The following is a 72,089-nucleotide window of genomic DNA, read 5'->3' as shown; positions in this document are numbered from 1 at the left end:
ATTTTTGCGTTCTTGGACTGTGTGACATACTACGTTCTTTGGTTGATATGGCCCCTCTACCTGGGTTATTCTCCTCTTTGCCAACATCTCCTTATTTAGCTTTCAAGATCTTGCAAAGTGGCACTTATTATAGTCAGAAATAGTATCTCTAGCTTCTGAGCTCTTAGACATTGTGTGATTGAAACACCTTGGTCAGGACCCTCCTTCTGCTAGTGCCAGTTGTGAGATTTTAGCAAGACACTAACTTCTCTAAGCCCCAGCTTTTTGCCCATAAAAGAGGTAAAGAAGGGAAAGAATACCTACTTCACAGGGTAATTGCATTATTTAAATAAGAGAAAACATGAAAAACTTTTATAACTCTGTAAGTATACATTAACATAAGCAAGAGCATAGGTTTCTTAGAAGTAAAATGAGAAGTAAAAATAACAATTGCAAGCAGGATTTAAGTCCCCACAAGACCACATACCCAGTGCATGATTGTGGACATGTCGCCAAACCTAACTACAATGGGTATATCCATAGAACTGGAGTAACATTAATCATCTCTACCTCACAGATTTGTGAGACAGTTCAGTGAGAGGATACATGTGAAAGCAATGTGAACAGTACAACAGTTTATGATTATCAAATATTAGTTATTATTACTTTTGTCTTAAATCACCATGACCATTCCCTATGCTATTAGAATTATTTAAATGCACGTCTCATAACACAAATGAAATTGCAAGAAATTTTAGGGTAAGATGAGGTTTTAAGTATGTTTATTCTCCTACAGAATAAATAAGTGAAGCTCCTGAGATCAGTGTGTTTCTTATCAAAGCAAAACTGCTAGTGTTTGGTGGGAGAGCGGTTTGTATTCGGGCAAGGCTGCGCTCCACAATCACAGCCTGCCTTCCCTGCCTGGCCATTGTCACCTACGTGGAGTGTGGGGGAAAGACCAGCTTATCTCTTACATATATTTCAGTCTCAAACATCTGCATCATTAGGGAAAAATTCCTTTGCCCTTACTCATCCTTATCAGTACACTTCTCCCTCTGATTTTTATAATCACAATTTCCCACGTTGCTATAGTTGTAGCCCTGATCTTTGCGCAATGCTCCTCCTCCACTATCTAACCCTGCAAAGTACCAGCATTTCCTTCTACATTATAACTTACTGGAAAAATTCAATTTTCACATCTGTCTGGTGGATTTTGACTGATACTCTGCTCTCTCTATGTCGATATTACTGGGAATTCCATGCATGTAAAACTGAAGAGTGCAGAATGAAAACCAAATGTTAAGCTTTAGCTCTAGCACAAGGAGCTTCTTTTTCTATTGCACAATTGTTGTTGGAAGCTATTCCTATCACTCAACACTTTTTTATTTTTCGTAAAGCATGGACTACATGGACAATTCTTTCTTATATGGAATCACTTCTGGCTCATCCTTAATTGATTAATGTTATATATTGAATGGAGAATTGGTTTTAGTCAGTTTTTTTTCGTCAAATGCTGCCTGTTTCTATCCAAGACTTACAATTAATGACAAGCCTGGCATTGGAGTCTAATCTGGAATCTTATTTTTCAAGTTGAAAAATAAGAATTATGTAAGTGCCGAGAAAAAAACTGGAACGTAGTCTTTGCACAAAATTGGTGTCATTACAATCAATAACCTTGCAAAATCTGCTGATGATTTATGTTGTGAAAGTCCTAAGAAATATCAGGAGCAATAATTTTGCTCCTCATGTCCCAGCAGAGGGTGAGGTGCCTGGGAACAGACTTTACAAGTTGATAAACTTTTGGTGCCCTTTTTCTTACCAAGGAAAATCAACTACTTTCAAACACTTAAGTAAGTGATTGTTACTGTTTATCATTATGGTTACCTACAAAATACTGAACCAAGGCTCTATCCATCTGACAAAGGCCACTAAGCATGAGGTGCTGCATTCTGAACTTCCGAGTGTACGTTTGAAATGTGGGCAGAATCAGGGCAGAAGGAGTAAAGGGAGAAATGAACATTGTCTGAGCACCTACTGTGTGCTGCGCTCTGTGCAAAGGGATTCCTTCTCATTATTTCAGTTCCCTTCTGAGCAACCCCGTGAGGTAAATGGCATCATCTCCACTTTAAACATGAGGACGCTGAGACTCAGACTTGTCAGAATCCAAAGCTCGAGCTCTTTCTACTTCACAAAATGGACAGAACCGAGGAAGCTTGCCCGCATGAGTCTGAATCAAAGAGAACTTCTGCTGTAAAAGAAGCTTTGTGCAGGCCTGACAATGTTTCCCGTCTTGACCACACATCCCAATACTATCTTGAGCTCTATGAAATCAAGATCTCTCCAATTAATAACATTTCAATATACAGACATAGTAGGTTAGGTAAAGAATACTAAACCAGTTTCCTGATTAAAAAAAAAAAATCATTGGATTAACATTGTCATTATTCCCAAGAAAAATTGAATTCCCTTTACCACCAAATGACTGCTGGCAAATGACATTCGTAAAATGAGTATGGAATTAATGCCCGTGGTAGGGAGAGAGTAGGGAGGAAATAGGAAATTCGAAGTGGGCTCTTCATTGTTGCTTCCACCTGCTGTCTTGCAGATGAAGATGCTAAGCCTAGAGGTTTGGAGCTAAGTCACTTCTCACCGCAGATTAGCTTCTTGATTGGGTTTGGGATTCAGATTCCTGTCCTTGGGGAAGAGACAATTGAAATTTTCTGGTTTGAAATATCCTACAATGTTATGTTAACAGAGAGTTCTATTTCTATAGGTAATATCCAGTTCTTTGGAATTTACGAAATATTTCCTTTTCTATCATGTTATTTGAGCTTCATAATAATCCTGAGTAGTAGTATAGGAGAAGAGGAGAACATCCACGAAATGATGTTTTAGAACTATTAAAATTTCAAGTTGAGGTCTTTGTTTCTCAATTTTTGATATTTTTTCAGCCCTTTAAAATTATGTCACGGGTTTCTTATCTATACCATAAAGATGCTAATATCTTCCCTATCTGTCTCCAGGGCTATTGAAGAAATCAAACGAAACAATTTTGTGAAAATGCTCAGGAAACTGCAAAGCTCTGTTTCCTTACAACTGTTGGGAAGTGTTTATTTCACAGAAGCTTCCTGGAGGAGGGTATGCTATAGGTCCTGTCTGCTTGAGAAGGGATATAATGTGATTGGAATAGAGACTCTGGAGTTAGGTTGTATCAGATTGTTTCTAGCTCTGCCAGTTACTAACTTGGGCAAGTTACTTAACCTCTCTGTGTTTTAGTTTCCTCACTTGCAAATTAGAGATCATAGAATTGATGCAAGGATTAAATGTGTTAATATACATAAAACGCTTTGAATAGTCTGACACATACTGAGTTCTGTTCAAATGTTAGGTCTTCCTATTAGAAATTATTGTCTCCACTATGGTCTGACATATTGTAGAAGAACAATACATTTTTTGGCATGCGTAAAGTAATAACATAGGGCAAATGGGGCAGTATTGTAGTCAAATATTGTAGGAAAGGAACAGAAATTTTAGAAACAATTTGCCTTACCATCTAGTAAAATGATGGGTGCTCATAATGATGACTGAGTCATCCAGAAAAGTTACAAACAAGTTCAGAAGGCTGTAAACCAGATCGATAACTGTAAGATTGTCCTGCATGTTGTGGACAAAGCACTATTACGCGTATCTTTCATGTAATTATTGTGACAAGCCAGTGATATACATCATCCATCACTATACGGAGAGACAAGAAAACCTGAGACCCAGGATAGTTCGTTGGTTCACGTGCACTTGGAAATGTGTGGACATAGGAATCCAGATTTTCTGAATCAGGTGTATTTTCTACCACTCTAGACTCTAGTCAAAGCTGAGTCTTTACCTGTCAGACACAGTTCTGTGATAGAAAATCACTGAAATCATTTGTCTTTCTGTTCAGCTTGCAGTCTTCTCCTCAGCCTCCCAGCCAAGAGAAGGAGTGGTGGGAAGGGGATGCGGGGAGAGAACAAGCCTTCTCTGAGCACTTAGACAGGATCAGGCACCTCCAATGGCATCCCATTCACTCCTTTTCCCCTCAGCTTTATTGAGGTATAGTTGACCAATAAATTATGTATATTTAACTAGTACAATGTGATGATTTGATATACATATATATTGTGAAATGATTACCACAGTCAAGTTAATCAAAACATCCCTCACCTCACATGGTTAACATTTTTTGTGTGATGAGAACACTTAAGATTTACTCTCAGCAAATTTCAAGTACACAACACAATATTATTAACTATAATTAACATGCTGTATATTAGATCCTCAAAAATTATTCATCTTATGACTGAAATTTCATACCCTTTGACCAACATTTCCCCATTTCCCCAACACCCCAGCCCCTGGCAACCACCATGCTACTATCTGTTTCTATGAGTTTGGCTCTTTTAGATTCTACATACAAGTGATATATATATATATAGAGAGAGAGTATTTGTCTTTCTTAGTCTGTCTTATTTCACTTAGCATAATGCCTTCTAGGTTTATCCATGTTGTTTCATGTTGTTGCAAATGCCAAGATTTTCTTCTTTTTTATGGTCGAGTAATATTCTATTATATACACATAATGGAATATATATATAAATGGAATATTATATATAATGGAATATTGTATATATATGTGTGATATATATATATATATATATCACATTTTCTTTATCCATTCATTTGTTGATGGACACTTAGGTTGTTTCCATATCTAGTATATTGTGAATAACGCTGCAATGAACATGGGATGCAGATATCTGTGTGAGATCCTGATTCCAGTTCTTTTGGATATATACCCAGAAGTAGGATTGCTGAATCATATGGTAGTTCTATTTTTAATTTTTTGAGGAAGCTCCATACTGATTTCCACAGTTACCGTATCAATCTACATGCCTACCAAAAGTGCACAAGGGTTCCCTTTTCTCCACATCCTCGCCAACACTTATCTCTTGACTTTTTGATAATAGCCATTCTAACAGATGTGAGGTAATATCTCATTGTGGTTTTGATTTGCATTTCCCTGATGATTAGTGAGGTTGAGCACCTTTTCATATGCCAGTTAGCCATCTGTGTGTCTTCTTTGAGAAAATGTCTATTCAGGTCCTTTGCCAATTTTTTATATGTGATTACTTGAGTTGTTTTGCTGTTGAGTTGTAGTTCTTTAAAAATTCTGGATGTTAACCCTTTATCAGATATATGGTTTGCAAATATTTTCTCCCATTGCATAGTTTGCCTTTACATTTTTTTTTTTTTGAGGAAGATTAGCCCTGAGCTAACTGCTGCCAATCCTCCTCTTTTTGCTGAGGAAGACTGGCCCTGAGCTAACATCCGTACTCATCTTCCTCTACTCTACATGTGGGATGGCTACCACAGCATGGCTTGCCAAGCGGTGCCATGTCCGCACCCGGGATCCGAACCAGCGAACCCCGGGCCGCGGAAGCGGAACGTGCACACTTAACAGCTGTGCCACCAGGCCAGGCTGCCTTTGCATTTCTTGATGGTTTCTTTTCCTATGCTTTCATCTTTTGTTTGATGTAGTCCCACTTGCTTATTTTAGCTTTTGCTGCCCGTGCTTTTGGGGTCATATCCAAAAAATCATTGCCAGACCAAATGTCACAGAGATTTTCCTGAAGTTTTATGGTTTCAGGTCTTATGTTTAAGTCTTTAATTATTTTGAGTTAATTTTTGTGTATGGTGTAAGATAGGGGGCTAATTTTATTCCTTTGCAGTAGATATGTATCCATTTATCCCAGCAGTACTAATGGAGAGAACATCCTTTCCCCATTGTGTATTCTTGGCTCCCTTGTCAAATATTAGTTGATCATATATATGTAGGTTTATTTCTGGACACCTGATTCTGTTCCATTGGTTTATGTGTCTATTTTTATGCCAGGACCATACTGTTCTGATTACTATAGCTACATAGTATAGTTTGAAATCGGGAAGTGTCATGCCTCTGGCTTTGTTCCTCCTTTTCAGGATTGCTTTGGCTGCTCCGAGTCTTCTGTGGTTCTATATAAATTTTAGGACTTTTTTTCCTATTTCTATGAAAAGTCCCTTTGGAATTTTGATAGAGGTTGCATTGAATCTTAGATAGCTTTCGGCAGTATGGACACTTTAGCAATATTAATTCTTCCAATCAACGAAAACGGAACATATTTCCATTCATTTATGTCTTTAATTTCTTTCATCAATGTCTTATAGTTTTCAGTGTACAGATCTTTCATCTCCTTGGTTAAATTTAGTCTTAAAATTTTTATTGTTTTGATGCCTTTGGAAATGGGATTTTCTTAATTTCCTTTTCAGATAGTTCGCTGTTAGTGTATAGAAAGGCGATGGTTTTTTGCACGTTGATTTTGAATTCCACTACTTTACAGAATTCCTGTGTAGTTCTAAAAGTTTTTCGGTGGAGTCTTCAGGGTTTTATTCTGTACTGGAATATGGTAGATCAGGTAAATCAGCTGGAGTTGAGTGAATTAGCCAAGGTTGCACAGCTAGCCGGTGACTGAGAAGAGTCTATGCTACGATGTGACTCCAAAGCCAGGCTCTTTCCACCTTGCAGGGAGACTGCCTCGCGCAGCCTATTTCTGCAGCCAGAGCTGCCCTGAGCTCTGTGCGAAACAGCTTTGCTCTTACGGAACGGCCTTTGGAGAAACCTCCGGATGACTCAGGGATTGCTGATCTCTTGCCTTTGCCAGGATGGTGACAGACCTGACATTTTATGCCTTAGTTTAGCGTTTCTCAAAATGTGGAATGTGAGCTACAGATTTTTCTTATTAAAATTCTAATAGTTGCATATTTATTTTAATGTTTTTGAAAACACAGGATATAGAGAAATTTTGCTCTGTAAAGAATTTGAGTAAATCAATTGTTGGTTATTTTAAAGAAAAGATTATGTAAATAAAAAGACAGGTGGTGTGTGGACATGGCAAAAAATCGTGGAAGGAAATCATGAGAGGAAACCAATTATACTGAAGCACTGTTACCAAAACATTAGAAAGACCAAATTACAACATAGTAATATAAGGGCTTCTTTAAGACATTAAGCAACTAGTTCTGGAGGCAGATCTAAAAATGATTGTAATTTTGAAGTAGTGATGAGCATAAATGCTATTTTGAGAGATCTGCAGTAACTGCCTTGTGATAGGAAAATATCTGTGCTTTCTCTTGGTGCCAGAGTCACAGGTACTGCGAATACCACTGTGCTTTATTGCCTGCATTCGTAACGGAAAGAGCAATACATTTCAGAAGTTAGTGAAATTCAGAGACAATTCCTTCCTTTTAAGTGCTCTTTGAATTAAGAAACTCTGGTCAGGCGTCCAAATGAACTGGGTTTAAATCCCACTGCAAGCATGGAACAGCTGTGTTACCTTAGCAAGTGACTCAGACTCTCCAAGCCCCTAAAGGAGGAGAATGATAATGGGAACTGATGGACTGTTTGAGTCTGTAGGGCCGAGGTTATGCGCATACAGTGCTTGGCACAGTGTAGGAAATCACTAAACATTGTAAGCTTGCTCCTAGGATTCCAGTGATACTGGGGGGTGATCGTTCACCCAGCAGGGGCTGCATTCGAGGCACAGCCCAACTATCAGAGACCTACTCAACTCCAGACTTTTCCACAAGGGGCTCAAGAGAAAGGATTCCATTTTCCTGGAGGAAATTCCTGATCGCACTAAATGGGCTTACTTTTGTTTAAACTTGCATTTTGTGACTAAGAAAAAAATGAATCCATTGAGGCGTGCATGTAGAAGAGTGGGTGAAACCAAGGATATTAAACATGCCTAGTGTTTTTAGGGTACACAGTAATGGGGAAAGATGATATATGCAGTGCCACTGTCTGAAGCAGTAAGCATTAAAAGTGATGACATTAAAAGGGGAACAGAGTTTGCCAAGGAATTTTGCAAGTAGACAAGTTATTAGAATTTTCTCTTTCTAATGTGCTCTGTGTGCTGTTGTATAGATTGGATCTACTCTGAAATAGTTTCCTATTATGGTTTAGAGAAATGCAAACTCCCACATGATCTGCTCCACTTCAATGCTTTTAAAGTGAATGAATTTAATATCAAAAATGAAAAATGTGCAGGCAGATTTTACCTAATGGGAATTTGTCCACTCTGCTTCTTGGTAAAAACCCTGCATCAGGAATGAGATTTGAGAAGAGTTGAGATAAAAGAGTTTGAAAATAGTTATTGATGAGATGCGACACTTGCTGTTAAGTAGAAACCATGAAAGATCCCTCCCAGTTCACCTGAGTGGGAAGTGAAGAGTGCACGTTGCTCTTGTAATGGGGCTGATATGCAAGTCTTTGGAGAGGGTGAAGAGAAGTCCATGGAGAGGACATTATGATATCAAGACAATGACAAAACAAATTTCAATGCAAATCTATAGAGACCATATTACAATGTCAAGGCGATGGCAAAATGTAAGTCTAGAGAGACCATTTTACAGTGTCAAGACAATGGTGAAACAATGTCGCTGAAGGATCCTTGAGACCACGTTGCTGTGTTAAATTACAATGTCAAAACACTATCATTGCAAGTCTTTAGAGATCATGTACCTCTGTTAAGATAATAGCAAAACAACGGGACTTGAAATAGCAAACCATGGAACAAAGGAATTTTATGTGAGTCCCTGTGACTATCAAGAGAAGATGGCAAAAACGTAGAGGCAAGTCAAAGGTTGTTAAAGAAACATAAACAACAACGAGGTACAAGACTGTGCAGTCTGTCCAGTTAGCATCCAACTGCATTCTTGCTTTGAAGGCAGTGAAGTCTCTCAAGAAGCGATACTATAAACTTCAGAATGAAGGTTGCAAGCAAGCTTAGCCAAAAGCTGACAAAAGTCAGGTATTGGATCCATATAAGCAGTTGACTTATGGAAATAAAATCTCACTCCTCTTCCCTAAATACCTGGTTTATTTCTTTAATTATTCAGGCATGAAATTCACAAATTCTCAGTTTCAGATTTCTGTTGTGTCTATGAGCTTCATTTCTGAAGTGGCGTCCAGTGTTCACCGTTTAAACTTAGATTCGGCTCCAACTTACTTGTATGTGTCAATTGTCATGCTGGGCAGTGTGGGTAAAATGTATTTTCCCTCTTTCGTACGAAGCTGGGAGGTGTAGGAAAGTACCCATACAAAGGTGTTGTTAATAACCAGGGGGGTGGAAAGAGGGCCGTCTAATTGCAGCCCTGCTTCCCTCTTGCTTTGTGAATTTGGGAACACCACCTGACTGACGATTGTTTAAATTTCTCTGTATGTAAAACAGGGAGAATATACATGTGATTGCTGCCACTTACCTTCTAGAAACTGGTCTCGGAATCCAAGGCTGTGCCCCTTGAATAAGTTGCTTGGCTTCTCTGGGTCTATTCAGCTGTATAATGAAGGTGTTCATTGTACTTGCACAGGTTCTTTTCTAGTTCTAGATTTGGTTTTTAGAATTAACTAAAATGTTTATGGTATGTACGAGAAATTAACTGTCAGAAGTATTGTCATAACCCATCCCACCACACACCGAAAATAGGTACCATTCTTCTTTACAGGATTTCACTGGTGTTAAGATTTTTACAAATAAATTTACTGTAGACATTTAAGTTAAAATAACAGCTATGAATACTTATGGACATGATTATATATATTACATATATGGACGTCTCCAGTTATATATATCTAGTTAAGCCAACGGCTTAGAAACAGAGACAATGAGAATAGGGGGAAATATTATAGAACATCTCAGAATCTTGGAAGCTTTGGATGACTCCTGGAGGGGTATGGGAGCTGGAGGAGCAGAATGTATTGGTAGGCCTCCCTGTCTCCACTTTTTAATCTGATGTGTGATAAACGTAGACTCTTTGGAGACTCAGAATGAAGAGAAAAAGATTTTATTTCAGCATTGCACCAGATACTAGTGGTAGAAGAACAGAATTGCTACGGTCAATTGAGCACTTACGATGTATGGATTTTTCTGTTCTTTGCTCAGATTTCTCAAATCCTTACAAAGTCTTTATATAATTTTTCAGAAACAAAAAATGAGGCTAAGAAAGGTTAATTCACCTGCAAAAAGCCACGTTGTTAACAAGTGACTGAGTCAGGAATGATGCCTAGATTTGTCACACTTCAAAGTCTATGGTTAACTAATGGTAATCAGTGAGAAGAGAAATTCGGATTCCATTATAATTCCTGAACTGACCATCACCAGCTAAGGATACTATTCTCTCACGGTTTTGACCTCCTCATCTGCACTTGATCATTAGTCTGCTTTCTCCTCTCTCTTCAACTTCTCGCTTAGACTGGCTTTTTGCCTGACTTATAAAAACATGCATCTCTCTAAGAAAGTCTTTCAATAGTAGCGTGTTTCCATCTAGCTATTCCTCCTAAGTGGCCAAGCTTTTTCTCACCAACCATTTATACTTAGGTCTTGTGCTTTCTAAATCTGAGGATTCATGTCTTTTATCAATTCTGAAAAATCCTCAGCCATTATTTTCTCAAATTCTACCTCTCCCACACTCTGTTTTTCCTTTTAGAATTTTTTATAGACGCATGTTGGAGTCTCACATCCTAGTTTCCATGATTCTAATCTCTCTTCATATTTTCCATCTACTTATTTCCATGTGGCATGCTGGGTAATTTCCTCAGATCTTTCTTCTAGTTCACTATTCCTCTTCTTAATTTTGTTAATTCTGTTGTTCACCTGTTGGTCTGATGTTTAAACTTTTAGTTTCAATGTCTGTATTTTTCATTTTCTATTTTTATTTTTAGAAATTACATCATTAAAAAATATCCTGGTATTTATTGATAGTAGCTTTTTTTCCTCTAATGTTTCTTCTTTTTTATGTTTATTATTTTCATCATCTACTTTTTAAAGTCTATCTGATAGTTCTATCATGATAAATTCTGGGGGTCCATAATCTTCCTGAAAAGTCAGTCTGCTCCTACTTTCTCATGATATATTGTTTCTTCTGTGCATGTGTGTGTACATTTTGGATCATAAACTGTAGCTTATCTTCAGCAGGGTAGTCCTCTGGTCCTTTGCTTCTGGGCTTGACAGTACCTCCTTCCAGAGATATCTTTTGCTTTTGGCAGTTATTCCAGGGTTATCAATGGCTGAAGGCCACTTTTTATGTTAATTCCTAATTTTGATAGTCCTTAGACCACATATGCAGTTTAGTTAAAACCAAAAACCCATATGAGGGTAGGTCCAAGGTTTAGGATTCTCAGAGGTGACTATTTTCTCACCAGAGACAAGGCTAAGAGACACTAGTAGTTTTGTAATTTCCCTGCACTGATACAAGAGATCTTTTTATTTTCCTAATCTACCTTTTCACTACGGGTGTAGCCTTTATAGAGTCCCATGTCTTGTAGGGATCTCGGCTCCAATTCCCTATATCCAATTCCCTATATCATGTGGGCCCATGGCATCATCAACTATTCTCACGTGAAATTTAAAATCCAAACCACTTGCCAACTCACCTGGAGTTATTCTCTCTTGGTTCTCCTCCTGCCATTTTGACCTTTTCCCCCTCAATCTCTTTCACAGGCTCATTCTTCCTCAATCTGGTCTATAATTATCAGCCTTCTTCCAAAGCTTGCAATGTGCAATGTTCAGCAGATTGGATAACCTTCTGCTCACCCCAATCTGTTAAAAATAATCCATTATTTCTTATTAGGGGGAACTCTTTACCCACTCCACGCTTCAACCCCTTTCATCTGCTCTTCATGCCAAAGCCGGCATGAATTTACTAAAATAAAAATATAGTTGAACTTTCTTTAAAATCTTTTGATGGCTTCTCCTTGTCCACAACACACCACACACACACACACACACACACACACACACACACACACACACAATAAGACCCTTTTGTGGCATGTAAACCCTTAGGATCAGTCTCCTGCAGAGCACTTCAGGCTCACCTAACTCTCCTGTGCCTAGTTCTGATTTTCTAGCGATTCCGAACTGGTTGTTAGCCTTGCTCTTTTTAATTATTCTGCTCCTATACCTCGTGTTTAGTGTAACATCTGTTTCCTCTATATGTTATTATAAAATTTGTTACAAAATTTTTAATTGTTACATTTACTTTGTTTCTGTTTTTCTTCTTCATACAAAAATAAATATGATGCACTCAGAAATTTGAAAAATGAATCTATGGAAAATTAGGGTACAAGGAATTAGAGTTCATCCTACTTGGAAGCACGGATTCCAGAAACTCCCATGGTTGCAATAATAAATAGCTCTGACCTCTTTTATGCTCCTTTTGTCCTTTTCTTCGATAATCTATCCTTCCATATCTACTTGTTATGTTATTTTGGAAGTAAGGCCTGTGATTGAAAGGATTACATCAGGATTAGTACCAGTGACACGAGTTCCTCAATAATTATTGATTTGCTCGTGCATCCTACAGAATTTAACATACCTCCACAAGAAGCACATGCATTTGGAAATATGTTATTTCAAAATACTAAAAGCTATGACACTTTCCCTACTGACAATAGTGTCACTCTCAAGAGTAAAGGCATTATTTTTACTTTCTTCAAGGTGGCAAGCACCTTGCTGCCCCAATTTTGTTAGCTCCCCTCTCCTCAGTTTACTCATCTGCAAAATGGGGATAATAAAAATACCTATTTCTTGAGTTATTTGGGGAGTAAATAACACCTAAAATAATGCCTGATATTGAGTAAAACCTAAATAAAGATAGACTCACTGTAATTTTTCCCATCGTTTTTCTCTCCTCTAATCAGACAAGAAATCAGACAAGTTTTTAGAAAAAAAAATAATCGATATTTTAAGTAAGAGATAATGTACTTCTCTGTTGAGGCTCCCTTTCTTAGCATGGCCAACTTTGGAAATAGCGTCTATTATTAGTCTTTTATTCATTTGTATGATCTAAAGACAATGTTGTATCTCTTTCTAATTTTATGCTAATTATGAAATGAGAATTCCGTTCTTTAGTAAAGCCATTCCGTTATCAGCAATAATAGCAGAAGGCTTTGGAAAGTAGAAGGCCTCTTAAAGACCTCAAGAAAATGCTTACTCCATTATCACATAAAGCCCCTGTGGCCACCACAATCCAGCTCATTTCCCACCCGCTCTTACCTGCTGGGAAAACTTTATATTGTAAGTTACTTCCTGTAACTTTGTATTTCTTATGTTGGGATTCAAAAGCTAAGAAAAGACATATGGGATTGTGTTCTCTCCTCTCCTTTTCCCAGTCTATGTATATCCTGCTTTAATGTCTTGGGAATATATGAAATACCAAGTATAGAAACTACTTCTATTATGGGGTTTTCCCAGCTTGTACCAAGTAATAAAGGGTCATTGGATGAACCATTGTTCTCACTACAAGACTGATGGAGTCATCTTGTAAGAACATAAATCTAACATGCATTGAAAAAATGTTAAGCACTAAATAAATGATTGATCCTATCTTCAGCGTGTCTCCTGAAACCCCAAGAAACAAAACGTCTATCAGGTAAGCGTTCTAACTTGCTGCTTTTCTCAAGAATTTTGCTTGCAAGTTCAAGATTCTTTATTTGCTTGCTACAGTGACAACTGGAACATGAAACTGAGGGGTTTTCCCTTGAAGAAGCCCAGTACTCTGCTTGAAAAGAAATTTTCTACTCCCTTGAAATATCTTCTCACTGTTCATTATAGTAGAAACCTATGAATGAACAAAGACCGAGAGATACAATTGGGAAGTTATAGATTGAATTTAGGCCATCAAATCCAAGGAAGGATTTGCTCAAAAGTGCTACATTATTGGGGCCAGCCTGTTGGTGTTGTGGTTGGGTTTGTGCACTCCACATCAGCAATCCAGGGTGCACAGGTTCGGATCCTGGGCGTGGACCTAGCACTGCTCATCAAGCCAAGCTGTGGAGGCACCCACACAAAAAAATGGAGGAAGATTGGTACAGATGTTAGCTCAGCAACAATCTTTCTCACATTCTTAACTACAGAGTAAAATAAAAGTAGTATAGAGATTTCGTACAACTCACTTTAACAGCAGCGCAGATGTTTTTAGTTGGATCTTTTAGAAGGAAAATTCATTTTCCTCTACCACACTCATGTTCTCCATTTCGATGTAGGAATTATTCTATTTTGATACTTCTCTATTTTTTAACTTTATTTCGAAATAATTTTAAATTTACAAAAAAGTTGCAAAAAGAGTCTAGAGGGGCCCTGTATGCCTATTATCCAGCTTCTCCTTCTTGCCTACATAACCACAGTACAAGTATCAAACCAGGAACTTCATGTGAGCACAACACTACCAGTTAAACTAGAGACCTGATTTGAATTTCACTAATTGTGCCATTAATATCCTTTTCCAGATTCAGGATCCAATCCAGGATGTCACATTCTGTTTAGTTGTCATATCTCCTTTGTCTCCTCCAGTCTGAGACAGCTCCTCGTCTTTCCTTGCCTTTCGTGATCTTGATACTTTTGAAGAGTACTAGACAGTTGTTTTGTAAAATGTCTCTCAATTTGGATTTGTCTGCTGTTGTCTCATATACAGATTGAAGTTATATGTTTCTGGCGAGAATACCTCAGTGATGTAGTGCTCTTATCAAAGCCTCATATCAGGATACTTGATGTGGAAATTCTTGTTACTGACAATGCTAACCTTGATTGCTTGGTTAAGGTGGCATCTGCTGGGTTTCTCTATTAGAAAGTTAGGATTTTTCTGGCTGTGATTAACAAATACCTTGGAGCAGATACTTTGAGACTATGCAAATGTCCTGTTTATCCTCAAATTTTTATCTACTGATGTCAGCATCCATTGATAGGTCTTGTGTGCAATCATTATTACAGTTATGTTTGCTCAGTGGTGACTTTGCATTGCTCTCATTCCCTTCACATGTATTAATTGGAATTCTTCTTCAGGGATGAGCTATCTCTTCTCCTCATTTATTTATTTATACAATTGTTTAATTATATCAGTATAGACTCACAGACATTTATTTTATTCTATGGTTTATGATCCAGTACTATCATGATTTATTTTTTGCTCAAATTGTTCCAGCTTTGGCCATTGGGAGTTCATGTTGGCCTCTGTGTTCCTTTGACATACCTTCATCCACTTTTGAGAACTTTACTTTCATCACCAAAAGCTATTCCAGTATAATCTTGTACTTTCTCTGCCCAGTGCAGGAATTGTCCACTTCTCCAAGGAGATCAAGTTCCCTTTACAGAAGAATGGTGTTTAGGAACCAAGATCTGAGCTTTTGGTGTGCTTGTTGGCCATGGATGTCAGTGCTTCTGGGACCTCTCAAGGGATAGAGCTGGGAGATATATCTATATCTATGTATTTATGTAGGTAATCTATATCTATATATTTATATAGATATGGATATAAATATCTTCTAGCCAGCATACACATCTACATTTAATTTTGTATCTTCTTGTGTCCCTATAGTAAAAACATGAGTTTATACTGGCATCTCTGATTTAAATCCAGTACCACAGGGTTCATTCTCACTTTCTCCTTTCCTTATTTGTAACTTCTTTCTCCACCTATGAGAAACCTGACCCTCACTGTCTATAAAATATTTACCTATTTGTTTATTCCTAGTATATACGTGAGGTAGTTTTAGGATTGTTAACCCATATTCCTATAAGAACCACATTTATTAAGTGGAGTACAGTGTTTGTGTACAGTTCTTTTGGTCTTTCGCCTTAGAATATCCTGACAAGGCACTGTTTTCCTCAGTTATGTAGGTTACTTCTTTTCTTCCCCATCTCTTCAGTGTGGTTATGTTGCTCATTTAAAATATAGTTATACAGTTAGGTTTATTTCCTACAGTTTGCATTCTTTTTTGGGTTCCCCCTCATCCTGGTCAATTTGAAGTAATTACCTTTTTGGAATGTGAAATAATATCATAGTTCTAAAAGTCAGAGCTATATAAAATGCAATACTTGGGGGGGGGGGTGTCACTCCCTCCCTATCTCTACTCAGTTCTATTTCCCCTTTTTTCACCACTTTCCACCTACTCCCTCAAGAGAACCAGTCTCTTTAGTTTCTGGTTCATCCTTCCTGTATTTTTTTTCCCAGCAATGAGCAGATAATGTATAGTTTCTCATACCCCTTCTTTCTTACTATTTCTAATACTCGATCTATCTTTTATATAAGTTCTTTTCTTATAAGATATGAAAATTCCATGAATATTTTTACTAAAGCAGTGTTATTATTATTAGTCATTTAATGGGAGCTTTGTGTCCATTATCAACATTAGATTTCATTTTCAGAGGCCATTTGTCACTCCCAAGACAGGTCACAAAAATATGGTTCTCACTAAAAACAATTAGAAATATCGGACTTCACTCAGCTTCAGAATTCATCTTCTTGAAAGGGGGCGGGCAAAACATGTGCTTTCTGACCTTGACCAGGTCTAATCTGGTCCTTAACTTCCATGTCATGCAGGCTCTCCAGTTTTACGTGGCTGTGGGAACGGATTCGCCACAAAGAAAGCAGCAGGCACACCATCAAATGACATTTCATTCTTTCTTTAATGATCCGTTTCTTTGCTCTTGGAACAAGTCTGTAAAGATTACAAGTGTGTCTCAGGGGAAAAAAAATAAAAGTATAGTAGAGCCAAAACTTGAGCAAGTTCACAAAGAATCATAAGGGGGTGGACAAGGTATTAGAATATAAATAGAAAGTACAGTATTAGCTCCAAACAAATGCTTTCAAAGCCTTTGTGTGCACTGACAGCTTCAGATATTTGATGTAAATGAATTTTTCTCTAGAAACAATGGAATCTGTAGCTTGTGGTGGCAGTGTTTCTTTTCTAAACCTTACTTTTTTATGTTTTTCTGTTCCTGAGGCAAAAGCAGAGCTAAGTTAGGTATGTATTTGCATCAGAAAGACTCCTAAGCAGCATCTATACTAGTCACTGATCATTTTTTCATTATTTCAGGTACTTACTTGTTTGCAATTTTCCTTTTTGAGCTCCCGTCCTCTTCTCCACTAAGCACAAACACAGTCACTGTCACACACAGACACATAGACACACTCAAACGATGACGGCGATTGGCATTGCCATTTTCATTGAATATTAGAAGGTGAAGCCTATATCTACACTGTCTGCGTTTTATGCTTGTTGAAATCCCATCAGTTTGTGAGAGTCTACTCATCTCCATGAGTGGCACCTCCATTTATCTAGGTGCTTCTGACAGGAATGTGAGAGTGATTCCTGACACTTCCTCTGTTTCACAGGACCCCCACCCAGTCGATCTATCATTAAGTCTTTCAAAATCTTATAAAATATATCTAGAACCTGTCCTCTCTTCTTTACTTGTTGCCACTATTCTGGTTCAAGCTCGCTGTCTTGCCTGCCTATCTGAGCACCCTGGCCCCTGCTGTAATTCCATCTCTGCAAGAACCAGAATGATTTCTTGAAATTTAAATGTCATGCCATTCCCTTAATTAAATGGCCCCGCCCATCCCCTCGCTGCCCATGGCTTTCTACTGTACTTAGGATAGACTCCAAAATTCTTTACAAGACCTACAAGAAGTTGTATGATGGGCCCACAGCTTACCCCTCGAGTTTCTCTCACTCTACTTGTCTTCTGGATTTCTGGGTTACAGCCACACTGCCCTTCTTGTCAATTCCTAGACAAATAACCAAGGTTTTTTATATCTGGGCACCTGGAAAGTTCTTGCCTCTTTCTTTTTACCTAATTCCTATTAATCCTTCAGGATACTTCCTTATAGCCTCTTCCTAAATCCTAGTCTGAATCTCAATACCCTGTTATTCTTCTCTCTTACTACCCTATATCTTCTTTCAGAATAACCAAGACAATTTCAAATTATTTATCTGCGTCCTTAGATTTGTGTCTTCCTATTCACTGTATATTCCAGACCTGGCACAGTTCCCAGCGTATGGTAAATGCTCAATAAATATTTGCTGAATAAATTAATATTATGGTAATTGTATGCATGATCTCAGACCATTAACTGCATTATTCGGGAAAACCATAAAAACTGGTGAATTATATATCATTTTCTCCTAAAGCGTTTTGCATATATTTTGGTTTTCAAATGAATGACTACCACCCTGCCCTCATTACCATTGCCACGAAACACCCGCTATTGGAACTGGCCCACCTATTGCCTCTTGTTGCTTGATATCTTGTGAGCATGCAGTGGCAGAGTGCCCCTTGGTAGAGTGATTTGAAGGATGTCTGGAAGCATAGCCAGAGTTTCATTTCTACCAACCTTGTATTTCATGAGGTTCTCACTGTTTCAGCTCGTGGCATTAAAAACTCCCCACAGCAAAACTGTTATTTAGGAAAAATCACATCAGCCACTGTTGGCCATTATTGTCATATCTCAAGACAGGCTGGTGAACCAGTCAGAGACCTGATGTTCAACGGAAGGAGACATAATACGGGTACATTTCGATTGGGTTTAAGAAGAAATACAAATGCTAAGAAACATTATGATATTCTCTTGAGGTGGGTGTATTGAGGTATTTGGGCAGAGACCCCTTGGGGTGGGTTGCTAGGTGCCTATCAGGAAGCTGGATCACACAAGGGATGCTGAAAACAGTGGAGGTGGACCTCTGTGGGGACAAGAGTTTAGAAGACACATTAACAAATTATACTGCTCTCTTTAGATTGGCGTTGCCTGGCAAACTTCATCCTCACACTGAATGGTAAGCATTTTCTTTTTCTTGAGGAAAATAGGCAGGCTAGATCATAAGATCTAAAGGCAGTGAACATGCAATTAAGTTTCCCCAGGCTGCCTGTGCTGGATGATGAGCTCCGCCTTTCCAGCTCTCTACTTCAACACTTCCCTAGACATTGGTGCTTCCACAGAGGCCCCCATATGCTGGATTCCCCACCTGAGATGACTCACTTGACCTTGGCAGGAACCTAAGTTTCTGACCCCAGCCTGCTTCTCTGACTCTAACTTCTCCTGACCCAATATTTTCTGTGAGGGCTTGCTCTTAGCATTCCTCTTCCAGGATTCTATGTTGACTTCTCAGAGTTTCTCAGTATAATGAGTCCAATCCCCTTCCTATCACCTTGCCTTTACAGAGTTTATAAAGCACTTTCAAGAATATTTTCTCATCTGATCAGCATAGCAATCTTGTAAAACAGGAATACATTTTATAGATGAGGAAACCGGGTCCCTTTCCAGATCAGGTTGACCTGCTCTTTTCTGTTTGCCTGTACTTACTTATTGCTGATAGAGTATTAACTGATTCTGATAAGGCAGGTAATGGCCCCCTGGGCCAGCTGCCAATTTAAAATGATGTAAATGGAAAATAACTAAAATAAGAATGGAATGTTCTAGAACATCCCCAAACCACAGAAAATTGGCCTATGTTGAGATGGATTTAACATGGTATCATGATTATAGAATAAAGGATGGAGGACAGTGAGCACTCAAGAGATACTGAGGGATTCTTCTCTAGAGTGCTCAAGATTAGGGATGTCGCATTCTGGTCAGAGTCTGGATTCAGTGAGTCATCATTCAAAGCTGAAATTAGCTTCTGTTATTTTCCAGGGTTTTAAACTCAGTCCAGCAAGTGACTCTAGGCTGTTATGGCAAACATTACAAACTTGCCACTCTTCCCTCATTGGGCTGAGGGCATGAAGCATGTGTGAAGGCTGCCAACATTCCTCTATCGGCTGGTTTCATCATAAACCGGACTGGAGCAGTGACACAGAAAAAGGCCGGTTGTACAAGCCCAGAGCAAAAATGGTACACTTGGAAAACTAAATGGGTATTTTCTTGGTGATTTCATCTTTGAATATAATTTAGTTCTTCATAGTCTTTTAGGCAAACATAGCATTTTCTAAAATCTCCCCCAAATTGCCATATTCACCAGCCTTCTTCTCAAACTAAATTGTATATATAGCACATATGTACAAATTATTTCACATAATGAAAATCCATACATAACTACGTTTTCTAGCAAAGATTCTCCATGTGGTCTTTTTCTTTTGAGAATCCTCATTTCTATATATGCAATATCTTCCTTTTAGTATTTACTTGCAATTGGGGGGGTTGATTTTTTTTTTTAGAAAATGTGATGATGGGCTTTCACTGTATTTACACATCCTTGGCATCTGAAGAGCACTTAATATCTTTCAGGTTGTAATATATTTATATTGTTCTTGGCCTTGCCGTAAACTTACTGGTTTGAGGTACAGAGGTCAAATTCATCTGAGTTCCTTTGCTATGAAATGGGATAAAGATTCAGCAAAATTTGGTGCTCAGGAGCATAGTGAGTCAGCAGCAGAGAAAAGAAGAGAATTCATTTATTTAGGGCCTGCCATATGCTAGATAGAAGGGCTTTCTTACATTATCTTATTTAGTCCTTACCACAATCCTGTGAAATAGGTGTTATTATTCCTGCTTAACAGACAAGGGAACTGAGGCTCAAAGGGATTAAATGATTTGCCCAAGATCACACGGTTAAGTGGCAGAGCTGAATTATAATCTAAATCTATCTGTTTGAGAGCCCGTGTTTCTCCCACTGTGCACGAGGCCCCTCAGATCTGAACCAACATTCTACCAAGATCAAGTATTTTCTTCAATCTGTCCTTTGCAATACACAGTCCTTTAAGGCAACTCTCACAAATGGTGTTCAATAGAAACCATGCTGCTGTCTGTTCCCTGGTGGCGTGTGCTGTTGAACTTCAAATCAGGGTTTCCAAGTTACGAACTCCTTGCTTTTTTCTAGATTAACTCTAGAAGTTATGTAAAGGGGGGCAACGGGGGCTGTGATTCGCTAAGTCATGCATATCAAATCAGTGGGGAGTACTTTGATTTGTAACAGATGCACCGTGTGATCCCTTGGAAGTGCTCAGCTTTAGACTCTAGAGCTAACTGTGATCTCTCTAGGAGGTCCAGGGGGCAGTGGCTTTCTGTTCCTTAACCCTCTCCTCGTGATTATCTCTAAAGAGCCAGCAGCCCCAGAGGGGAATTTTGGGTTCCTGAGCAATGCAATTTGGGTAGAACAGTGAACCAGAAGTTTGTTTTCTTCACTTAGAGTTGGACAGATTTTGAATCTGCGGTAGTCGTATTTTCCAAAAACGGTCACAACAGTATCTCTCATTCCACGTAATTCTTCTTATCATGTGATTTTAACATTCCTCCCACTGAGAAGTGAGGTCCATATTCCCTCCCTTGAATCTGGGCTGACTTGTGACTATGGCAGAAAGGATGATCAGTGACTTCCAAGCCTAGGTCATAAAAAGTGATACAGCTTGGGCCTGGTTCTTGTGGAATGCTCACTCTTAGAAGCCAGCCCTCGTGCTGCAAGGAAGTCCAAGCAACTCTTGGAGAGGCCCACAGGAGAGATCCATGTGGAGAAGAACTAAGACCCTCACTTTCTCAGCTCTGGCTGAGCTCCTAGCTCACAATCAAGGTCACCTTGCCGGTCAGGAGAGTGAGTCATCTTGGAAGCAGATCCTAAAAGCCTCATTAGAGCCACCTCCACTGACCTGTGTGGAGAAATACAAGACTTCCCATAGCCCCCTGGTCAACTTGCAGATGTGTGAGAAATAAAGGATTGTTTGTATTTTAAGCCATGAGATTTTGGGTTGGTTTGCAACTGGAACAGAAAGTAAGGCACAGGCATCAAAAATGGTGGAAAATCATGAAAAAGTAGCTTAAGTACACAAGCAGCTTAGAAAGGTAAAGGTGTACTCAGGTATTATGAATCCCTATAATTTTTAGTTAGTTCCTTTCTTTTAAAGATTAAATTTATGAAAATGTACATTTACTATAAAATGTCAAGTGAGCATGTCTAGTCAGAGAGTTTATTTTTGCTCATTCCTTTGAAAAATGCAACATGTACTGCATTAGGCCATAGACCCTACAGAGAGAGAATTCTGGGAAGACAGAAGAAGGAAAAGCTGATAATGCGGCATGAGATTTACATTAAACACAGCAGTAACGATAATATCATTTTGGGATTACATAATAATGTCTTTTTAAAAACTCAAAGGTGTTAAACAAGCTTTTTAGTACAGCAACATTATGGACAAGGCCAGAACAATTCTCTTTCTCTCTCTCTTTTTCTCCCTCTGTCTCCCTCAGTCCCTCCCCCCCAGCCCTGCCCCGCAGCAACAAGCTGAACACAGGAAATGTTATGACTTGTTTTTATTGAAGTAACAGACCAATCTTAGGTTAGTCTGCACTTATGCCTGTAAAGATTAGGAATGAGTGACATCATTGCTTTTCGTTTTTTATTAAACCATCGGTACCCTGTGGTAACTTTTCACAATTAGGCAGTTATTTCTCCAAAACATTGTTCTATTTTTGCCCATTCCTTTTTGCTTTCTCTCAACCAGGTCTTTCCACTTCTATTTCTTCATTCTTCTTCTTGGTTTCCCAGACTCTAGCTAATTTTTACTCTAAAATATTACAGCTAAAATAACTCCCAAGTCATTCCAACTATTATGTTGATATTATTCATTGCCCTCCTGTGAATTATCCTCACCATTTCCCACATTTATTTTAATAATAATAAACATTTATTGAAGGCTTACCATGTCCCAGGTAGCTTGAGTTTGTCTTCAAGGTTCTCATTTATTTCTGCTTCTGTTTTTATCATCTAAACTTCAATTCCTTGTTTGGTAACTTAAGTTCCACCCAATCTTCTCCTCATGTCACCCAATGGTGTTTCTTTTCATCTCACCCCCAAGTTTACTAAAAATTCTTTTTTTAATCAAGCCATAGTTTGCTGGAGCTTGGAATTCTCCCAGACAGCCAGCTCAGATTTACTATTCCCTTTTCTTCAACCGACTAGCACAGCTCTTTTTGTTTGCTTCTCTCCTACTTACTCTGGCAATTACCAGAGTCACACAGTAATTTATCTTGTTTGTCCCGTCTCTCCAAGAAAGAATTTAAATTACATATTTCTTCAAGGCAGGTACTGTGTCTATTGTTTTAAATTCTTCTCATTTGTTCTATAATGTGGTCAGTGACAAAAACTTAACAAAATGGAAAAACAAATGTCTTTATGATTAATCTGTCAAATTTGCAAATCAGTGCTACTCTGTATAGACGAAAATAGATTATGGTTATTAGAAATGGGTGTGATCAAAATGTATTCATTTTAATACATCTTATTTCTTATTAACATATTTAAGTGTGATTGCTCTGAACTCGTCCATTTTATAAGTCTATGTAGAAGAAGGGAGTTTCTCATAACAGAATATTTTAAAAGGTAGATCAGTAGCAGATATGGTACTTAATTCTTCAAAGTTTAAATTCTCGAATAGTTCCCACTCTCTTTATATTTTTTCATCAATAAAATAAAGTACTCAGATTCACATGAATGAATTATCTGTTTCGGAAATTAATAGTAATAAGATAATGCAGAACTGTGAGCTCATGGAGTTTATACGCTGGTTATTTTTCATCACTTATAGGTGCGGCTCACATAATTATCTTTCCTCACTTTTCACATTATGTTTCTCATACATTAGTGGGCTTCCCAACAATCTTCCTGTTTTTTTCTCATTATGTATTGTTGCTTCTCAGTGTTGTTGAAAATGGTGTTGAAAAGAGGACAAGCACCGTCAGTTGGTGATGTTAATTGCTACCCATAGCCTGAGAAATGAGGCAGAGATGGATGCTCAGCATATGCTTAATGCTGGACCCCTCCCCGCTTCATCAAAATGGGTTACAGCATTCTTGTTAATGGTCTACTCCCAAACTTGGAAACTCATCTGAGTCAAAACACATCTACTGCTTGTTGTCTAGTGAAAGGGGCACTCCGAAAGCAGAACCAAAAGTATGGCATTTTGAACTACTTGCATTTTTGAATTTCTTGATTAACTGAGACTAAAGTGATTTCTTTTGATAGGCACAAAGTGAAGCTTAGATTTCATGGCAGCCTTCCTTGGGATGGGCCCCTCTGCTGTGAGGGTAGCGAACTGTGTGAACCCCAGGGCAGGGCTTTTGTCGGATGGCCTTCCATTGTGCCTAGAGTAGAATTGCACGTAGCTCATTTGAAGGTCAAGGCAAGAGATTCCAAGTCAGTGTCATCTGCCTTGGACCAGGCAGTGCAATACTGGATATGATCCCCAGGGGAAGGCTGGGCGTAATAAAGTCTGATTGACCATTTTTGCTTATGTCGCATCAAAATCCACATAGTCAAACCAGTTCTAACGGGCAGATGAGCATCAACATTTAGAAATGCACTGTCCCATATACTAGTTACTAGTCAGATGTGGCTACTGAGTACTTGAAATATGGCTAGTACTTGAGATGTGCGGTAAGCAATGACTTAGTTCAAAGAAAAGAATGTGACGATATTTTTTAATAATGAATGCATGTTGGAATGATAATATTTCAGGTATACTGGGTTAAATAAAATGTATTAAAATTAAAAATTCACCTGTTTCTTTTTTGCACTTTTTAAAATGTAGTCACTAGAAAATTTAGGATCATATATGTACCACACATTTTATTTTATTGAGCAGTGCTGGTTTAGAGATTTCTAGTAAGGCAGACTTGAACTGAGTCTTAGCACTGATCCATTGAAGTCATTTAATTTCTTTAAGTCTCAGATTCCTTCTTGTATAATAATAGTACTCATCATAGTGTTTTTATGGGGATTAATTGAGATAATGTTGGTAAGGCAATTAGCAAATTTCCTGGTACAAAATAAACACTTAATAAACATTTAAATAAAAGTCTAAGACTAATCTTCTAGAGATCTGGATTCTCCTTTGGTTACTAATCATTCGTGTGTCATTGAAGGAGTCACTTATTTTCGCTGGTTCTCAGTTTACTCGTGTATAATTTTATGTTTTTTTGTAAAAATATGTTAAATTACTTCATTCAAAAATTTGGTGTATCACAGTTCTAAGAGCTAAGTTCATTAGTGTGTTAGTAAGGTGTGTGTTACTTAAGAGAAGACAGCTTACAATGATGAATAAGATGCTGTAGTAGAAACCCAGTTTTGTCTGCTCAGTCTGCTCTGCTTCCTTCCTGGAGACTTCCTTCTCTGCCACCCCCCTAGTTACCATTGAAGCAGCCATGTTAATATGATGTGTCTGTCCCCTGGTCAAGATTGATTGGTAGACGAGTGGGCACTTGTCCAGGAGCAGCCAGGCTTTGCTGGGAATTGTATTTGAGATTACGAGATTCCAAATTGATCTGGTGTATTCTTGAGTGGAGGTGATATCAACTGGAAAATGATCAGCAGTGTCCATTTCCAATTCCGGGGACTGGGAAAGAGAAACATCTGATCTGCAGCAACAGCAAAGAATGAAGTAGATGCACAGAGAGAAGCACGAACAAGAGAAAAAGAGACAGGCTCCCCTGGTTCCTTGAAATGCTCCAGTGCTGCATTTAGTCCATTCCTGAGAGTGGACTGCATTCTTGCCCTGTATTGTGGGAGCTATCCCCAGATTCTTAAAATAGAACAAAACAAAACTCTCTTTGCTGATGTTAGTTCAAATAGGTTTCCTTTATTTGCAACCTAAGAAGTTTCAACTAATTTGGGCATGATCCTTATTTCTAAGCTTATGGTCTAGTGGTGAAGCAGGCTCACGAACCAGTCATTGAACACAGTGTAAGATGTTTTAAGAGACCACAGAGAGGAGAACAAGGGACTGCCTGATGGAGCCGAGGAAGGATTCATGCAAAAGTAACGTTTGAGGTGAGTCTTATGAGAATGAAGGGAGCTTTTCCAAGTGGTGAAGGAAGAGTGGATATTTCTAGGCAGAGGGAATACAAGAACAAAGTATGAAAGTGTCACATCGAGGAAATGGCAAGTGGATTAGTTACTGGATAGAAGCATCTATTGGGATCTTTTAGGGTCTAAATTTACTTTAAACGCTAAACGTTCTTCAGGAATGTATAGGACAGAAACGTAGGGGGACAAACAATGACCTTGGAGTAAGGAGACTTGGATTTTGTCCCACCCCTGACACAGATGACCTGTGTCACCTTGGGTAATTTGCATCACTTCTTTTGAAATTTGTCTCCTCATTTGGAAAAAGGGGAGATAGATTACATTATCTCTATGGTTCCTCTCAGCTCAGAATTCTGTGATTCTGTAACTTAAATCAAATACAAAAACTTTGGCACTACTGACAAAGTATTTCTACTAAGTTTGACTAGGGCAGTGATTTAATTCAGATATGTTTCCTTTTCTGTCAAAACGGTGTGATACGATATATGTTACATCAAAGAAGTCTTGGCCCAAAGACTTTTTCATAAACTAGAGAATTATGAAAGTGAATTTCAATAACTAGCATCATCTCTGAGCCTGACCTAATTATAGTCTTTCAATGCTTTATTTTCTCCACCTGTGCAATGGGCCCAAAGATATTTGTCATATATCCGGATATTGCAAAGATAATGAATGGATGAGTTCATTGGAGGAAAAAGATCATTCCTATTTCAATATGAAAACCAGAAATTATTTCCCATGAGGATGTCTCTAATAACACTTTTATAAAAACTGTAGTTATTTAAAAATACCATAGAAGGTGGGAATAGGAATGGCAGATTTGCAAACATTCACATGCTTCCAAGTACAGTGTAGTTTTTCATGTGCATCTTTTATATTCCCTCCCGCCTATCTATGGATATCAGAAAAAAGAATTCTTATTCTTTTCACTACGCACCTTTGATGATTTTTTTGGCAACTTGGCCTTTGAGGTTTTCTCTGTTTATATCCAAGGATAAATACTCCATGTGTCACACAATGTTGTTTACTGGACATATGTGTTACCAGGCATGGTTGTATTTGCTAAGTGGAATGGGTTTCTAGCCAAGTAAATGGGGCTTATAGGCACAGGCGAGGATGAATGATAAGTAAAATAATCACAATCACAACTCTGAGTAGGAAGATGAGCAGAAATGGGAAGCAGCACATTTACTGGGTCTAGGACGTATCTATCTTTGTGTTCACTGTGTTTTTATGAGACCTCTTTACAATACATAGACGCTGAAGTTTTGGTTTCACTATTGGTAAAGTCCTATTTTTCTAAATGATCATAACCAAGGAATCAACTCGCATACTATGGTTTATAGTGAAATTGCCTGGTACTCAAAATCTCACTCTTACCAGTAATGTCCCTTTCTAAAGCGATTTGTCCACATAAATTGCTTGGTCCTCAGATAACTGAAACATTAAGTGTACCACAATGTCCTATCTCTACCACACCAGGTAATTAAGCTGCAACTGTGAAAACTTTATAGTCTATCATGCTTTAAAAATTTTCAAAGTATATTTGTATATTATCACTTGTAATTTATTATTTTTATCAGGGCTAATTTTATCAAACTAATCTGCTGGTTACTACTAGTAGTAGAGATGATCTGTAGGTATGAATAACTTAAATAATATGGACAAAAACTAATATAATAGATCTGGAAGAAAGCATTTGAGGATTTAAGAGATTAGTTTAAGAGATTAAATTTAGACTAAATAAACATAAATAGGACAAACCAATAGAAGGTAAACTTCATAAATGTGGTTTCTACCAGAGTCATCAAAGTTTGGAAAGGTAAAAATTTTTTTAAAAAGTTTAGATAAACAATGGCTAATATTCATAGAAGGGAACAATTCTAAAAATGTTGGAAGCTAAATACAAGACCTGATCTAAGAGAACAACTTTTAGACTTACATTTATGTTATGATTTAATTGGTGGATAACAATTAAATACTCTATATCTACCTGTGATTGGTCGGAACAAACAGCACTTAGAAAATCTGTATGAAATTTTTTTTTATATGGTTTTACTTGGTTTTAGTTTTCTGATGGTGGACTAATGTTGCAAATTTGGACAGGATTCTGGGATGGTAAAAGAGACAACCCCATGATTGGGAAAGAATGAAATCCATCATGGGTCAGACACTACAGCACATATTTTCATATACATTAGTTCATTAAGCTCAGGTGGTTTAAGTTGCCAAACTTTTGCTCAGTCAGGATGTGATGAGATCATAATTCTGAATCCAAATCCAGCTGCCTTTCCTTATATTTTGGAGGGGAAGACAATTCATATTCAAGGACCTCTGTGAATCCAGTATTCATGATGATTCTACCCAATCATGGTGAATTTTTAAAAGTCTTCCTTTAAATGTTGGGGATATATAAGTATATAAATTCCTATAACCCTGTTGCTCCATTGCCCACTGTTCCTAATTCTCCACCCAACTCTAGCAGAGTTCTCAAAGACTGGGATAGGAGCCAAATCTATGGTCATTGGCCATTTCATGCACACAATGGCATGCAGACAAAACAAAGTATAGACAACAGAACTAGGACAGTGAGTAAGCTCAGTGTAAGGAGGAACTTCTAAAAAACTCCAAGAATCTTCAACAATGTGTTGCTATCCCTGCTGAAAAAGAAATTGAGTGATCAGCTCTCAGGAAAACAACAGAAGGGATTCTTGTATTGATAGAAGTTTGGCTTAATGGCATCTTAAACACTTACCAACTCATTGAACTAGAGAAAGAGATTAATTGCTATAAGAGATTATAAAAGCATAATACTTTCAAATTTTGAGCTTCCTTCTCCACCATTGTCCTCACTGGTCACCCTGTTGCCCACCCAAAGTCATAAGGGAGGCAACTGCTGAGCGGCATGACATTTAAGACGGGAGAGCTCTGCAGATCACAGGTCACTGCTGGTTTTCCCTTGTATCACAAACAATGTCTAAGTCCAACATACTTTAGTCACAATAATTATGATGCCTCAGGCATTGAGATAAATGCTGGGTCAAATAAAAATGAGCCTCTGGGGTTCATGATCTGGAGAGTAAGACGGACAAGAATAACCAATGGGAAAGTAGCATGTTTCTATAGGGCTAAAATTGGGAAAGGCACTAAAATCTCAATTCTCAGACTATCTCTACAAAACTGCTCAACTCCAGGATTGTCAGTAGTGCTGGGCCTCGGTTCTTTTCTCTAGGGAACGGGCATGGTGATGATGACTCCCTCTGCAGAATTATTGTGTTGTATAAATATAACTATATTATTCAATATAACAATCACTTTCTGTAGTCTTCATCAAAAGGAAAGGATTTGGTTTTGGGTAAAAATGGAAGAGAAAGAAACCTATTAAATATAGTTTTATCAATCACTGTTCAAATAGTTCCTGAATAATTCTGCATTATCCAATCTAAAATTTAAGTCCTTATCAATAATTCTAGAACTGTAAGTACATTCATTAAACCTGCTTTTTACACAGATAATGAAACTGAGAATCAAGAGAAATCAAGAGAAACTGAAAAGTCAAGAGAATTGCTAAAGGCCACTCAGCTAATAAGTGGTCAAGCTAGGCTTGGTCAGATTCAGAGCTCCTGACGCCTGCCCCTGGGGTCATATGACTAGTTCCCTGTGTCAAGGTCCTGGGGTTGGCTTGCTTTGCCAGACGCTAAGTAAAAATTGAGTATGGTGTCGAATGCTTACCTTGGTATTTTTGTGTCTTCTTGGCTTCTTTTTAAAATTCATCTTTCGTCATATAACGTATTGACAGCTGAGTGAAGTGTGATGAATCTAGAAAATAGTCATTAAGTACTTCTGTATTTAAGCACATCTCTATAGAATTTTGTTAGTGAAAGTATAATCATCTATCTCGTAGGGCTTATTAGCAAAATTAAAAAAAAAGATTAATTTAATCCTATATTATGTATACAATTCTCTTTGGGGTTATTCAGGTTTATCCCCTTCAATATCAATATATTCATATAGATTATCATGTATTCATAAATTGGATTTCTTAGGAACATATGAGCTCAGATGGAAAATTTTCTATATATGCCAAAAAAGAAAAAACTTTTCTTGGTCTTTTTAGGTTGAAATCAATAAAGGAGTAATTTGAAATCTAAATCATGACATCTCTAGATAACATAATGAATAAATATACATACAATATGTCCTACCTTCATCCCTCATTTTGATTGGTCTGCTCTCGATTGTGCCTGAATGAGTTTGCTGTTCCCATAAGTCTAAGTGGAAAATTTCTTATTCTGGCTCCATGTTCCTTGAGCAGCTGTGGTAAATCTTTCTCCTGATGCAGAAAACACACATAAGAGGACATTAATGTCAGTGACATACGCCTAATAAGCAAAAGGTTAGCTGAAATTCCAGCTCTCTTTTCTCACATTCAAGAAAGCGTATCTCATGAAAATTGTATTTTTAAAGTAACAAAAAAATTATCTTTTTATACGTCTATCCATCCACTATCTATTTATCTATTTTTCTATCTAGCTATCATCTATGTCATCTATCTATCTATGTATCTATTTACTGTTTTCAAGCATCAGCGTATCAGCTATTCTCAGTAACTCACTTCGTAAGTGATCAGCTATATCAAGGTATTAAGATAACATTGGTTGGGATCACTCCAGTCTCTGAGAGAGGGAGTGCAGATCTGCAGAAAATGCAATGGATCACCACTGAGGTGACCGTGTCACCTTCTGATGGCTGACTCTTCCAGAAACGTTTGCATTATCAAACATTGCCTGGACTTGAAGTTACAGAACATGTGAAGACATTGGACAAACTATCATTTTTTTTGTCTGTGTGTATTTGAAAATTTGTATGTGTAGATCAATGCTCAAAACTTTTTAGGATCATGTTTCTATTGACTAATCTGAATAGTGTGGGGCGGGGGTTGTAATGACAAATATCTTCACTACATTTTATTTTCTTGTTGATTCAAAGACTCTTGAGCCCCTGGGAACACTGCAGATCTCACTACGGCACACTTGTGTATGAGTAGTGGGACTTCCTTTGCTATCAGGTAGACGGAGTGCGGGTTCCAACTTAGCCACCTCCCAGGAGCGTAACCCTGGCCAAGTCACTTTTCCTCTCGGTATCCACTTCCTCACCTGGAAAATGTTCCTCATCAGGAAGAGTGTTTTAAGGGCTGAATGAGATAATGTGCATGAAGTGCTTCCCAAATTCCTGGCACACAGTATTAATTTAATAATAATAACAATAATAATAATGATTATTATATAATTCTATTAACTCACACTAGGAAGGCAGCCAAACAATGATTTTAGATTTGGCCCTGTTTTCTTCTCCACAAAAGGCGAGAAGTTCAAAGTGCAAGTTACCACAGGCAGATGCCCTTGCCTCCTGCCTGATGGCCATGTGAATTACAGAAGAAATTCCAAAGGATATTCTTCCGAAAACAAACTAACTTCTGTGGATCACACCTGGGGAAGTCATGGACACACAAATTTCCCCTTTCTCTAGTACTGCTTTGCTATATTGATTGGTTTGACTAGTTTAACCTTTTTGAGTCTGTTGCTCTTTCATAAATGTTGTTAGTGTTTGGTGTACTAGATGTTAAATGGATAGTACAGTATATTGATTCTGAATCTAATTTTGGTTTCCAGGGTATTAAGAATAACTGAACTTGGCATTTAGAGCATTCCAATACTGCATGGGAATTATCTAAAATATTTTTGCCTGAAAAAAAAAGACATTATAAGTACATTTAAAGAAATCCTAGCAAAAATTAAGTCTACGCAATTTTTTTTGTTATTGAAGATATCATTAGGCAGCATGGAAGAACGAAATTTATTCCGATAATCATTACAATGATGAAAAAATTCCTTGCTTCAATAATTGATTTATGCTTCATTTAAATGTACAGAGTAGTTCCAATATAATTTCTTATTAACTCTAATGACGAATTTTAAAGTAGCATGACTCTGAAATAAAGATGAAAATTCTCCATACAACTTATTGCATTTAAATGGATTTAATATTTAATATTTAAAAAATCATTTGAGGTAAATAGCTATCATGAATCACTGCAAATATACTAAGATGTAATTAAACGCTTTTTCTTTTTAAATGCATCTACTTGTTCATAATAAATTATTTTTGTGCTCTTTCTTCTTTTAAGCTGTGCTATTACTTTTGAAATTATTTTTAATCATGAAATAACATCAACTCTAAACTTCAGCAAATTTCTTAAAATATCTTCCCTTGGGCAGATTCAAAATAACTGAATTATTGTTTAACATTTGCTTTTATGTAGCAGTTGTTTAAACATGTGAGTAAACACTCAGATTTCTATGATACAGGGAAAAAAGATAAAACTGGGGGGAGAGGGAAAATCCTATGCTTATAAAGCTTTCACTAGCTAGGGTTGAGCACACAGAGAAACTACTCTGTGACCTTATTCTGCACTTGAAATTTTCTGGTGTGACAATATGTGTTGTAAACTGGGAGGAGAAGCAAGGTTAATACAATTCCTACCGGATAGATCCAGACATCAGGCACCAAGGAGATCCGTAGTCAGAGCAGCTGCTGGGGGATCTGGGAGTTCCCTGGTCTGTCCCGTAGCCCTGTGAAATTAGGAGGTCATCTAGAGTCACTTTAGCTTGGTGGCTGGGCAGTGTAGGCTGTTAGCAGATTCTCTTTGTCCCTTAAGAATGTGACCAATATCACACACATACATGATCAACTGATAAGAAAAAATTGGAGTCCTGGGATAATCTGTCATCTGCACCCCATAGAGAATAAATGTATTTTGAAAACACTACGAGATGTCAGGAGAGTCATGCGTCTGCCTGAGTTCAGGCAGTTCCTGATCACTTAGGACTTGGCTCTGTGAACTTAGTACGTAGCCAGGAAAGTGTCTTGAAAAAGGAGCTACAAGACTTAGTTTAAGTTCACTTACTCACTCAACAGTGACTTTTAAGACTTCAGTTTTCTCATCTGTTATATAAGGACCATGCTCATTTTCTGACAGATTCTTGTGGTTCATCAAATGGCTATTAAGTTAGTGCTGGTTGAAGTTAGGGTGACTAGGTAATTTTATCATCTAAACTAGGACACTTTTAAGACTGAAGGAGAGAGGCACTGAAAATTTTACTGGGGCAATAGGCAGAAGCCAAGACTATGTTGGGCAAATAGGAACCTATGTTCACTCTAGGTAGAGCATCTTTAAAACAAGAAAGCACTGTTCAATCATAAGATGTGAGGACGGTAGCCTAGCTTCCGAACCCAATTTGCCAAGCTTTTCTCTGGCATTGTGGGAGAGAAATGCAGCCTGCACAACCTGTGACATTTACAATGGTTTACGATGAGGGACATGTGTTAACATGAAACGGGTGTTTCTGGAAAACAATTTTCTAATTACAATTTTTAAACATTTGAAATAGCTTTATGTTTCAAAGTCTTATAGAATTGTTCTTTTTAGATTAATCTATATTGTTACTAGGACAACAACAAGCAAAGTTCCTTTCTCAATATTCCCTTTCTTTAAACCAGCCTTTCAAATAATGTAATCAGAAATGATGGATGAGGATATCTTTGTATTTTCCCAGTTTAATAAAGCTCATAGAGAAGAAAGTTTGTATGCTATTCTTCAAGGTTATTGTCATAGTTATTATTAATTTTGGCCAAGAAAATGAGTCTATTGAGTTGAATAATCTTGAAGTTTACTTAGAGAAAATAATTTTTCACTACCAAACTATTTTTCCTCTGTCTCTCTATTGTGCTTGGAGAAGAGAGAATAAGGAGGATAAAAATACTAAATTTTTGCAATTGTTTGATATAATTCCAGAGACGAAAAGCATTATTTGCTGAAGTTTGTAGTATTTAATTGACATTGTGCAATGTGAAAAAATTCAGATCAGCTACAGTAAAGTTGGCTTCTTTCTTCCAACGAAACTAATATAAAAGAAGATTGATTCTTTTATGACATTTTAATATTGTTGGCTGTTAGAATCAGCACTATGAGGAAATTTTGCTAAATAATGGGCTAACTGATTGTAAGACTTTTATTGTTAAGAATCCATAGGTGGTCTAAATTTAGGATTATCTCATTTGACATAAGGAATACAGTCATGCATCCCTCAGTGTTGGGGATACGGTCTGAGAAATGTGCCTTAGGCGATTTTGTCATTATGTGAACCACAAAGAGTGCACTTACACGAACCTGGATGGAATAGCCTTCTACACACCTAGTACCTATGGTACTAATCTTATGGGAGCACTGTCGTACAGACGGTCCTTTGTTGACTGAAAGCTGGTTATTCAGCACATGACTGTATAGTGTTTTCCTATCACATACAGCAGGGTGGTGTCAACAAGAATAATGCCTTACCCTATATCGAGTAAAGACTAATAAGAACAAATTCCATTACTAAACACAAGAGAGACAACGTTCATCTTCTCGATCCCAAACTTCACAAATTTAATAATAGTTTTGGAATTACAGACTTCTTTTTACTAAAAAACTTAAAAATCATTTGAAATAATATACAATAGAAACACTAAGTTTAAAATCCAAGAAACTCTTTCGCTAATTTCTAGGACTCAGTTTTTCTTTTGATGCATGTGTATAAAAATTCTTCCTCAGTCCTATCTAAAAACAAAGCTGGAAAGTACTAAGAGTTGTCACCTGATCATGCAAACACTATTTGTCAATCTAGAAAAAGGCAACATTTACTGAGATTTGAAATTGGATTGGCAGTTCCACACTTAAAAAAGTGTAGTGAACCAAACGTTGCATAAATGGGTACCATTTTGTAAATGGGCACCCTGTGTGCCTAAAACATAGCTTATACTTTTTTTAAGTTAATTTTTACTGAGTTTATGATAGTTTACAATCTTGTGAAACTTCAGTTGTACATTATTGTTTGTCAGGTGTGTTGTAGGTGCACCACTTCACCCTCTGTGCCCACCCCCCACCCACTCCTTTCCCCTAGTAGCCACTAATCTGTTCTCTTTGTCTACATGTTTAAATTCCTCGTATGAGTGGAGTCATACAGAGATTGTCCTTCTCTATCTGGCTTATTTCACTTAACATAATTCCCGCAAGGTCCATCCATGCTGTTGTGAATGGGACGATTTTATTCTTCTCTATGGCTGAGTAGTATCCCACTATATATATATACCATATCTTCTTTATCCAATGATCAGTTGATGAGCACTTTGGTTGCTTCCACTTCTTGGTTATTGTAAATAATGCTACAACGAACATAGGGGTGCATGGGACTTTTGGAATTGCTGACTTCAAGGTCTTTGGATAAATACCCAGTAGTGGGATGGCTGGGTCATACGGTATTTCTATTTTCAATTTTTTGAGAAATCTCTATACTGTTTTCCATAGCTGCTGCACCAGTTTGCATTCCCACTAGCAGTGTATGAGGGTTCCTTTTTCTCCACAACCTCTCCAACATTTGTTACTTTTTGTTTTGGTTATTTTTGCCATTCTAATGGTTGAAAGGTGATATCTTAGTGTAGTTTTGATTTGCATTTCCCTGATGATCAGTGATGATGAATATCTTTTCATGTGCCTATTGGCCATCCGTATAGCTAATCTTCGACAAAGGAGCCGAGGGCGTACAATGGAGAAAAGAAAGTCTTTTCATCAAATGGTGTTGGGAAAACTGGAAAGCCACATGTAAAAGAATGAAAATTGACCATTCTTTTTCACCATTCACAAAAATAAACTCAAAATGGATCAAAGACCTAAAGGCAAGACCTGAAACCATAAGGCTTCTAGAAGAAAATATAGGCAGTACACTCTTTGACATCAGTATTAAAAGGACCTTTTTGGACACTATGTCTTCTCAGACAAGGGAAACAATAGAAAGAATAAACAAATGGAACTTCATCAGACTAAAGAGCTTCTTCAAGGCAAGGGAAAACAGAATTGAAACAAAAAAAACAACCCACTAATTGGGAAAAATATTTGCAAGTCATATATCTGAAAAAGGGTTAATCTCCATAATATATAAAGAACTCACACAACTCACCAACAAAAAATCAAACAACCTTATCAGAAAATGGGCAGGAGACATGAACAGACATTTCTCCAAAGAAGATATATGGATAGCTTATACTTTTTGAAATTTATTCTCCAAAATAAACCACACACTATCTAACTTAAGGACCTGTCATCTTACATTGTTTCTGAAAGAATAATGAACCATGTGCATATTAAAGTATGTTTGTTTCAAGTAAAAGAGAATACAGGACATAGGGTGTAGTTTTGTGACTTCCCTCCATAACCCTTGAGATTTTGTTTACATCAGAGATAGTCATAATAAAAAGTGGATTTTAACAGCTTTTTTCCTAATTTCAGCTTCATTATGCCATCAGTTCATATCACAATCAGTGATATATTTCTTAGAATTTTTTCACATAATTATGAATGTTGACTCAGAAATAGCATATATTTAGAATATGTTTTATTCACAGATTGTATTTTTTATATTTTCTACTCAGTTTTAAAAGCATGAAGGTTCAACATCCCATAGTCTAAATACTAATAACACCAAAATTTTATTAAATTTGCTTTTTATATGGAGCCCTTTTTAAAAAAAACATCTGGGAATTGTGAAGAAAAAATTGCAAATTGTCGGACAGGAGCAAATATAGATTTGCTGTCTCATCCACATCCCGTTACATACAGCGGGCAGTTATTGAGCACTTACTCATGCTGGGCACTGTGCTCAGTGTTTACTCAGTGAGGATCCAGTTGATGCTCACCCCACTCTACGAGGTTGATTCAACTATTATTCCCCTTTAACAGATGAAGAAACTAAGACTCAGAGAGGTTAAAAAACCTGATCAAGCCCCATGTGGATTAAATGTTGGAGCCTGCATTGGGACCGAGGCAGGCTGATTCTAATGCCTGAGCATTTAACTACAGTGGAAACCTTCTTAAAAAACCAAATTGGGACCAGAGATTGGTCAGTTAAGAGAAAACATGATAGGAAAAGAATCATAAAAAATGTTACAGACATACATGCATAAAATCTTCTAATTTAAAATATATAGACATAGGGTCATTCTATATTTTATTTTATTTTTCAATGTAGAACGAAAGTATTTTCTTTGAGGATGACTCTGTTAACTGAAGTTCCATAGAATATTCTTGCATAAACCCTGTTCATACTGTATTCTTCGTAATCTCGAGTTTCAGCATCTTTAAGTGGGGCAAAAACATTTCTAAAGGAATATAGGTGAATTTCTATTCTAGATTCTTAGAGTTTTTAAAAATATTTTATAGTTGTCTCATTCATACGTAAAAGCACAGCAATTAGTTTTTGCAAAAAGTAATTTGTCTTCATCCATTTTAACACATTCATCGTTTTGATTTTCTTCAGAACTCTCTTTACCTCCTTATATTTAATTGTTTCATGTATTTAATTAAGTTATAAAATTATAATAACTACTATGTACTGGCATAAACAGGATTAAAAAAGAAAATAATACACCTTGGGAATTATACAACTCAACTGGCATTCAACACATCCTGGGGACATCAGTTTGTATGTTTTAAAAAAAGAATAAAGACTCTCCATTCTCTTCCTGGCTGTAGGTAGGCTGTACAACCCCCTTATTCTTTGTGTAATATTCTTAGACTATCTCTGAACGAAAGAAGTTGTATAAATGCAAAGTAGGAAAAGGGCAATCTCAAGATTACAAGCTGCCCCAGTGTGATAATACATAATCTAAGTGTTGTGATTATAAATAACCTGTGCTTGTTAAAATTTATATCTCTATACATAAGCGTACGTGTGTGTGTGTATATATATACATAAACTCTCATGTTTAAATTTTAAATATTTAGGGAAATTTTTATGTGCTTTTATACTTTCCTAAAAGTCTTTTATTCAAGCCTAAAAACCATGTTGCAAAAGTGTTAAGAGCTAAAAAATGTAACCAAATAAATTATGTTTCTTCATTCTAACCATGATAGTCTTGAACAAAAAAATGTTTAGCAGCCTATTACAGAGCAATCTTTTATGCCATATATTACATTAAAATGACATGATAGTTAAAACATATTTCAACTAAGGTTTGTATTTTTGACTTGATAAAATAATTTGAAAGATGTCAACTCAAAACATATAATGCTGATTATTTCAGTAAAATAAAACAGAGGCACTTTTATTTTAATAAGAAAATGCCAGGACTGAAGTCACACCTTCCTGTGCATCTAACAGTATTCTCATTTTATCGTATTTTTAAAATCCACACCTCATATTTTCTGTTACCTTATATGGATGGTGCTAATGACACACGTAGTAAACCTCCTATTAGCCTTGTAGTTGAATAGGATTTGTTTAATTTCAGCTGTCAAATAATGTGAAAAAAATTCTGGTAACCCTAGGAGTTAAAATATGTTAGAAATATGAAAGTAAATGTTTCACAAACAGCAGTAATTTATTGATCACTTTCTCTGCCAGCATAAAATTAAAAGTACAGAACATGCCCATTTGGGAAGGCTGATGATTTACTTTTCCAAACGGTTTAAAAGAAACTTTGAAAAAGTTTCTTTTTAAAGCTAGTAACAGGAACTAAATGGTGTGGGAATGGTGCGTATCTTCATTACTGTATGGAAAATGGTGGGTATTCTTGTTACTATATGAAAAAGGAATCATTCCCTATGATGTTTCACAAAGTATTTCCTCAGTGATTTAAATTATAGAAGAAAGAACCTCTAAGTTTAATCATTAAGAGAATAAAGAGAAATACTCTCCCTCGCCCTTCCTCTTTAACTCTATCCCCTTGGTTATCTAATATAAATGATTTGCTGTGTATCTTTTTCGGTACTTTTCCCTCTGTATTTACTAACATATACAGACATATTGTTTTAGACTGAGCTCTCTGAAGACAGGGCATTGCATGTAGAAGGTTCACTGGGGTGAGCTCTTGGGAGACACACCTCTAAGACACACTCCTGAAGAAGTCAGGAAGGCAGCAGTGGGCAGGGGAACGAGCCGATGGAAATGAAGTTGCAGCTGAGGCTTCAGCAAACTCACAGGAAAATTCTTGAGCTCCAAGGAAACTTTCAGGACTAGGGTTTTGCATTCTCGCATCAGCCAGTCATTTGCCAGCCCTTGAAAGGAGGTGCATCCTTGGGTGAGGTAGTTTCCAGTGAAGGACAAAACTCAGAGCTATCACCAGTTGATGATCCCAGCAGCTGGGGTGTGTCCTTACAGAGGGAATCTGGGTAGAGCATCCCACAATATCCTCGATGTCTCTAGATACAGATAATTGGGATTTCAGTTGATTTAACAAACAATACATTTACACATAACGGATCTTCAGTTACCTGCAGTTTTATTTAACCATGCAACGTGCACATCCTTTTAAGTGAAGGTGTATAGGTCTATCATATCCTTTTTCATGGCTATGTAATATTCTTTATAAGATTATACATTTAATTTGTTTATATTTTTATTGTTTTGTTTATCATTTTTTGCTAATGCTGCAATAATTTTTTCACCTAAGTTTTTCTGAATTCATACTTTATTCATAATTTCATTTAATTAAAGGTCAGTAATTTAATTATACTGCTAAATAAGTAACCTGATTAATTAAATTAATAATATTATTAATCATTAGGTAATATGTCAATAATTTCAATAATTATTTTATTATAGACATCATTTAACTGATTTGTAAAGTACGTTTCCAGAAGTTCAACAGCTGAGTCAAAGGATAGCAATAGGTATGTTTATTTAAATAAACAATGGTAGATGATCTTATTAAACGGTTATAGTAATGCACCAGCATCAAAAGTATATAAAATTACCTGTTTAACACTGAATATTTTCAATGTAAATATTTTTTGTCAAAGGTGACTAGGAAATGTTATCTGATTGTGTTTTTAAATTGCATTTTCTTGACCGTTAGTAAGGTTGTGATTTTTTTATGTGTTTATTGTCTATTTTTTTCCCTCTTCTTTGGCTTGCCTATTCATTTCTTTTTCCTTTTTGTTATTGGTTCTGTTTATCTTATTCTTATTAACATATTCTAAATGTTTTACTATTTCTTCCTAGTGAATTGCTTAAATGATTTTCTTTTTGGTATCTTTATTAGTCAAGGTTCTCCAGAGAAACGTAATCAAATATAAATGTTTATTCATTCATTCATTCATTCATTCATTATAGGAATAGGCCCATGTGGTTATGGAGGTCGAGAAGTCCCATGATCTGCCATCTGCAGGCTGGAGAATCAGGAAAGCTAGTGATGTACTTTAGTCCAAGTGCAAAGGCCTGAGAGTTGGCGAGCTGATGATGTAAGTCCTAGTCAAAGTACAAAATCCCTAGAATCAGGAGTGCTGATGTCCAAAGGCTGAAGAAGATTGATGTCTCAGCTCAGGCAAAGAGAACAAATTTGCCCTTCCTCTGCCTTTTTGTTTATTCAGGTCCTCAGTGGATTGGATGATGACCATCAGCATTGGTGAGAGTTCTCTCCTCTACTCAGCCTACCAACTCAAATGCTAATCTCTTCTGGAGACACCCTCACACACACCTGGAAATAATATTTCATAATATTTTACAAGCTATCTGGGCATCCCTTAGTCCCGTTAAGTTGACACATTAAATTAACCATTATAGTATCCTTTAGAAGCAGAGGACCTACACTTTATGCCTTTCAGATTTTCTATCTTGGTTAAGAAATCCTCCTACTCCAAGGTTCACAAATATCCTCCTGTATTTCTTCTAAGATTTTCCTAATTTTATTCTTATATTTATATTTTGTATGTCCAAAGTGTATTTATTAACTGAAAAAGCAAATTGCAGAACAGTATGCATAGCATGATCATATTTTGGAAAACAAAATAAAATATGATAACAGTTTTTGAAACCGGAGCAATGGACTGAATGTTTGGGTCCCCTCAAAATTTGTATGTTGAAATCTAACTCCCAATGCAATGGTATTAGGAGATAGGGCCTTTGGGAGGCAGAGCCCTCATAATTGGGATTAGTACCCTTATGAAAGAGGCCCCAGAGAGCTCCCTTGCCCTTTCCGTCATGTAAGGGCACAGTGAGAACGAGCGATCAACGAACCAGGAAATAGGCTCTCGTCAGATGCTGAAATTTCCGGCACCTTGATCTTGGACTTCCCAGCCTCTTGAACTGTAGGAATTAAATTTCTGTTGTTTATAAGCCATTCAGTCTGTAGTATTTTCGTTATAGCAGTCTGAATGGACACGGACAAAACTCCAACCTACTTCTGTGTGTACAAGCAGAAAAGTCTCTGACAGAATGTGTACCCAACTGTAGATGACAGTAGATAACTGTTGGGGATGGAGGTGGATCAAGGGGAGAGGAAGAGTTGCATTCCTAACTTTCCACATTTTGAGAAAGAAAGGAAAAAGTAATGATAGAATTACGGATGATTTTTATATTCTATTTTTGGCTTTTTCGTGTTTTCCAAGTTTTCTATAATGGATACATATTAACCATATTTCATACTCACAAAGCAAAATTTAAGGCTCTCAGGGTCTATCACTAAGTGGAGTAGTTTTGAAGATTTCTTTGAAGTGAAAGTGTACTTGTTAAAACTGATACCGAACCTGAAGTGAGTTCGCTCATCTGTTGTGCAGCAAGCCAATCTCTGACACCGGGTGTAGTGGAAGAAAGTAGGAATTTTATTATTGCACAGCACTGAGCAAGGAGATAGGGCAGCTAATGCCGAAATCCCAGACTCCCCAGAAAGCTAAAAGGAAGAATTTTTATTTACGGCTTTAGGTAGGGGAGGGGGAGCATATGGCCTTGCTGTTGGACCTTTCCCACTAGTCTGTCTTTGGCCTTGAGACTACTTGCAGGGAGGAGGGAGCCCATGACCTTGCTGGTCAGCAGCTTTCCCACCAGCCTGTATCTCTTTATGGGGAGGAAATAATGAATCAAGGTGCTTGTCCTTGGTGGTGTCTGTCTCCATGGAGGACAGTGGATTCTCGAGCCAGGAAGCCAGGGAGTAAGCAGGGGATGAGCGTTTTGGTTTTAACCCCATATATGCTGGGTTTAATGTAGGGAAACTGATATCAGGGTCAGTATCAGAACCAGAGACAACTGCTTAGGAGCAGAGGGAAGAGGACACTCAGTCCTGCCTGAGCCTTGGTTTGCAGGAAAGGTCTTAGCAACAAACGTTTTCATTTCTGAGTCAGGCTCTCCCTTTAGGGCTTCCTCCTGCATTTATACTTTTAATATATCTAAAATTAATCCTATTCATGGTTTGAGGATCTAGCTTCATTTTCTTTTTTTCAGCTTAAGTTTATTGAGGTATAATTTACATAAAGTAAAATTTATAGTGTAATGGGTTTGACAGATATACACTGTCATAACTACCATCAAAATAAAAATCTAGAATATTTCGCTCATCTCAAAAACTTCTCTCAGGATCCTTTGTGGTTAATCCCATCCCTCAGACTCCTAGCCCTGGCAACAACTGATCTGATATCTATCCCTATAGTTTGGCCTTTTCCAGAAAGTCATACAAGTGGAATAACAAAGTATGTTGCTTTTTGAGTCTGACTTCTTTGGCTTAGCATAATTCTCTTGAGATTGGTCCACAATGTTGTGGGTCTATCAGTAATTTGTTCTTTTAAATCACTGAATAGTATTCCATTGTACAGATGTACCACAATTTGTTTATCCATTCACCATTTGAAGCACATTCAGTTGTTTCCAGTTTTTGGCAATTATTAAAAAAAAGGATGTTGTAAAAAATATTTTCATATACAACTTTGTGTGGATATATATTTTCATTCTCTTAGGTGAATACCTAGGAGCAAAAGCTTCACTTATTTTAACAGTTAGGTATTCCAACTCCACTTATTGGATAATCCATTTTTCACCACTGATTGGAATATTGTTTTAATCAAATATTAACTCCCCCTCTTACTATAATTTTCCGAGATTTCCTTGGCAGATCTTACACATTTTTCTTCCATTTGAATTTTTGTACAACTTAATTCTGCTTCAGAAAGCAAACTAACAAACAAACCCTGTTGTGATTCTGATAGTAATACAATAAAAATATTTAATACATGTATTTGTTATTCTTGATTATTATTACTATTATTATTTTTGCTGAGGAAGATTAGCCCTGAGCTAACACCTGTTGCCAATCTTCCTTTTTTTTTTATTTGCTTGAAGAAGATTAGCCCTGAGCTAACATCTGTACCAATCTTCCTCCACTTACTATGTGGGTTACCACCACAGCACGACCGACGGGTGGTGTGGGTTTGGGCCTGGGATCTGAACACAGGAATCTGGGCCACTGAAGTTGAGCATACCAAACTTAACCATTAGGTGATGGGGCCAGCCCTTTTAATTATTTTTGTAATTGTTCAATATCAATATTTTTACAATATGAAAGTCTTCTCATTCAAGAGCACAGTATATCTTTTTATTCATTCAACTTTCATGTTTCTTAATTAAATTTTATAATTTCCTTCTTAGAGGTTTTGTACCATTGTTGCTCAATTTATTCTTAGGTACTTTATATATTTTTGTTGATATTATCAATTGGATATTTTTCTATTTTTATTTCTAACTAGTTATGAGTGGTGTTTATTCATTCATGAATTATTCAACAAATATTTTCTAAACCCATACTTTTTATCAGGCACAGTTCTAGATATTAGTAATAAAATAGTATATAACATAGAGAAGTTTCTTGTACTTGTGCAGGTTATATTCAAGGTATGAGAGATAGAAAATAAATACATACACGTATATCAGATGGTTATAAGTGCTATGCCAATAATTTATTTTAAATTGATTTCCTCATGAGATCACCTAGGAGAGAGCACACAGCTATACAACAGAGCTTAATTCTTTAGCCTTGAAGCACTCCAACATTGGGAGACAGGACAAAGGAGAAGACACCGTTAGCGTGAACAAGTAAGTAGTGACCAGTGAGATAGGAGGGAAATTAATATATCTAGTGTTGTCAAAGCCAGGGGAAGAGAGTGTTTCCATGAAAAAGCAGCAGTCGACTTTACCTAATGTTATTGAGAAGTCAAATAAGATGAGAATAGAAAATTGAACACTGAATATGTAGAATAGATTGTTGGTGACTTTGACAAGTATTGTTTCAGTAGCTTAGTGGGAAGAAAATTCTGATTTGAGAACCATTCATGCATATTTATATATATGTATTCAAACATGATATATATTCTTATTTGAATATATATTGTGTTAACCATCATAATAGTAACAAGAAGAACAATAGATAACACTCATAGAGCCAGGAATTCTAAGCACTATATATATATTAACTCATTTAATTCTCATGGCAACCCAATGAGTTAGATGTTATTATTTCCCTACTTTTTAATGAAAGAAGTGAAACAGAGAGAGTTTAGATGTCTAGCACAAATTTAAGGGACTCAATGACAGGCACTCAACTAAATTGTATTATTATTTCAAAGAATTTTAGTTGATTCTCTAAGATTTTCTAAAATGTGATTATATAATCTATAAGTAGTGGTGATGTCTTTGCTTTGTGATGCTTCTATATTATGTATATCATATGGCATTTGATTGAACCTCAAAAACAATACTAGTAGTGACAATAAGCATCCCTGTCTTATTACAAAAGATAAATAATAAAATGTTATTAACATTTCTTCATTTTATTTGATGCTTATTTTTGACTTTTGGTAAATGCTATTTAACTTACATAGAAATGTTTCTTCAAATTCTTGTTTAAGTATAGGTTTAAAAAAAACAGTTATAGCAAACTGAATCTCGTCCAACATCTTGTCAACATCCATTAATGTAATCTTTTTTCCTTTCAAATGACTTATGTTGATAAACTTTCCATTATTAAACCATCCTTGAATTCCTAGACTAAATCTACTTGGCAGAAATGATTGTTTAAAATGATATTCCTAAAATAAAATTGCTAATACACAATTTAAACATTTTGCTTTTAGATGCTGGGTCTGGCATAGTACTCTGTAATCACAGTAATAGTTCTGCAGAAAAATGTGTGACCATTCATATTAAATGGGGAACACTTAGGAGGTCAGGTTCTTCTACCAAATGAATTTTCAAAAAAACTTTTGGCTTTGGATATAAGAACTGTGGGTAAGAGACAGCGTACCTGTAGAAGAAGTGTATGCTCCTTTAACGTTACATCTGCCTCTGATCTTCTGCCTTTTTAAGTAGTAAGACTTTAATATCCACTATAATTATTGACATATTTAAAATTTCTATTCTTCTTGAGTCAACATTTATCATCTATATTTTGTTGGGAATGTACCTATTTTCTTATTTTCAAATTTATTGATATGAAAAGAGTGTGGAAATGAGAAATTAGTCAAGCACTGAAGTCTGGAAGGTGTTTAGGATCCAGGACGAGAAAGAATATCAAGGTAGGACTCAGAAGAGGAATAGACAGAAAGTTACAAGGGAAATTCTGTTAGTGTAGAATCATATGTAGAAAATCTTGCTAGTGTTAAAGGAAAAAAATTCAGAATGAATTAATCAGGTTCTAGATACTAATTTAAATAAAGATTTGTATCTACTTTATCTGGGGTTAGGTTTGAATTGGACTATACCTACTTTTGGTGCTTTGCAGACAGTATCTCAGATATAGAGAGAAGCTCATAATACCAAATTAATCTTACCAGTACTGTCATGTGCTGCATTAGAATGTTTCAGTCAACTGCAGACCACATATATGATGGTGGTTCCAGAAGATTGGTACCATATTACCTAGGTGTGTAGTAGGCTATACTATCTAGGTTTGTGTAAGTACATTCTATGATGTTCACACAATGATAAAATCACCTAACTATGCATTTCTCAGACTTTTTCCCTGTTGTTAAGCAATGCCTGACTTTTCCTTGAGTGTACAGTCGCTTGGATTCAGTGTATACCGCTAAAGAGATACTGAGGAGAAAAGGGACCTGTGGAGAGTTTCAAGAGTGACTGGGTAAAACCTCTGATTTAGGAAAAATCAAGAAAATCCTACAATGCTTCCTCTGTTTTAGTTTTCTTGATGTTTCCATTGATCCTCTTGAGTCAGCACTCTTCATGTCAGTGGATCCAGAATCAGTGTATTCAGATGCAGTCTATCAACTACATTATTGATATTTCACTTTCAAGATTAAGGCTAGGAGATTTTGAGTTTTTGCATCTTTCTTAAGAATGATAATCTTTGGGCTGGCCCAGTGGCACAGTGGTTAAGTTCATGTACCCTGCTTTGGTAGCCCGGGGTTTGCAGGTTTGGATTCTGGGCATGTACACACTGCTCGTCAAACCATGCTGTGGCAGCATCCCACGTGCAAAATAGAGTAAGATTGGCACAGACATTAGCTCAGGGCCAATCTTCCTCACCAAAAAAGAAAAGAAAAGAAAAGAATGATAATCTTGAGACACTCAGTCAACAGTCATGTTCTGAGATCCTTGGGAACTGTAAAGCAGAATTGACTACAGTTATTGAAATTTATAATAATTTCCTTTACATTTAACTTAATATTTAAGTTCATATCCTCTTTACCATCTTTTGAGACCAAGTTCATACTGAGAGAAATCAGCTGTAGAAAGGAAAATATCTCATAGCTTAAACCTCCCAGTGATCAGCAAGTTGTATAATGTTTGGTTAATGACATTAAGACTTTTAGATTTAGAATTTAGTGGGAAGGATGACATAAAATGCTATACGCTGTAATCTTCACTGTGAGAGTATTATCTGAATTCTTATATGTTTCACTATTTCTTGTAAGTCACTGTATAGTATTTAGATTTCCACGGCTCTTTGTATAATGTTTCTATAGATATTTCAAAGTCTAATTTATTTGGATTTACCTTTGATTTGAATAGTTCTCCTTCCACCCCCATTTTAGAATTTGAGTTCTTTTTAGCTGCTAGATTTTTCTTTCTTGCTGACCATGGACTAGACAAATGCATATTGACTTTAAGAAGTTTACTTAAACTTCTGGCTCCAGAAAAACAAAGGGGTCTTTGTAGTTAAAATAAAGATGTATTTACATTTCCTTCTGTTAAACTGATTATCAAAACATGTCCACCATACAGATGTTTCTAGACAAAAAGCATCAGTTAGTGGTATTTACCATTTTATTCAAAGGCTTCACAAAAGGAGCCTTTTTCAATCAAAGATTGCCCTTTTCCTTGGCAATCACATCTAGCCAAAGTTTAAAGACTATGTTAGAAGATCACACAGTCATCTTTAATTTGTAATCAACTATAGCCTCTTTAAGGAAGTCTGAATTAGTCAAAAGGCAATGTCAGTAGAAGAAAAAAATCTGACGCGATTCTTTGTTTATATTGCCTGGTTTCAGTCTCTGAGTTATCATTCTTCTCTGTATCGCTAGCCTCTCTGAATGTCGTAGCTGACCGAGGGAGATTCCTGACTTCACAAAACATGGAAACATTTTGAATTTCATGGCAAAATTCCTGATATTTGACAGTAGACCATTGAGATGACGTTTGTGACAACAGACCTTCAGAAAGAGGCAGGGAAAATAATCAAGAATAAATGAAAGAAGTACTGGGAAACAACACTGGGAAAAAAGATTTTGGTGGAACATAGAGAACGTTTATAACATGCAAAATGAAATGTCCTTTCTGGAAGCATCTGTAAATCCTACATTTCATTATAGACTAATCCCCTTAGTAGATATCAAAACGTTTTTCTTCTCATTGATAATAAATTCCATTTTTAATTATTTTTTTCCAGGTACTGCGTAATTTTAATTTAGAATGAGCTTGGGATATTGGAGAACGTCAAAGTAGTGGCTATAAACTTTCTCTTCACAAGAAGTCTCTTCCTTGGCTTTGCTCCGTTAATGCATCTCCCAATCACCTCTCTTAGAATTGATTCTGCCTGTACTGTCTTAGAATAAGTATTTTAATCAATTTCCCTGCATTTGGTATGTATTTCCACATAATTCACATTCATCTGTTACCCATCCTCCTTCTCTGACTCCAATGAGGTATGAAACAACTTGGAATCAGTCCTGTTTCAAAAAGGCAGGGGATAAATGAGAAAATTAATCAATAAATTAATATACTTACGATCATTGACTAGATCTTGTTCAAGTTTGTATGACTTGTAGCACCTCTAACAGCAAGAAAGCTCAACAGAGGCACTGTGCCCTAAACCCACTCCCAATCTATCCTCCATATCACTTAATTCCTGACTTCCTGTTCTGACACACAAATCCTTTAAAACTATCCCCTACTTAAATTTGTTAATAGCTGTGCATATCTTTTTAAAGTTCTCACTCAGCTCAAGGAACAAAGCTTTTCTTGATGTGGACCTGCTTAGGTCTGTGGCCCTATCCCCATCTATCATTCCGGTACACAACCTTCACCCCAGATATATAAAACTTATTCCGAGTTCCTCAAATGCTCTCTTTAGGCTTCTTCACTACTCAGCCATGCAGCATGCTGTTCCCTTGGGATAGAATATCTTTCTCCTTCTAACTCCCTTGTACCCATCAAAACGCATTTAATCTGTTGGAAGTTTTTCCAAGATGTTCCACCATGCCTACTGAATTTAGTTCTCAAGTATAGCCTTCCCCTAGAGTATCTTTTTTTATGTATCTTTTGCCAATATTTTGTAACATACTATTATAATTGTTGATTTCCTTGACTATTTATCATAGTAGAATTATAAAATTCTTTAAGATTGTGTGTAGGCTGGTCCTTAGCAGAGTATAGTCATATAATAGGTTCTTGATAAATAACACTGAATAAGTACTATCTTTTGCATAAATCAAAACAAAGCTGTCATTTTAAAACAGAGGATTAAAAAAAAAATCAATGAACAATTCTCAGAAAAGAACAGACAGAACACAGATAAAGATACGTGAAATGGCCATAAACAGAAAATTATAGTAATCGATCATATTGTTTTTAGTGTAATATTTGGTCTTTAGGAAAGAAATGCTATTGTTTTTAACTTAGTTGAATGGTGCTACTGAAACCTTACACCTGTCAGTCATCTCTTTTAAGTCAATGGCTCTCAACAAGGGCTGCACATTACTTTTAACGTCCCAAGATTAGGCGTAGGGTGGCCACTGGGCACGTGTAATATCACTAAGTTTTCTACAAGATTCTAATCCATTCTCAGTTAAGAAAAAAATTGTATAAAAGTTTATTCAAATTTTTGAGCAAACTTTTCTCTAATTGATGTGGATTAAGGCTGCTCCAGCTAGAGAAGCCCAAGGTGACCTGGCCTACATGCCAAACTATATGACCCAGTGGATTTTTTTTATGGTATGAATTAGGGCTGCCCCAGGGAGAGAAGCCCAGGGCATCCTCACCTACATGCTGATCTATATGCCCAGATTCGTATCTAAAGTTATATGACCTCACAGTAACCAGACCCCATCTGCACTGAAATCATTTAATGACTTTTTACATCATCTTTTCTTTTTCCAGTAAAAATAAGTCACGTACCCATGCCTTATAAAATCAGCCCTAACCCTCAACTCAGGGCAGCAGCAGGAGCTCTGACTGCCCATGGGTCCCGTCCCCATGCAGCAGCAGCAGCAGCTCTTCACTGCCCATGGGTCCTGTCCCCATGCCTACAGCTCTTCACTGCCCATGGGTCTTGTCCCCAGGCAGCAGCAGGAGCTCTGACTGCCCATGGGTCCTGTCCCCATGCTATTCCACACTATTCTCTAAACAAAAGAGCACTACTGCCAGATCTTGAGAGTCTAAGAAATCTTTCTTTCAACTCCTCAGCTCACCGACCCCGCATCATAATCAAAAGCTGTCAATAGGCTAATGTCAGTTTCATCTTGTTTTTCACTCCTAAAATCATTCATTTATCCCTAAAATTACTTTCATTGTTATTGATGGATAAATATCAAATACTTTTTATCCCGATATCTCAAACACTGTCTTAATCAAGATACAGAGGAAGAATGTGGTTATTATTCTTTTGTTCATTCTTCATTCCTCTGTAGAGAACCTCAGAAGAGAGCACCAAGTACTCAGCAGACATAAGAGCTTGGAAAGAAAAAACGAGATGGACCTTTAGCGCCTGACATTCCCAAGAAAAACATGAAAAAAGGCAGTGCTATATAGCACAGTTTAGTGGAAGGAAACAAAGCCTTCTTAACACATAGCAATAAAGACTCTTTAAAACTAAAATCTTAATTTTGTGCTTGACATAAATTCCCAGCAAGGGCCTTGAAGTGGGGATTTTGTAGCTACTGTTTCCTCTACCAGTGACACTTCTACTTTATCTCTTTCCCCAGCTAGGTTTTGCTCTTCTTTCATGTCTCAACTTCTACTAGACTCCCTCCAGAAAGTCTTTCCTGATTCTCCAAGGCATTTAAATGGCTTGAGTTCCCTTGAATTCATATGAGTTCCCATGATAACCCTCTACTTAGCATGGCGCAGATCCACAAGTAGAGTGGGTCTAATAGAGAACAAGACTCTCATGCATTGGAGCATGCAGCCTCAGTTCCTAGGACAGCATCTGTGTTTACTCAATATATATGTGTTTAAGTGAATGAATAAATGTGATCATCAGGAGAGGAATTCAGACCAGACCATTCCAGAGATGATCATTTTGTTCATTCTACTAGCGAGATGAACTAAAGTTTGATTTTCATTATTTATAGTTTATTATATGTAGGCTGTTTAAGATAATATTTTACATAATACAGAGTAGATTTCTCACTCCAAATTAAGGCTTTTACATTCTCAACTATTCCTTTAGTCATCTCCCAAAGTCTGACGTTTAGCAACATCCCCATATATGTTTATAGAAAGATATCTGAACTGAGTACCCCAAAAGATTCCAGTATTTACAGGATTCAAATCCAGAGAAGCAGCACCATATATGGAATGCACTTTTATTAACGTTGGTAGTGAATTGTTGTCCAGGTTTTTACATGTTAGAACAGCTTCAATCTAGCAGAATATCTGACCTAATAAAACAAAACAACAGCAAAATCCAGGCTTCCTCACTGGAGCCTATAAGAAAACCCAGAAGATTCTGACTTCGCCGGAAGAGTCCTGAATCTCCCCAGGAAAAGCTGACTTGCACTGACACTTGAATAGACGAGAACAAAATAGCTACAAGGTAAACCTTATTTTGAAGGGAATTTTCTGTGGCCAGAGAATGAAGATTAGGTTGAATCACAGGGTGTTAGCGGAGACAGGGTCTCAGGTCATTGCCTTAAGGTAGTGGCTGTGAGCACAAGCTGTGGACGAAGAAAAACCGGAATCCAATTCAAACTTGACCTCTTCTTACATCTTATTAAACCTTGGGCATTTACACAGGCAGTTCCAGTTCTTTTGCTTAGCAATAATGGGGCCATTGATAAGTTTATTATTCACAAGAGTCTCTTCTCTCTCTTTCTCATCACCAGCTGCTAGTAGAGCCAAATTCTTCATCTCATCCTCTTCTCTCCTCTAACCTGCAACTTTTCTTTCTTTCTTTCTTTCTTTTTTTTTTTTTTTTTTTGAGGAATATTAGCCCTGATCTAACATCCACCACCAATCCTCTTGTTTTTGCCCGGGAAGACTGGCCCCAAACTGACATGCCTGCCCATCTTCCTCTATTTCATATGTGAGATGCCTGCCACAGCACGGCTTGATAAGTAGGTGCATAGGTCCATGCCTGGGATCCGAACCAGCGAACACGAGGCCGCTGAAGTGGAGCACGTGAACTTAACTGCCACACCGCCAGACCCGCCCCTCTAATCTGCAACTTTTCATCAGTCTCTCCTTACCTGCCAGAGAACATAGGGCCCAGATTAAGGACCCACTGTGTCCTATTCCACTGATAACTTCAGCACTGTAGGACCTGGATCTTCATATAATTCTTCCTGACTAGCTGTAGGATCTATCATCCCTGTGCCAGACTGAACATTTCTGCCCCTTCCTCCAGATTCGTATGCTGAAACCTAATCTCCAGTGTGATGGTATTTGGAGATGGGGCCTCTGGGAGATGATTAGGTCACGAGGGTGGAGTCATCTTGAATGGGATTAATGCTCTTATAAAAGACTTAGAGGTCTCCTTCCACCCTTCTGCCGTGTGAGGACACAGTGAAAACAGGGCTGTCTATGCACCAGGAGGCAGGACCTTACCAGGTGCTAAATCTGCCAGCTCCTTGATCTCGGTCTTCTCAGCCTCCAGACCCGTGAGAAATAGATTTCCGTTGTTTATAAAACACCCAGTCTGTGGTGTTCTGCTACAGCAGCCCAGATGGACTGAGACACCCTGACCGCCTTCCTCTCCTTGATCCTCTCCTGCAAACAGCCCATTTTGTCAAGTTGGTTTGCCCATGAATAAAGTACTTAACAATTGTTTGGCTGTTGACGGTTCATATAAAAATGGGAAATAAGTACTAGTTAGATTGTCAAATTGTTAATATTAAAATTGAAAAATAAGACGTCATTTTTAGCAAGAGCAGATGTTTGGGGCACATCTTTTTCCTTGCATCTGTTTATTAATGAGGGGTTGGCTGGAGCTCTGTGAGTGTGTGGCTTTATTTATTTTAAAAAATATTCCATTGGCTTTCAATTTACATCATAACAAAAGTGGGTATAATGTGGCAGAACTGTTTTATGTGATTAAGAACTGTTTATTCTGGATTTGTAATTAATTTAATTGTAACATCTAGAGGACTGCAATTTTGAAAAACTTTCAATCCTGATTGCCTATTATTCACATGACAACACCGAAATAAAGTGACACTGTGATAAATGGAAACATAACAAGCAGTTGTCCTGATTTAATAACATTTTGAAAGAAAAATCTGTAAAATTTCTATATAAATCATATATATACATAATATACACAAAGAAAATTGTTTTGCCTTCAAATTTTGCATAAGAGCTAGAAAGTTTACAATTTAATAAACATCTTACAAGTGCCCTTTCGTTATTTAAAACCAGCTTGAGATATTTCATATCTTGATAAAAATAGAATAAGGAAAAGAACTAATTCACTTGCTCCATCAAATCATTTCCTTAAACCCAGGTCTCATTTGAGGTCACTGACACACCTTCATTTGTTTGAACTATGGTTTTTCCCAAATTCAATCAAACATTAAAAGGAAGTACTTAATTAGTTATGCTGCACTAACAAAGAAAAATTATTACACCATACTAATCTATGTTATGGCAAAATTCTGACCCCACAAAAATGATTGGTGCCATTAAGGAGATTGATTGAAATACATTGGAATTATAATTCAAAGAACTAGTGAAGAGAAAGCCATCATTTTCAGACTGCGTTATTTTTCTACTCAGATGCTGCACTAAGATTCCACATAAACTTGTTTCCAAAGCTGAATTGCATTGTAGAAAGTGTTAATAAAATGGATATGGAATAAATGTGTAGTTTCCACTTCCATTTAGTTAAATTCATTTCAAATAAACTATAGCTACTAAGCAGTTTTAATTCAGAATATTGCAAATATAACATCTTTACCATCTGAAATACATAAATATAAAGACTTCTAAAACAAAGATTTGTTTGTGGGTTAAACATGAGGAGATCTGCCCAATTATTCACACCAAATGCCTAAATCCACGTTTTAGTGTAATTGCTCTCAGATTATTACAGGAAATTTGAAAATAGGGAAAAGTGGGAAAGAAGAAAAAACCCCCACAAATAAGTACTATTCACATTTTTATATTTTCATCCTAGTGTTTTGTATGAAAATGATTTTTATTATTGTTTCTCTCTAGAAAATATTTTTATTAGGCTTTGTCTAAAACATTTGAAATGACTTGATCTTTCTTACATAAAAACACCTTTGAGTTCCTAGTATTCGTATATTAGATCATAATTATAGTAATTGGAAATTTCCTCCAAAACAAGTAAGGTACCTACCATTTTTGACTGATCCTTCTTTATTTCTCCCTAAATTTAAAGATGATGACAGCTTTACAAATAAATTCCAGTGACTGAGTGGCCATAGCTTATATTACAGATCCTCCTCCTATGCCAGACAAGTCACAGAAAGTAAAAAAAGTGGAATGAAATATTTTGTTTTTCACCTGGGGTATATGATGGAAACATTTCCAAGGCTTAAATAGACCTTCAACATAGAGAATTAAACATTGTAGTATTATTCAGGAAGTTAGTGAATTTAATACGTAACATGTTCTGAAAATCAGCATAATAAAACTTAACGTGAAATAAACAATAAACCTATTCATTATGCATTGATGGAGGAGGGGAAGGTTTGAGAAGCCTAACATTATATAGAACTCTATGCCTACCTTCTAGGTACAATCTTTGGTGATACATGTTCAGGATGTCATACATGATCATAAATATTGATCTTTTCTTTCACAGTTGAAATCAGTCAGCTCAAATCTAGTGAAAATACAAATGAGGCTAAAGATTGTAGCTTTTAGGCTACTAATGGTTTCAAACTCTGTTTGATCAATTTTAATTTTGTGAAGTCTTTCTTATAACTAAGATATAGAATTAGCATTTCTGTGATTTAGTTGCAATTAAGAATGAAAGAATGCCTTAAAATATTCAAATAATTTTGCAAATTCTGCTGCTCAAAAGTGGTGATCAATCATTTGATAAAGGCAAACATCATCCTATGATAATTCAAAATATCTCCTGCTTAACTGAATTTTCAAAAATGCAAATTGTGCAAGTGCTTTAGAGATGCCATATGAAATGTATGAAATTCTGAGCTGTTCAAAATTGACCACATGAGTCAAGGGCCTTAGAAGAAGCATACATAGGGATTTCAAAATCCATCCTACAAAAGTCAAAAGCCTTTGTATTGGTAAAAGTGTGTCACTGGGAGGGAGGAACTATAACTTGGTAATTCAGAGTGTGGACTCAGCAGCTAGACTGCTTGGGAGCAGATGCTGGCTATTCCACTTGATGGCTTTGTGAACTGGGGAGAGTTGCTTAATTCTTCTAATTCACAGTTTCTTCATCTGTAAAATGGGAGTAATAACAGAGCTTATCTCATAAGGAGGTTGTGAGAAAGAAATAATACATGGAAAATACTTCGAACAGTGCTGAGCACATGGTAAACACACAGAAATTGCTAGATTATTGTATAAGTGACGAAAATATCATGAGTCTTTCTGAATTCCTGTTTCAATTATTTCAACTACTGCTTATTTGTCACTACACCTATGATGCGTTGAATGATTTATTGTTCTATGTATAAATGCCTAATTTCATATATGCACCCACATAAACCTGTGTGTGTGTGTGCATAAAATAAATTCTATTTATTTATTTGAGAGAATAGATATGACAGTTACCCATGTTACTTATTTGTGTCCATAATACTGTCACCTATTATGTATATAAGCATTTTTTCTGATTATTATGGTGACATATTCAGTCTAGTATTTTTCCCCTACTGGAAACTCAGAAAACGTCTATCTTACAATAGAAAAACCAAAATGAATTCCTTCTCCAGAAAATGAAGAAAAAAGAGTCGTTTTTAATTTTGTAAGAGCTTCCTAAATATTGATATATCATAACAATACCTTGAAAAGTATTTAAAAAATCAAGAACAAATACGGATCATTTCCTTTGAAATTACTGACTATCATGTTGACAAAATGTCACTAAGCTTTTTGCTCTACAGGGAAGTTTGTTTATTTATTTTCTTGTTTACTCCCTTTACTCACATAAAATTTACATAAGAGGCATTTAATAGATGCTTAATAAATAAAAATCATTCTAAGGTCCACATGGTTACAACTTTTCTAAAATGAAAAATGTTGCAAATAATTTAATCTTTCTCTATCCTGGGAATAAGATTATGGACGATTCTCTCAGAGAATTTTCTAAAATTCCTACACTGCTCACTGGAATTGGAGGGAATTAAGCTTATGAAAGGACTGCAAGACCGTCCCTGCTTACCTTTCTGTTCAAATATGTAAACCGTTATCTGTAGCACCTAACGTTTACCAAAGTGTTCATCTTGCAGTAATTTGGACACGTAGCGCTCCATATAGAGTCATTCATTGTCCAGTACGTTAGTGGATGATGTATATTTTGTAGTTAATGGAGTTGAATAGATCTTCACATTTCACAGCTCAGTGAATGCGTGCTCCATTTTCTTCCTGGCTTCTGCTGCAAGATTTTTTTTAAAGCAGTTTTATACATTAAAGATAAATTCATGACTTTGAGAAAGTAATAAAATCTGCTTAGAAATGATCAGAGCAGACTGGAAAGGTACGATTAGACTCGTGTAATTATTTATGCTAACATAACCATTGGCCCAAATTCCTTGACATTTTTGAATCATTTAATTATTTCTTAATAAGAAATGGGGTGTGAAGTGAGAATCCGCTCTTGGCAGTTGTGCTCACTTTGAGGAATTCTTGAGTCACTGACTAAAGACAAACGGAGATAACACTAGGCCACCAAGAAGTGAAAGATGCTCTCAGTAGCCATTTCATGCAAATTGAGCATGTGTTTTGTCCACTTTCATACGATCATACTTGAAAAATCTCATCATAAATGTGTTAAGAACTTTGAATAATCTCTCAGATTTGGCCGCCAAAATAATCTTATGCTAGTTTTACATACCACTTCACAAGCGATTACAGAAAATTCACGTATAATAATTTCCTCCTCACACAAGACATAGAAAGGGCATATTATCATTACTCCACAAATAAGAAAACTAAGGCTAAGCACGAAGGTGCATTATAAGAGAAGATTAAAATACTTGAAGGGTATGGAATTAGAATCATAACTATTTGTCCCAGACCTGAAAGGCTAGTACAATGTGAGTTGGAAGTGACATTGGAAAAGAAGACCCAAGAATCAGCAAGCTCTGATCCAAAATCTACCCTTCTACCTGTTTTTATAAATAAAGTTTTATTGGAACACAGCCATGTCCGTTTCTTTATGTATTGTCTGCCACTGCTTTCATGCCATAACGGCAGAGTTGAGTAGCTATAACAGAGACCATATGGTTCATAAACCTGAGAATATTTATTATCTATCCCTTTACAGAAAGAGCTTGCCAAGTCTTGTTCTAAACCAAAGAGATTGTCTATACCATAAGAAGTGCTGGGGCACAGAATCTAGAAAGCTGTGAATATCAAATGAACAAATAGAACCGTGTTGAAGTAGATGCATGATTGTCCACAATTTCTTTCAATAAGCAGTAATTTAGCAGTACCATAGATCAGAGTTATAGAGGGAATACAGACCTGGGAAATAAAAACTAAATCTGAAATCATTTTATCTCTATCAGATATTTAATAAATCGTTTTGAGTTTCTCATAAGTGTAGAGTATTTTACTAGGCATTAATCTATGAATGACCCTCTTAACTAGGTATTTTAATGATCTCTCAGCTACAGGTATTTGGGGGTGATGAGAATGCGAACAACAAAATATTTATCAGAGCAATAGAGGAAAGCTATAGCATGGCTATCAAAAACTCTCATCAATTGTCATTAATGTCTTTGCTTCCTTAGATAACCTCACTTTTTCTTTCTTATCAGGCCAGAAATTCTTTCAGGCAAAGGAAAGAATCAGATCTAGCTGCTTTGCAAAATGGCTGCTGTGTCTGTAAATCAATATTTCAAAGAAGCTGTAGGCCAACTCTGAGAGCTTCAGAGGAGAGTAAGAAAAAGTGACTTAACATATTGTATACACTTATACATTTTCTTAACCAGATCTTCACTTTATGACGGAACTGAAAGGAAGATAAATAGCTGGCAGATTGCAAGAAAAATCGAAAATCCCAGAAATGCATTCACACTCTTTCATTAAAAAAATTTGTTTTTAACGTCTTCCCTGTTCATAGTGCTTACTTGACATTAGGGAGAAAGAGAAATTCATGCCCTCAAATATCACAAAATCTAAGGCAGAAGACACCCATATGAATAACTATATTATAATATAATAATCTCTATTACTGCTAAAATTTATGAATGGACCGAGCATAAAGGCAGCAGAAACAAATCATCATAACCCATATGTGTAACTAACACTGTCTGAATTCAAGACACCATGTCCAAATGGCAGGATATAGAAATTATCGGTATAGTATAGCCAGGATGAGACAGAGCATTTTAGAAATACATTCAGCATAGTTCAATGAAGAATGTTCAGTCAAGAGATTCAACTTTAATTAGTGAAACGGTAATGTTAGAACCATTGAAATCAAAGAAGGACTCATGCATAATTGTTTTGCAACCCAAAATTAGAGTCTCTGGTTTCTTCCTCTGTTCTTCAATCCCAGAGTTTTGCATTAAATTATATTCCCTTCATTGACTTACATCAGATAAAAATGCTGTCCGTCTTTTGATGGCAGCAGCTGAATCAGCAACCCAAGGAGCTGAGCTTTCCGGTCATCCCTTTACCAGGCCAAACTGTAGGGGCACTGTGTTGGGGCTAATGTCTTGGTCTCAGATATGAATCTATTAATGTGCAAAAAGTCACCTTTATATTCTTCACTAATACTCATAACAAAATGTGCATAATACATAAGACTATTTTTAAAGTGCCTATTTTCATAATAATTTTCCCTTTTGGATTTATATTGGTTATCCTGGCCTGTTTTTCCATAAAATAATTAAGGTGGGTGAGGTGGCCAGTAAAGTTTCTCTTAGCTCTACAAATATATGATTTATGTAATGTTCCTAAACAAACAAGTCTCTGTTGAATTAAACTGTGACCTAACTGACAGCTTCACTGCTCATGGCTTCCTGTCCCAGAAGGGTGGTGACCCTGCTCATATAAATGGGTGGGTGGCTGTTCTTAGTTCATTTAATTTATATTAATTTTATGTTCAATAATATTTGATAATGATAATTGTGACAGTTTGTCAAGGACGATCTAATATCTAAAACAACTTGGAAATTCTTCCACTCACTATTTCCTGAAATGGCGATATTTTCCTAACCTTCCTTAATGGAGTATGTTAAAGTACTAAGGAAATAGTGCTATCTGAAATGTAATGTCTTTAAGAGAAATATGATTTGACTGTCCCTTAATGATCATTCATTAATTTAGATCAATTTCTTTTGATAACGATATTGGAGTTAACTGTTAGGCACAAAATATATGTTTAATCAATGCAGTTAAAAAAATTATCTGAAATTTCCTTTTTGAGAAAAAGAAGACTCCACCACATCTATTTTATATTTCATACCCTTCAGTAAATCAGACCACTGACATCAGTGTTATGGCAAATTCAGTTAGGAACCAAAAATGCACAGAGCACTGTACAACTGGCAATTAGCTTGCATGGAAACAACGCAGCAGTGTTTACTTACACGTGGATAAACTGAGGCAAGGACTATTTGAGAAGTTGGCACACGCTAGCCTTTAAATCAGCAGGGCTCAAATTATTATTTCATTTGTTGAACCCAAATGAGCCTTCATTAAAAAATGTAATGTATTGAAAATACTTCACAAATTTAATACTTCCCTTATCAACACACAGAGCATTTGCAAACTGAATAACTTGCATTTTTAAATAGATGGAAATGAATTAGTGCAAAAAAAAAATAGAAAAAGCCAAGCTGTTAAAATGCACACTATATGTTCATTTTCACAATCTCTTAACAAAATGAACATTTTAAATGTACCTTTTGTCTTTGACTGGGAAAAAGAGAAAGACAAGGAAATTAATATTTTTGTAATATAGATGTCATCTTATATTTCATGCCTGACTCATTTGAAAATGTAGATTAATTTGCAAACAATTTAGAAAGCTGAACTATTGAATTGGGTCCTCTAAGATTTAGGATTTGTCATCTTTTAAAGTTGACACCCAGCAAGAGCTTGTCAATTACAGAGACGTGAAATGAAGTGAAAATAAGTCTCATCTTCATCTTCTTGTTATATGCTTGGTTGGTTATAGAGAGACACCATTTACAAGCTCAAAATAATTATTCAGAAAGTTACGCTTCACTTTAAAACCAAATTTAAGCAAGAGAAAAGTGCCATCCCGTAATGGTTATTTTATTCAGTGGGTGGGGAGGCTGGGTGGAAAGTAGGAAATGCTATATGGCCCCTTAAGGCCAGTAGTTGGAATATCTCTCATGTTTTGCCACTTTTTCTCATGTTGATGATGAACAGAGAAGACTTCAAATTATTGCTTTAAAAACAAGAAACCCTACTTGCATACTGCTCTATTACTGGTCAATGAAAGTGAATATTTGGGAGAAATAATTATAATATTATTTACACATTTTATCAACATGTGAATTGAAACATCCATGACAATTCCACTCTCTCCCTGGCCTCGCTTTTTAATTGCTTTTTATTCTACCCATAAGTACAAAAGAAACAATGTTTTAATATCTTGTTGGAGTCAAATAAATAGACAAATTTAGAAAGGTGTACTTCAGTGAAACTATACCATGTAACTCTTGGCTTTGATATCCAGATGTACTGGTAATAAGCAAGGTCACTTACCATGGGAAATGGAACAGTATATAGTAAACATAGCACCCCAAGAAATTCATTTCCAACTTGTTCTCAGCCCAGAGATGATAAGCAGAAATTTGATGCCTGTCTCTGATAATGACGGGTAGAGACTAATAGAACTAAATTATCACTTGAAGTCAGGTAGCAGAAAGAAGAATGTTCTAATAGTATTTTCTTCCTTCCTGTACCCTCTTAGGACCACTTAAAATAACATGCTCTTACCTCTAAGAAGGAAGGAGTGAAGAAGGAGAGGCTAGATGGAGAGAAGAGATGTGTGGTAAAATTTAAATCATACAGAACAAAGAATTGAGACATCATTTCTCCTCTACTGCCTCATCTAAAGCCCCCAGGCCAACCCTGTTTCCATCAATGAGAGGGCAAAGGTCCTAAGTGAATTATTTGATAGTTAAACACCTGCTCCTTCTTTTTAAAACAATGACATATGATGTTTGACATCACTTCAGAGACCTGATTTGACAAAACTGGCGTTCTATCTGAATTCTGTTCATTTTTCAAGGCCCTGCTAAAATCTCCTCTGTGAAGCTGTCCCTTGTGACCATGATCATGATGATCACTTGTTGCCTTGTCTCAATTCTATGACATTTGTTTATGGGACTTTTTGGGACTTTTTGTCAGTTTTTCTGTACAGATGATTATCCTTGAAAAAATTAATTTCAAAGGTAATGAAATAACATTAAGGGTTTAAAAATAGAAAAATAATCATCATATTGCAATGCCCTAATCCAAAAACTATGAGCAATTATACATATTTTTTCTTAATTTTCATAAGCTTACGTTATATGTTTACAAAAATACTGCTTATGTAGGTTTTTACATTAAGCTATTATTGAATAGTAAGTCATAAATACTTCTCCACATCATAACAGTCTATAAAGACTTCTGGGTAATACTCCACTAAGTGGATAAATCAAGAGTTATTTAACTATACACCATTTCAATACCAGTAAATTATTTACAATATTGTTATTATATTCTATGCCAGTTCAAATATATGTACGATTATGTCTTTTTAAATATTTAGATTTTTTAAAGACAAATTCTCAGAAGGGAAATTACTGGCTCAAAAAGCGTGAATGTAAAATTGAAAGAATACAAGCTTTAGAGTCATAGACCTGGATACAAATTTCAACTTGCCCATTTATGTGGTCTTAGGGATATAATTTAACCTTTTGTAGACTCAATTTCTTATTGTAAAATTAGACAATATCACCTATTAGTAGCGTTGTTATAATAGCTAGGAATAATATGTTAAAACTTAGCACAAAGTAAAGCTTAATAAAGGGTGATCAATATTATTTGTCTTTCCAAAAGTACGAAATCAATTTAGAATGGCTCTAGCTATGTATAAGAATACGAGTTTTTTCATAGACTTGTTATATTTAGATATTAGGTGTTTAATCAACTTGGCTGGGATAAAAATGGTACCACAATGTTTTAATTTGCATGCCTTTGACTGCTAGAAAGATTCTATACTTAGTAGTGAGTTCTCTGTTTGAATGATGATGACCTTTGCTTATTATGTATTTAAAGTTTTTATCTTTTAATCTTTACAACTTTTTAATGTAATGTTTTTGTGATATTGCCCTAGATATCCATATTTTTAATATAACTATGTGTGTGTATATATACACAATACATATACACATACAAATATACTGATTTGAGATCTGGCGCAATGTTATTTTCTTTTTTTTTCCCATCATCTCAAGTAACTTGCATAGTAACTTGCATGTAACAGGTGCACAAAACATTTATGTATTAAACAGGTATCAGATGATATCATTCTGTCCTTTGAAGATTAAATGGAATTGGCTGGGTATGTCCAATGATCTTCCCAAGATTGCAGAAACTTTAGGAACCTAAGTTTTCATGGCAATTTCAGTCCATGTGTTCCTGTTCCTGCTGAATTCTAGATCTAGTTGGTGTATTCCTCCACATGTTCGTTCTTTTTCCTCTCCTCCATGTCCTCCAAAATGTCAAAGTCACTTCATTTTCCACTCAAGGCATTCATGTTTGGAAGAGACTTTGGTGAATATTTGGAAGTTTTCTATTGGAGTAATAATTTAGCATTGAATATTAGAGATCCCTGATGTGGCAAGACATCACATGTTATTACACCACTCTCTGGCATGAGTACAATGTCTGTCCTTCAAAATTTTCCATTTCTCAATTCTAGTATTTTATTATTCAGAATTGTATGGCTCTGGCATATATATATATATATATATATAAGATCTATATATATATAAAATCAAATCTATATATATAACATCTAAAACTGAATCAACTGTATATTATACCATTATTTTATGTACCACTCAGAAAGAAAAAAAATGTTGCCACTTAACCTATGATATCTTTTTGATTGTAAGAACAAAGCTCATGGATATTTCTAAGAATACAAAAGTATCCAGCATGCAACAGGATAAAATTCGCAATGTCTGGCATCCAATCAAAGATGACCAAGCATGCAAAAAATCAGTATACTATAACTCACAATGAGGAGAAAAAAAATCAACTAATGGAAACAGACCTAGAACTTACACAGCTGTTAGAATCTGAGACAAGGACTTAAAGCAGTTATAACTACATTCCAAATGTTTCAAAAGGTAAGTAGACAAAAAAAATACTTCAAAATGGATGATAGCCAGAAGTGTAATGGCTAAAACTATAAAACTCTTAGAAGAAAACAAGGAGAAAATCCTCGTGATCTTAGTTAGGCAAAGATTTCTAACATACAACACCAAAAGTAGAAGCAATAAGAGAAAAAATTGAAAAATTGGTCTTCATCAAAATTAAAAACTTTGGCACTTCAAAGACATCATCATAAAAGTGAAAAGACAAGCCAAAGACTTAGAGGAAATATTTCAATTCACATATCCAATAAGGGACTTGTATCCGAACTACATAACAAACTCTTACAACTCAAAATAATAAAAAGATAAATGATCCAATTAAAAATAAGCAAAATACTTGAATAGTCATTTCACCAAAGGCCAGTAAGCACATAAAAAAATGTCTAACATTATTAGTCATTAGGGAAAGCAAGTTAAAACCATAATGAGATATCACTTCACATTTACAAGAATGGCTATAGTAAAAAAAAACACAAAAAATAACAGTGTTGGTGAGTATATAGAAAACCTGGAAGCTTCATACATTTCTAGTTGAAATGTAGACTGGTGCAACCACTTTAAAAAATAATTTCAGGGGCCAGCCTGGTGGCACAGCAGTCAAGTGTGCATGTCCCACTTCGGCAGCCTGGGCTTCACTGGTTCAGATCCCGGGTGTGGACATGGCACCGCTTGGCACGCCATGCTGTGGTAGGCATCCCACACATAAAGTAGAGGAAGATGGGCATGGATGTTAGCTCAGGGCCAGTCTTCCCCAGCAAAAAGAGGAGGATTGGCAGCAGTTAGCTCAGGGCTAATCTTCCTCAAAAAAAATATTTCATGGTTTCTTAAAATGTTAAGCATGGAATTACCTTATAACCCAGCAATTCCACTCATGGTGGAACCAAGATATCTTGATTCCAACCAAGAGAAGTGAAAACATATGCCTCCACAAAGTACCAAACGTGATTGAATTGTACACTTAAAACAGGGTACCCTTATTGTCTGTAAATTATACCTCAATAAAGCTGCTTTAAAAAAAATTTAGAGACATGGAAGATATAAAAAGACCTAAATGCACTGGACGTGATTAAGGGCAGATTAGATATTACTGATCAAAAGATTAGTGGGCTTGAAGATATGGCAGTGAGAACTATCTATAAAAAATCAAAGAGAGGAGAAAGAGTTTTAAAAATAAGGTTAACATCGGTGGGCTACAGGACAACTTAAAGAAACTTACTATATATGTAATTGAAGTCCCCAAAACAGAAGTGTTGGGAGGGGGACAGAAAAAATATTTGAAAAAATATATGAAAACTTCCCAAACTTAAAAAATGTATAAACCCACAGATCCAAGAAGTTCAATGAACCCCAAGCACAAAAGACTTGAAGAAAACTATGCTAAGGTATATAACAATCAAATTACTCAAAACCAGTGAGAATGAGAAAATCTTAAAAGCAGCCAGAGGAAAAAAGTCTCATTACATAGAGAAGAACAGAGATAAGGATGACAACATCACTTCTTTGTCAGAAACAATGCAAGAGAGAAGCCTAGAATTCTAGAATTCTATATCCAGCAAAAATATTTTTCAAAAACAAAGGTAAAATAAAGAATTTTTCAGATATGCAAAAGTGAAGAAAAGCACCACCAGCAGACTCTTCTTATAAATGAAGGCCTTTGGAAAGAGGAAAGTGAAAGAAAGTGGAAATATGAATTTATACAAGGAACAATGAACACTAGAAATTGTAACTACAATGATAAATGTATCACATTTTACATTGTTTAAATCTTTAAAAAGATAATTGATCATTTAAATAAATGAAAAATCACAATGTATTTTGAGGTTCACAACATGTAAATAAGTAGAATATATGATAACAATAACATAATGGCTTGAGGGGCAAAATGCGTGTATACTATTCTAAGGTTCTTATTCTACATGCAAAGAGATATAACCATTTGAAGATAGACCGTGATAAGTTAAAAATGTACACAGTCGTGCATTGCTTAATAACAGGGATACATTCTGAGAAATGCATTGTTAGGTGATTTCATTGTTGTGAGAACATCGTAGAGTGTACTTACACAAACCTAGATGGTACAGCCTACTACATACCTATGCTATATGATACTAATCTTATAGGACCACCATTGTATATGGGGTCTGTCATTGACTGACAAGATATTATGTGGCACATGACTATACTATTATCTGTAAAACAAATACCAAGATAAAATAAGTTATAACTAATAAGTCAATAAAGGAAATATAATTGAATAATAAAAATGCTCAATTAATTGAAGAAAATTCAGTAAAAGAGGAAAAAGGACAAATAGAAACAAATAGTAGAACAAGACTTAAATTTAACTATATGAATAATTACATTAAATGTAATTTGTCTAAACACCCAATTATAAGGCAGAGATTGTCAGACTGGAAAACAAGGCAAGACCCAAGTGTATGCTACTTACAAGAAACTCAATTCACATATAGAGACAGAAATAAGTTAAAATTAAAGGATAGAAAAAGGTAAACCATGCTGACACTATTAAAGAAAAGTTAGAGTGGTTATATTAATATAAGATAAAATAGACTTCAGAGGAAAGAATATTACTAGGGATAAAGAAGGTCATTTTTAAGTCAATCTATCAAGAGGACATATAATCTTAAATGTTTCACTGATAACTGAGCATCACAATATATAAAACAAAAACTAGTGGTACTGCAAGGATAAAGAGACAAATCCACAGTTATAGTAAAAGATTTCAATAACACTCTCTTAGTATTTGATTTGAAAAATTAATAAAAGAAGTGATACTACAATGATCTAAACAAGCCTATCAACCACTTTGACCTATTTGACATTTATAGAACACTTCAACCAACCACAGCAGTGGTTTTCACTTGCATATTAAAATTTACCAAGATACACTATGTTATAGGCCAGAAAATGAGTCTCAATAAAGTTAAAGGCATTTAAGTAATACAAAGATTGTTTTCTGAGCACAATTGGAATTAAATTAGAAATCAATTACAGAAATACTCACGAAACTGAACATTATTTGGAAACTAAATAGCATGACTTCTAAATAATCTCTGGTAAAAAAAAAATCACAGTGAAATTAAAAATTGTTTTGAACTTGATGAAGAAGAAAACATATCAAGATGTAAGGAATGTCTCTAATTCAGTACTTAGAGGGAAATTTATAGCACTACTTACCTATAATGCAAGAGAAGAAGCATCCTGAATAAATACTTCAGCTTCCACCTTAAGAAACTGGAAAAGAACACATTAAACTCAAACCAAGCAGAAGAAAGGAAATAATAGAGAACAGAGTGGAAGTCAGTGAAATAGAAAATCAGTAGAAGAAATCAATGAAACTAAACCATGGTTCTTTGAAAAAAATCTATACAACCGGTAAACCTCTAACCAGACTGACCAGGAAAAAACAGAGAATACACAAATTAGCAATACCAAAATTGCCCTGTCTTAGGAACATTATACTAAAGAAATTGAAATTTTAGTTAAAAACCTTCCCACAAAGAAATCTCCAGGTCAAGATGACTTCACTTGTGATTCCTACCAACCATTCAAAGAAGGAATCTCTAAATTATATAAAAACTCTTTCAGAAAGTCAAAAAATAGAGAATACTTCTCAGCTAATTCTGTGAGGCCATGCTTTAACAGCCAAAATCATAAAAAGACACTACAAGAAATGAAGTCTATAGGCCAATATTTCTCAGGATCATACACACAAAAGTCTTGAACAGAATTTTAGCAAGTTGAATCCAATAATACATAAAAGAAATAATACATCATGATCAAGTAGGGTTAATCTTAGGAATGCAAGGTTGGTTTAACATTTCAAAACCAATCAATGTAATTCACCATATTAACAAATTAAAAAAGAAAAATATGATAATCTCAATCTCCGAAAAACATTTCACAAAATCTATTTATCTATGATCAATAAAATCTCTTGGCAAACTAGCAATAAAATGGAACTTCCTTAACCTGATAAAAAGAATTTATGAAAAACCTACAGCTAACAAGACACAATGGTGAAAGACTGCATACTTTCCCCTAAGATCAGAAACAAGACAAGGATGTCTGCTTTCACTAGATCTATCCTCCGTTATACTAGAATTTCTAGCCAGTGCAATAAAGCAAGAAAAAGAAACAAACAATATCCAGATTGAAAAGAAAGAAATAATATTCTCTTTATTCATAGATGGCATCACATTTATGTAGAAAATATGATGAATCTACAAAAAATGTACTAGAACTAATAAGTGTATTTAGTAAAGTGACAGATATAAAATCAGTGTGTAAAAATTAGTTGTATTTTTATTCCTTGGTAATGAACAATCAGAAAATAAAAATGTTTAAATATCATTGACAAGAGCATCAAAAATACAAAATATTAAGAATATATATGACAAAATATGTAAAAGACCTATACATTGTTTACTACAAAACATTGCTCAGAGAAATTTTTTAAAATCTCAATATAGGCAGATATATATCTTATTTATGGGTTGGAAGACTCAATAGTGTTAAAATGTTGATTCTCCCCTTCTACCAAATGATCCACCCATTATTCCTAGATATTTTACCCAAGGAAAAAAAAAGAATGAATCCATATAGAAACTTGTACATGAATTCTTATAGTAACCTTACTTGTAATAGCCCAAAACTGGAAACAATTCAAATGTCCATCAACAAATGAATGCATAAACAAATTGTGGTATATCTATACAATGGAATCTTACTCAGTGATAAAAATGTAGTGAACTAGTGATACACACAACAACATAGATAAGTTAAGGAAGCCAGACAAAAAGAATGCATACTCTATATTTCTCAATATTACTTACTACATTTTAAGTTCTAGAAATAATATATTATTTTTTAATAGATTTCAGTTCTCTAACAAATATATTCAATCTTATGATCTATTTTCCTGAGCATGTTAACACAGTTAAACTTATTGTTTGGTTGTTGTCAGTCTGAATCACCTATTGGTCTGTTTCTATTTTCTATTTTTTCTCTTGATTCTATTTCCTTGTGGGCCTCATAATTTTGATTTGAATGTCAGATACATGGTATGAAAAATTGGAGAGGATCTTGATGATGTATTCCATCTCAAGAGATGATTTAACCCATCCTCTGGCATGTTGCAAGAATTGGAGAAAATCACCTGATTTCATTGACATTTTGACTCAAGGTCAAGTTTAAGACATTCTAAGTCTCTGTTTACTTCTGGTATCTCTTCAGAACATCCACTAAGAGCCTGGGATATTTACCAGGGCACCTCCTTGATGCATCTTTAACTTCAATTTTTATGTGTTTACAATACGAGAGGGCCAAAAGCTCTCCCTAGCTTTTCAGCTTCTTTCTGTGCAGCTTAATAATTGACTAATGTTTCAAAGAAAAAACTGGTGCATAGTGTCAAACTTAATTCCTGATGTTTCCCTTCTTTTTGGAATATGAACCTCTTACGCCCTGGTTACTATAGGAGACACAGACTTCAATGTTTATCTCCTCCAATCCCATGAGATTTCTAAAAGCTCTGTCGTCTTCTCTGCCTCTTAGTGGCTGCACTCTGTCCAGCTTCTAAGCAGGTTGCCTCACAAGGCTGAGGACTCAGAAAATACCCTAAATGGAGAGAAGGACTCAGAAGTTTGGACTTACTTCTGGGAGTTTCTCTTCAAGTGAACGATATATATGGAGACATAGTCCACACTCTAGAAGGACTCACAGTGACAACAAGTAGCAATACTATGTATCAGATAAGTATGGCATCTAATAAATGTCATAACAGAAAACACAAGAGAAGTTAAAAGAAGTTAGGAATTTTCAAAGTCAGTTAGAGCAGGTTTTTGTTCCTTGCAACCAAAAAAGAGAGAAAGAGAGAGAGAGAGAGATCTCTGGGATCTCTTCCTTGTCTTATAAAGATACCAGTCTTATTGGATTATGGTCCCTGCGGATTATGACCCCACTTAACCTTTATTATCTCCTCGTAAGCCCTATCTCCAAATACAATATAGTCATATTAGGGTTAGGGCTTCAGCATATGAATTTTGGGGGGATACAGTTCAGTCCATAGCAGAGATGCATCCAACTCTCTTGCACTTAAAGTTATATTGGATGACACGTAATTCACATGGACAGAAGTAAGTCATACAAAGATGCTATTCTACAAAGGTGCTGCCTCATAATTTTGACAGTGCTGAGTATTGGTCATTTACTCTCCATGTTAATCCTGGAGTATTGTAGTCCCTCTCCCACTTAAGCTGGTCTTTCCTCCTTGGTACTACTGTACCAAGTCAAAGTCCACTTAATAGGGAGATGTTCCTTCTGTGTTAGAGTTTAGCAGGGGCGGGGGTGGGAAGGAACTTATCCTCCCCTTGCTATCCTGGTCTTCTCAGATACTAAAAAAACAAAAGACCAGACTTTATAGGTATAAGTAAATTTCATAACTAAGAATTGGACCCAGCTCACCAGGGGACAAAGGAAGGCACTCAGAAACATAATCTTTCACAAAGCCAGGCAATCCCAAATGTTTCTCCCCTTCTAACCTGGCTCACCTCCCTCAGAGTCTCAAGCAACTCTGCAGGCACCCACATTTACAAGCTTCTTGGTCTAAACGTTGAGCCTCCCACCCTAGGGAAATTTCCATCCTTTGTCTCAAGAAAAGATTTTATTTCTTAGATCTTCTCCACTTGGGCAGGAGGCATGGTTGGTGATTTTTTTTTAGTACTTGACTATTGAACGGTCTCTCAAACATAAAATATACATATATATATTTAGAAATAGTATAGTCTAAACTCATATTGAAGAAAAAATTATTTTACTCATTATCAGACATTCTTGCCCTTAGAGTCAATGGGTCCCTATTATTTTCTGAGGAGGATTTGGTCTTTCCTATTCCAACAGGGAGCTTACAACGTGAAAAACAAAAACTACTCCAGCTTATGAAGGCTGCTTTCTCTGTCATCTTTGAGATGGTAGCAATTAATTGTAAGTAGATTAAATTCTTTCTATTCACTGTCTGCCCCCTGCTCCCCCCACCCCCACTCCATGGAGAAGGACTGAGGTTTGTCAATTCTTCCTACTACATTTCCACAATAATACTTTATATATTACGTTATATACCTAACTACATTACACTCACCAACTCAGGAGTTTACAAAGGCAATGAAAGGATTGAACTTAATGTCTGGAAAGAGACCTATGCATGCTTTAGTCTACATGGACACGAGAATACTTGCCTTCAACAATTCTCCATGGGATCCTATCACTTTGGTTCCTTCTCGCCAAGTGTCAACTGAGTCTTCTCTTTTCTTGTTCTCTTGAAACTCCTCTACGTGTTGCACAGGACTGCATTCTACCAGTTTGCTGGGATGATATTTTTGCATTTTAATCCCCTTATGGCTAAGTTCATAGACCTTACATCTACCATTACTCTAAGTTCACTCTAAGTACAGAGTAATCACCTTCCTTTATGGTGTTTTTTGGAAGGCCATCCACTGCTCTACTGTGAACTTCAGGAGGGTTTCTCTGAACGTGACATCTCTGTTTGTGTTCCCCCTGCTGGCCCATTCTCTGGTTGCTATTGGTATCTTTCTAGGGTCTCTTTACACATATGAAAGTAAATACCAAGAAGTCCTTAATCTTAACCCTTTAAAACAAAAGAGAGTACACAATAGACAAGGTCTAAACCTTGCTTTTTCCTATATAACAATATATCCTGGAGATGGAGGTGCCACTTTCTTCTTGGCAAAAAGCACAGTGAATTGAAAAAAAAATCTTCAGTTGTACAGTGCCATGGTTCCTCGTCTGTGAAATGCTGTGGTCATTTGTTTTACTTTCAATCACTGTGTGTCATCTATAATTTGAGTTCTAATTATTTTTAATTAAATTTGTGAAAAAACTTTTTAATGATTTAAACACAGTATAATAAAGTTTATAAACAGAAATATAAAATCAAAGTAGATAAAAGTGAGAAGAGGGTCAAGGGAATTTCAAATTAAATCTCCCTCTCTGTTACTACTGAAAATTAAAATCTAAAATTCAAAATCTTAATTTGCTAGATTCCTTTTTTCATTACTAACCACTTTGCCAGAATAGAAATATTCTAATTTGCTTGTTGAGAAATTTTGTAAGAGAAAAGCAATGCGGTTTGGAATATGGAACACTTGGTTTTACTAGGTATGTATGCCAGTTATAAATTGGAAATGGTAGTTTATTGTTTCCTTTGGAAAATCATGACATTAGCCTGTTTTCCTGACCCAAAATTTTGTTCCCCACTAGCTTTATAATAACAAAATTCTTTGCTGAAGTAGAAAACTAGGGTAAGAAAGCTCATGTTAACCTATTAAATTTCTTATAAATCTGCATTATGAAAAAGTGGGAAAATATGTAAAGTGAACATCAGTGAATTTTCGTATTTCTTTACTTAGCAATACGAGTTAACTATACAGTTTATTTTCATTTAGAATTTGATGCTTGCTATAAACATTTCAGAAACTTCCTTTCCCACGATTTTAACAAAATACCTGAAAGTGTTCCATTGGAAGTAAAATACATGCTAAGAGGTTTGTTTTCTTTTGTTTCCCATGCCTCTCTGATTTTATCACATACCATCTCCTACCTTAGGATCCTACCTGGTCCCAAACACAAAGTCCTTTAATTGTTTGAGAACCTTGGAAAACTCTACTTTAACCTGCGAGATAAAATTGAGTAGATATTTTTCATCCCCCTTCTTTATACACAATCTAAGTTTGCACAGTCTTAACGCAACACATGGTACCTTATTGCTAAGGCACTAACCATCTGCCCAGCTGACACTCAGGCCTGAAGCCCTTTTCTCCTGACAGAAGCAGCCTCTGGGTCTCCTAGCCTCTGTTAGCTCTCCTAAGCCTCTTTGGCAACTAAGAAACAGCAACAACGACAACGACAAAACTTACATTTCCAGCTGCCATCTGCTTTCTTTCCTATAAGAAAAAAGCTGGAAACAGGAATCAAATCCAAATTAACTAAGATTCTGGGTAAGAACAAATCTCAGTGGGAAAGGCATTACCGTATATATTCTATGTACAAAAACTGTTTCTCCATTTTACCTTGCATGAAGTAGTGAAGTTCATTGTCTTTCAAGTGCTTCAAGCAATTTGAAAGAATAGCATTACAAATGCATGATCATCTATGAATAGTGTCTATATTTGAGCACAATGGAGTATTATGAATCATTTCCACTCAGTGTTGTAAATTTAATTTTCAAAAATATTATAAAATGAAGTAACTATTATTATAAAGGTGCTTTTAGAT

The sequence above is a fragment of the Equus asinus genome, chromosome 2 (genome assembly GCF_041296235.1).
Source record: "Equus asinus isolate D_3611 breed Donkey chromosome 2, EquAss-T2T_v2, whole genome shotgun sequence".
NCBI classification, from domain to species: domain Eukaryota; kingdom Metazoa; phylum Chordata; class Mammalia; order Perissodactyla; family Equidae; genus Equus; species Equus asinus.
This window is presented reverse-complemented; position numbering follows the sequence as displayed.